The sequence below is a fragment of the Lepus europaeus genome, chromosome 3 (assembly GCF_033115175.1).
Source record: "Lepus europaeus isolate LE1 chromosome 3, mLepTim1.pri, whole genome shotgun sequence".
In the NCBI taxonomy this organism is placed as follows: Eukaryota; Metazoa; Chordata; class Mammalia; order Lagomorpha; family Leporidae; genus Lepus; species Lepus europaeus.
Window position 1 is genome coordinate 31,738,522 of NC_084829.1, and position 67,707 is coordinate 31,806,228.

Below are 67,707 nucleotides of genomic sequence, written 5' to 3' on the forward strand. Positions count from 1 at the left end.
GGGTGATCCTGTACCTGGCTAGGAGACTGTCCATGCAGGGGGTTAACCTGACTGCTGGCAGACAGCAGGAGCCCCAGGCACACTTCCCCCACCCCCACCAATCAGGTAAACTGCTCCTGGGTGTAGCCCAGACCCACCAGGAAGGCTACCTAGTTAAGTGACCTTCAAGCTGATTGGAGAAGCATAGCGGTGCCAATATCTGCTCTCTCCTACAGAATTAGTGTTGCCCTGAATCAGCTACACTCCCCTCGGCCTGCTCTTTAAAAGGTGTGCTTGATTGTTAATAAAAGGACTTGTTCACTGAAACTTGTCTCCGGTGCTTCTTGTCAAGGAACACCGTCGCCCCGCCATCCTGCAGGACAAGCCTGCCGCAGACACGTCTTAGTTTGATATAATCCCATTTATCTAAAAAAATTTTTGCCTACACCAATGTCTTCAAATGTTTTCTCTATGTTATGTTAGAGTAGTTCTGTTATTCCAGTTCTTATCTTTAAGTCTTCTATCCATTTGAGTTGATTTGGCTATAGCATGAGAGGTAATGATCTTGTTTAATCTTTTGCATATGGAAGAATTTATTGGAGTTATCCCTTCCCCAGTGTATGCTGTTGGCATCTTTGTCAAGAATCAGTTGGCCATGGACATGTGGATTCATCTCTGAGATCTCTGCTCTTTGATATCTGGTCTTTGTGTCTGTTTGGGCACTAGTACCACGTTGTTTTGCTTACCGAGCTCTACAGTATGTATTGCAATCAGGAACTGGAATATTTCCAGCTTATTTTAATTTTCTGCAAGTTTTATGCTTCCATATGAATTTTAGGATTTTTTCCTAGTTTTGTGAAGAATGACATTGATATTTTGGTGGGGGTTGCAATGAATCTATAAACCATGTTTTATAAATTTCCATTCTTCCTATCTATAAACACTATATATCTTTCTAGTTTCTGTATTTTCTACAATTTCGTTTATTGATGTTTTTGTAATTTTCATTGCAGAGGTCTTTCATACCATTGGTTAAATTTGTTTTAAGTTTGCTTTTGGTGGCTATTGTGAAGGAGTTTGCTCTTATTATTTCAGTAATGAGTTCACTATTGGTGTATAAAAATGCTATGCTATTGCATGTTAGTTTGTATCCTGCAATTTTTCTGAACTGCTGAATTTGGTTTTCATTTCTACTCATTTTCTGGTAAAGTATTTAGGATTGTTGTATGTACACTCATGTCATCTGTAAACAGCAATAATTTTACTTCCTTTTTTCCTATTCGTAATGTTATTTCTTTCTCTTGCCCAACTGCTCTGGCTAAAAACTTCAGGACTATATTGAATAAAAATGAGAGTAAATATCCTTGTCTGGTTCCAAATCTGAGAGGAAATGTCTTCAGTTTTTCCACTTTCAACATGATGTTAGCTATCTGTCTGTCTAGGAGCCTTGACTATACTGAGGTTTGCTCTTTCTACACCTAATCTCTTCAGGAATTTTGTCATGAAGAGAGATTGAATTTTTTATTGCGTTCATTTTCTGCACCTATTGAAATGATCAGATGATCCTCACCCTTCGCTCCGTTGATGTGATGTATTGCACTTATTTATTTGCATGTGTTGAACAATCCCTGCATCCCTAGGATAAATGCTTCCTGATCATCTGAATGATCATGTTGATGTGCTAGTGGATTCGATTACTGGATATTTTATTTGTAACAGGGATATTGATCTACAGTTTTCTTTTTTGGTCTTGTCCTTGTTTGGTTTTGGAATCAAGGTTGTGCTGGTCTTATAGAATAAGTTTTTTTGAATGGTTTCGACCAATTGATACTAATGTTATCTTTTTCCCCAAGAAACCTCTTATTAAGGATACAAACTTCATGTATTTCATAAATACAACGTTAGGAACATACCCACCCTCCCACCCACACTCTCACCCCTCTTCCTCCTCCCACTCTTATTCCCCTTATTATTTTTTTTACTAAGATCTATTTTCAATTAACTTTATAACACATATAATTAACTCTATATTAAGTAAGGAGTTCACAAATATTATGAAAAAGAACTGTTCCTCAACAATCGAGACAAGGGTTATTCAAAGACATTGCATTCAAAGACATTGCATTTCAAAGTACCATTTTCACTTCTATATATTACCATTTAGGTGCTTTATTAGTTATCAAAGGTCAGGGAGAACATATGATATTTGTACTTTTGAGACTTGCTTATTTCACTAACTATAATATTTTCCAGTTTCATCCATTTTTTTAAACAACAGGATTTCACTTTTTTACCACCATGTAGAATTCCATGGTGTACATATCCCATAATTTCTTTATCCAGTTTTCAGTTGAAGAGCATTTGGGTTGATTTCATACCTTAGCTATTGTGAATTGAGCTGCAATAAACATGCAGGTACAGATAACTCTTTCATACACTGATTTCATTTCCCTAAAGTAAATTCCCAGGAGTGGGATGGCTAGATCAGATGGTAGGACCAGATTCAGATTTCTGAGGTATCTCCACACTGTCTTCCACAGGGGCTTTACCAGTTTACATTCCAAACATCAGAGGATTAGGGTACCTTTATCCCAACATCCTCGCCAGCATTTGTTGTTTGTTGACTTCTGTATGAAAACCGTTCTAACGGGGGTGAAGTGAAACCTCATTGGGGTTTTGATTTACATTTCCCTGATGGCTAGCAGTCCTCAGCACTTTTTCATGTGTCTGTTGGCCATCTGAATTTCCTCTGTTGAAAAATGCCTGTTTAAGTCCTTTGCCCACATCTTAACTGGGTTCTTTGTTTCATTGTTGAGGTTTTTCTTAAAGATTTATTTATTTATTTATTTGAAAGTCAAAGTTACACAGAGAGAAGAGGGAGAGAGAGGGAGAGAGGGAAGGAGAGAGAGAGAGAGAGAGAGAGAGAGGTCTTCCATCCACTCCCCAGTTGGCTGCAATGGCCGAAGCTGCACCAATCCAAAGCCAGGAGCCAGGATCTTTTTCTAGGTCTCCCACATGGGTGCAGGGTCCCAAAGACTTGGGTCTTCTTCTCCTGCTTTCCCAGACCATAGCAGAGAGCTGGATTGGAAGTGGAGAAACCAGGTCTTGAACCAGCACCCATATGGGATGCCGGCACCTCAGGCCAGGGCCTTAACCCACTGAACCACACCACCAGTCCCTGTTGTTGAGTTTCTTGATCTCTTCATATACTCTTGCTATTAATCCTTTATCAGTTGCATAGTTTGCAAATAATTTCTCCTATTCTGTCAGTTGCCTCTTTGCTGAGTGTTTCTTTTGCAGTGCAGAAGCTTCTCATTTGATGTAATCCCATTTGTCAATGTTGACTTTGATTGCCTGTGCCTCTGGGATATTTTCCAAGAACTTTTTGCCTATGCCAATGTTTTGCATGAGTTCTCCAATGTTCTCTAATAATTTAATGGTATTGGGTCATAGATTCAGGTCTTTAATCCATTTTGAGAGGATTTTTGTATAAAGTGTAAAGTAGGGGTCTTGCTTCATACTTTTGCATGTGGAGATCCAGTTTTCCCAGCACCATTTGTTGAAGAGACTGTCCTTTCTTTGCTCCAGGGATTGATTTTAGCTACTTTGTCAAAGATAAGTTGGTTGTAGATCCATGGATTGATTTCTGGGGTTTCTATTCTGTTCCACTGGTCTATCCATCTATTTTTGTACCAGTATCAGGTTGTTTTGATTAAACTGCCCTGTGGTATGTCTTGAAATCTGATATTGTAGTACCTCCAGCTTTGTTTTTGTTGTACAAAATTTCTTTAGCTATTCAGGATCTCCTGTATTTCCATATGAACTTCAGAATCATTTTTTCTAGATCTGAGAAGAATGTCCTTAGTATTTTGATTGGTATTGCATTGAATCTGTAAATTGCTCTCAGTAATGTGGACATTTTGGTGGTATTGATTCTTCCAATCCACAAACATGGAAGATTTTTCCATTTTTGTGTGTGTCTTCTTCTATTTCTTTCTGTAATGTTTTGTAATTATCATCAAAAAGATCTTTGACACCCTTAGTTAAATTTATTCCAAGGTATTTGATGTTTTGTAGCTATTGTGAATAAGATTGATCTTAGAAGTTCTTTCACAGCCATGGCATTGTCTGTGTATATAAAAGATATTGATTTCTGTGTGTTGATTTTATATCCTGCCACTTTACCAAACTTTTCTATGAGTTCCAATAGTCTCCTAGTCGAGTCATTTGGATCCCCAATGTACAGGATCATATCATCTACAAATAGGGATAGTTTGACTTCCTCCTTCCCAATTTGTATCCCTTTGATTTCCTTTTCTTGCTTAATGACTCTGGCTAAAACTTCCAGGACTATATTGAATAGCAATGGTGAGAGAGCGCATCCTTCTCTGGTTCCAGATCTCAGTGGGAATGCTTTCAACTTTTCCCCCATTCGATAGGACACTGGCTATGGTTTTGTCATAAATTGCCTTGATTGTGTTGAAGAATGATCCTTCTATACCCAATTTGCTTAAAGTTTTCATCATGAAAGAGTGTTGTATTTTTTTAAAGATTTTATTTATTTATTTATTTATTTATTTGACAGGTAGAGTTACAGACAGTGAGAGAGAGAGAAAGGTCTTCCTTCTGTTGGTTCACCCCAAAATGGCCGCTACAGCCGGCACTGCGCCAATCCGAAGCCAGGCACTTCTTCCTGGTCTCTCACGCAGGTGCAGGGACCCAAGCACTTGGGCCATCTTCTACTGCCCTCCCAGGCCACAGCAGAGAGCTGGACTGGAAGAGGAGAAACCGGGACTAGAACCTGGTGCCCATATGGGATGCCGGCACCGCAGGTGGAGGATTAGCCAAGTGAGCCATGGCGCCAGGCTCAGAGTGTTGGTTTTTTGTTTTTTTGTTTTTTTGTTTGTTTTTTTTTTTTTTTTGACAGGCAGAGTGGATAGTGAGAGAGAGAGACAGAGAAAGGTCTTCCAATGGCCGCTGCAGCCAGCGCATCTCGCTGATCCGAAGCCAGGAGCCAGGTGCTTCTCCTGGTCTCCCATGTGGGTGCAGGGCCCAAGGACTTGGGCCATCCTCCACTGCCTTCCCGGGCCATAGCAGAGAGCTGGCCTGGAAGAGGGGCAACCGGGATAGAATCCGGCACCCCAACCGGGACAGGAATCCGGTGTGCCGGCGCCACAAGGTGGAGGATTAGCCTGTTAAGCCACGGTGCCTGCTCAGAGTGTTGTATTTTATAAAATGCTTTCTCTTCATCTATTGAGAAAATCATATGGTTTTTGTTCTTAATTTGTTAATGTGGTGTATCACATTGATTGATTTGTGAATGTTGAACCATCCCTGCATAGCTGGGATAAATCCCAATTGGTCCTGGTGAGTTATCTTTCTGATGTGTTGTTGGATTTGATTGGCAAGTATTTTGTTGAGGATTTTTACATCTATGGTCATCAGTGAAATTGGTTTGTAGTACTCTTTCTCTGTTTTTTTTTTTTTTTAATGGTGGAAAAACATATATTTAGAATTAGCCAGCTGGACTCAGTTCAGATGATCCCAATTTTGTTGGCAACGTCCAGAGCATCATAGTCAGGAGCCAGCCGCACATAGGCCTTCTTCTCTCCGTCAGGTCTGATCAGGGTGTTGACTTTGGCCACATCAATATCATAGAGTTTCTTCACAGCTTGTTTGATCTGGTGCTTGTTGGCCTTGACATCCACAATGAACACCAGGGTGTTGTTGTCTTCTATCTTCTTCATGGCAGACTCCGTGGTCAGGGGGAACTTGATGATGGCATAGTGGTCAAGCTTGTTTCTCCTGGGGGCGCTCTTCCGAGGGTATTTGGGCTGCCGTCGGAGGCGTAGTGTCTTGGGCCGCCGGAAGGTGGGGGACGTGCGGATCTTCTTCTTCTTGTGGCTGTGGATGCCTTTCAGCACTGCCTTCTTGGCCTTTAAGGCCTTTGCTTTGGCTTCAACTTTAGGAGGGGCAGGAGCTTCCTTCTTCGCCTTTGGCGCCATCTTGGTGAAAAGGCTCTTTCTCTGTTTTATCTTTCTCTGTTGTATCTTAATTTAGGAGTTAAGGTGATGCTGGCTTCCCAGAAGGAGTTGAAGAGGATTCCCTCCCTTTCAATTTTTTTGAATAGCTTGAGAAGAGCTGGAGGTAGTTCCTCTTTAAATGTCTGGTAGAATTCAGCAGTGAAGCCATCCGGTCCTGGGCCTTTCTTTGCTGGGAGGGTCTTCATTACTGATTCCCATTTCCAAATCGGTTATAGGTCTGTTTAGGTTTTCTGTGTCTTCATTGCTCAATTTAGGTAGGTTGTACATGTCCAGGAATCTATCCATTTCTTCCAGGTTTCTCAGTTTGTTGGCATTCAGCTCTTTGTAGTAATTTCTGATGATTTTTTTTTTTTTGACAGGCAGAGTGGATAGTGAGAGAGAGAGAGAGAGACAGAGAGAAAGGTCTTCCTTTGCCGTTGGTTCACCCTCCAATGACCGCCGCTGCCGGCGCGCTGTGGCCAGCGCACCGCGCTGATCCAATGGCAGGAGCCAGGTGCTTCTCCTGGTCTCCCATGGGGTGCAGGGCCCAAGCACTTGGGCCATCCTCCACTGCCTTCCCGGGCCATAGCAGAGAGCTGGCCTGGAAGAGGGGCAACCGGGACAGAATCCGGCACCCCGACCGGGACTAGAACCCAGTGTGCCGGCGCCGCAAGGCGGAGGATTAGCCTAGTGAGCCGCGGCGCCGGCCTGATGATTATTTTTATTTTTATGGTGTCTGTTGACACATTTCCTTTTTCTTTTTCTTTTTTTTTTTTTTTTTTTTTTTTTTTTTTTTTTTTTTAGTATTTTATTTATTTGAAAGACAGAGTTACAGATAGAGATAAAGCCAGAGGGAGAGAGGTCTTCCATCTCCAAATCTTCACTCTCCAAATGGCGCAACAGCCAGAGCTGAGCTGATCTGAAGCCAGGAGCCAGGAGCTTTTTCTGGGTCTCCCACATGTGTGCAGGGACCCAAGCACTTGGGCCATCTTCCACTGCTTTCCCAGGCCTTTCTCGGAGGGATCCAGGATCCCCGCTCCCCACCGCAGCACCCTGACTGCGGGATTCATGTCCCCGTCCAGGTACGGGATCTGCCCTTTATTTTCCATGTGCTTTACAACAGAGCAAGCATTAGCACGCGGGCACAGACTGGGGAGATCCTGTGTGCCGAAGGGGCTTCCCAGGAATGGGGCAGTTGCATTTCTCCTGGGGCTTGCAATTCCCCAGAGGGACAGGAGACTCAGACCCCACCCTCCTCTTCCCTACCTGAGCTCTGCCTCCTCTTCCTCATCACAACAGCGACCAGAGCTCACGTGACCACAGCTCCAAGCACCACCAATCCAGCAACAATTCCCCCTGTGGGGATGCTGGGCTGAGCAGGAGGCTCTGAGAAGGGAAGGGGAGGTGAGGGGCTCTGACCCCAGGGCTCAGCCCTGACCCTGCTGAAGGCCCCAGCAGGGCTCTGCCCTCCCCACAGAGGCCCCGCCCCTCCTGCCCTCCTCACCCCATCTCAGGGTGAGGGGCTCGGGCAGCCCCTCGTGCTGCACACGGCACGTGTATCTCTGCTCCTCCCCAGAAGGCACCACCACAGCCGCCCACTTCTGGAAGCTTCCATCGCCCCCAGGCCTGGTCTCCACGAGCTCCGTGTCCTGGGTCTGGTCCTCCCCATCCCGCTGCCAGGTCAGGGAGATCTCCGCGGGGTAGAAGCCCAGGGCCCAGCACCTCAGGGTGGCCTCCCGGTCAGAGGCGGGGTGGTGGGTCACGTGGGCTTTGGGCGGGTCTGAGGGAAAGATTTGGAAAGTTCAGGCACTTTGTTACCTTCGTGGGACACAGGAGCAGCACTCACGGGACCATCTTGAGAATGGAGGTCTGGGGGACCTCGGCCCCCGGAGACTCGGAGCCACCTGGGCCCCACGCGGGGAGGCGTTGAGAGCTGCGATCGGGCCCGGGTCACTCACCGGCCGCGCTCTGGTTGTAGTAGCCGCACAGGGTGTTCAGGCTCACGCTGTGGGTGAGTCTGCCGGTGTCTTTGGCGGTCCGCGTGTTCCGGTCCCAGTTCCCCGGGTCCACCTGCCGCATCCAAGGCGCCCGTGGCTCCATCCTAGGTCTCGCTGCGTCGCTGTCGAAGCGCAAGAACTGCGTGTCGTCCACGTAGCCCACGGCGAAGAGGCACAGCTCCCCCAGGCCGCGCCAGGACACCGCGGTGTAGAAATAACTCAGGGAGTGCGAGCCTGCCAGCAGGAGCGGCTGAGAACTGCCCGACCCCCCGCCCGCAGCGGGACCCCCTGGTCTGAGTCAGGTGGGAGGAGGGGAGAGAGTTTCTTGAGGCGGAAAAGGGGCGGCGGGGAGTGGACTGGGGTGGGGAGGGTGCAGCACCGGCGCTGTCGAGGTGGGGGCGTCTGGGCCAGGGGCTGAGGAGACGCCGCTCCCCCGGGGTCCTGTGTCCCCACCACGCGGTCCCCTCGCTCCTGCCCCGCAGAGGTCGTCTTTCTCTGGACCTCGCACTCACCCGCCTGAGGTTCGTTCAGGGTCTGGGCCAGGGACCCCAGTAGCAGCAGAGGGGGGTCCGGGGCGCCATCGAGTTCAATTTCTGGGTCTGGAAACCGGACGGCCAATGAAAGTGAGGCCTGGGCTCGCGTCACGAGTGTCCAGGCAGAAGGACTCGACCCAGGTTGTGAAGTGGAAGTGAAACTCAGGGCCCGGAGACTCCCTACCGCTCAGCTTCCCTGGACAAAACTCCGGCCCGGACCGAGACCCTGAGCCCCACGCCGGGACCTGGACTCTGCCCCACCCCTGCCCTCCCGAGCCCCGCGAGCCCCGCGCTGCGTGTTGTCGGCTCCCCGAGGCCCGGCAGCTGTGGTTTGAGGAACCCAGAGAGCCCCAGGCCGGCCCAGCCCCTCCCTTCCCTTCCCGGATCCCTGTCCCTGAGCTGTGCCTGCCCTTACCTGTCCCCTGAACTCTTTTTTTTTTTTAAAGATTTTTTAAAATTTATTTAGTATTTGAAAGGTAGAGTTACAGAGAGGCAGAGAGAGAGATAAGCAGAGAGGTCTTGCATCCTTTGGTTCATTCCCCAAATGACTGCAAAGGCTGGAGCTGAGGTGATCTGAAGCCAGGAACCAGGAGCTTCTCCCGGGTCTCCTGCGCGGGTGCAGGGGCTCAAGGACTTGGGCCATCTTCTACTGCTTTCCCAGGCCACAGCAGAGAGCTGGGTCAGAAGAGGAGCAGCTGGGGCTAGAACTGGCGCCTATATGGGGTGCAGGCAGTGCAGGCAGAGGATTAACCTACTGCACCACAGCGCCGGCCCCTACTGTAAACTTTTGAACAGTAAACCAGTGAATGGAAAATATCTCTATCTAGCTATCATCCATGGATCTATCAATCATCTATCTTATCTATGTCTCTGACATTCCTCGTTCAAAATAAATAAGTGTCTGGGACCAACAGCACAAGCACCAGCAGCCTGGCTGCCAGTGTAGTCTGCCCGCCCCCCTCACGGGGTCCAGGACCCAGGAGGCCAAGATGCTGGCCGGCCGCGCAGTGGCGGAGAACCACATGAGGATAACCAAGCGCTGGGAACCGGGAGTGGTTCCAGACTTGTGCTGGCCATGCTGCGAACTGCGGGAGTGAAGCCCGACGATCTGAACTTGCTGCGTTCCCACTTCCCCCCAGGCCTGGCGGCTGGTGCTGCAGTCTGACCTGGAGCGACACCTAGCGGCTGACCTCGCTATGGACGGTGCTGACCCGCAGATGCTGATCTCAATCTCATCGAGCGTGCTAGGGGCTGCCTGACCAGCGGGGAGATGCCGGCAGGCTCTGCCGGTCACGTCATCCTGGTCTCTGATTTCAGAAAAGAGTCTAAGGATCTCGGGGACCAATGGCATAGAGGACAACCAAATGGCCTGTGTCCCGGTGAGTCGAGCAGTGACCGCGAAGCTTGGGGGTGAGGTTTAACTTCAAATGGCCATTCTCAAGGCCGGTCCTGTGGTGACAGCTGATGGGAATTTGATCCTGGCCTGGAAGTTTGACCAGGTACACAAATGGAGTGAAGGGACCACAGCGTCCCCATACGGACGCTGGTTCAAGTCCCAGCTGCTCCACTTCCCATCCAGCTCCCTGCTAATGTGCCTGGGAAAGCAGTGGAAGATGGCCCGGGTCCTTGGTTCCCTGCACCCAGGTGGGAGGCCTGGATGAAACTCCTGGCTCCTGGCTTCGGAATGGCTCAGCTCCAGCTGTTGCAGCCATTTGGAGAGTAAATAGTGACTGGAAGACCTCTCTCTGTCTCTCTCTCATTCTCTCTCTCTGTAATTCTGCCTTTAAAATCTAAAAATAAATCTTTTTTTTCAAATTCAGGTTTTTCTTAGAAAACAGAATTCAGTTTCATGTTTTATATGAAATATTTGCAATACAAGATGGGGGGAGGGGCTATCTTGAAAACCTTTGGCACCACTATAATCCAAAAGTTGTACTTATGAAACATATACTTATCAAATAAAAGCTTTCTATTAAAAAAACAACCCTTTGGCTTGAACCCGCTGAGTAAGCTGACGATCCCTGATGCCGTCAGAGAGCCTGGTGACTTCACTGCCCTCGCTGTGTCCTCAGTCGGCGCCCATTGCAGTCACAGCACACTCCGCACCGTCACTTCTCAAGGTCAGGTCTACACGGGACCGCTGTTGTGGCATCGGGGTGGAGCCGCTGCCTGCCGTGCTGGCATCCTAAATGGACGCCGGTTTGCGTCCCAGCTGCTCTGCTTTGGATCTAGCTCCATGCCAGTGCTCCTGGGAAAGCAGCAGCAGATGGCCCAAATACTTGGGCTCCTGCACCTGTGGCAGAGACCCAGAGAGAGCGCCAGGCTCCTGGCTTTGGTCTGGCACAATCTTGGCAGTTGTGGCCATTTTGAGAGCGAAGCAACAGATGGAAAGATATCGCTCGCGCTCTCTCTCTCTCTCTCTCTCTCTCTCTCTGAAATAAAAAAGATCAAGTGTGCCTCTCTGGCCAGCATCTTGGCTTCCTGGGTCCTGGACCCTCGGGGGGGGGGGGGGGCAGACTATACTGCCGGCCAGGCTGCTGGTGCTTGGTGCTGTTGGTCCCAGACACTTATTTATTTATTTTGAACCAATCTGAAATGTAGAGTGTCAGAGACATAGATAAGATAGATGACTGACAGATCCATGGATGATAGCTAGATAGAGATATTTTCCATTCACTGGTTTACTGTTCAAAAGTTTACAGTAGGGGCCGGCGCTGTGGTGCAGTAGGTTAATCCTCTGCCTGCACTGCCTGCACCCCATATAGGCGCCAGTTCTAGCCCCAGCTGCTCCTCTTCTGATCCGGCTCTCTGCTGTGGCCTGGGACAACAGTAGAAGCTGGCCCAAGTCCTTGAGCCCCTGCACCTGCATGGGAGACCTGGAGGAAGCTCCTGGTTCCTGGCTTCAGATCAGCTACAGCCATAGCAGTCATTTGAGCAGTTAACCAGCAAATAGAAGACCTCTCTGTCTATCTCTTTCTCTGCCTCTCTGTAATTCTACCTTTCAAATACTAAATAAATTTTTAAAAAATATTAAAAAAAAAAAAAAAAAAGAGTCCAGGGGACAGGTAAGGAGCCGGCACAGCTCAGGGACAGGGATCCGGGAAGGGAAGGGAGGGGTTGGGCCGGCCTGGGGCTCTCCGGGTTCCTCAGACAGTTGCTGCCCGGCCTCGGGGAGCTGCGCGGGGCTCCTGGGCTCCGGAGGGCAGGGGTGGGGTCAGAGACCAGGTCCCTGGCGGTGCTCAGGGTCTCGATCCCAGGGCGGGTCTGGGCCGGGGAAGCCCAGCGCGGGGAGTCCCCGCGTCCCCGAGTTTCACTTCCACTTCACAACCTGGGTCGAGTCCTTCTGCCTGGACACGCGTGACGCGGGCCTAGGTATCAATCCCATTGGCCGTCCGGTTTCCAGACCCAGAAATTGAACTTGATGGCGCCTCGGACTCCCCTCCTGCTGCTCGCGGGGACCCTGACCCTGACCCTGACCGAGACCCGGGCGGGTGAGTGCGGGGTCGGGAGGGAGACGGCCTCTGCGGGGCAGGAGTGAGGGGACCGCGTAGTGGGGACACAGGACCCCGGGGGAGCGGCGTCTCCTCAGCCCCTGGCCCAGACGCCCCCACCTCGACAGCGCTGGTGCTGCCCCTCCCTACTCGCCCCTTTTCCGTCTCCCGACCCCCTCTCCCCTTCCTCCCCGCCGGGTCCCACCCGACTCAGACCCGGGCGTCCCGCTGCGAGCTGGGGTCGGCAGTTCTCAGCCGCTCCCGCCCGCAGGCTCGCAACCCTGAGTTACTTCTACACCGCGGCGTCCCGGCCCGGCCTGGGGGAGCCGCGCTTCATCGCCGTGGGCTACGTGGACGACACGCAGTTCGTGCGCTTCGACAGCGACGCCGAGAACCCGAGGATGGAGCCGCGGGCGCCGTGGATGCGGCAGGTGGAGCCGGGGTACTGGGACCAGGAGACTCAGAAGTTAAAGGCCACCACGCAGACCTACCGCGTGGGCCTGAACACCCTGCGCGGCTACTACAACCAGAGCGCGGCCGGTGAGTGACCCGGGCCCGATCGCAGCTCGCGACCCCTCCCCGCGTGGTACCCAGGTGGCTCCGAGTCTCCGGGGCCGGCTGAGGTCCCCCAGACTGCGGGCCCCGCGCAGACCCTCGGATGGAAAGAGCCAGGGGACCCTCACTTTGGAAGGGACGTGTGTGCGGTGTCGGGTAGAGATGGCAGCCCGGGGCCGGCCTTACTGCGGGACAAGCCCGCTTCTGAGCAGTCCTGGACTGCACGGGGGGCCAGCTGCGGTAGAGGCTGCAGGAGAGGAGCGCGCAGCGCCCTGTGTGTCCTGGAGGTTTCCACCGCCCCCTGACACTCCTCCTCCAGCCCCTGGTCACTGCTGAGAAGTAGAACCGCTTCCTCCCATTCTCTGCTGCTTTTCAGCGCCCTTGCAGCGATCACAACCTTTGGGGAGGAGCTGTGAGGCTCTAGAGCCTTGCTCATCTCTGCAGAGGTCCTGGGCGCCTGGGGTCCCCGGGGGAAAGAAGCAGTGTCCTGAAGGGACAAAACCACCTGATGCTGGAATTCCCTCTCATCTGCAAGATGAGTTTACCTGGCGTGGCCAGTGGCTGCGTGACTCAGCCCAGCCCCAGACCGCCGTGGGGTCCTTCCCTTGGGGGCCCAGCATGGTGCTCCCTGAGTGAGGACACAGCTCCCAGGGCCAGCTCCCTGCCTGGCATGGTCCTCAGCTCCTCTTGCACAGCTGGTCCCGCACTGTCCTTCTCTGGGCCATCTCAGCCATCCTCCGACCCCGCCCACTCTAAAGAATTTCCATGTATAGTAGACTGGACACACACATGTGTATCATTCCATCCACAACAATCTCCTGAACTGAACTTCAGTTTGCAATCACATCCCAATTAAACACACAAAGACGAAGGAAGCCGTGCTTGGCAGAGTCTCTGCCGCCCTCCCCAATAAACACCACAGGGCTGTTCCCCTTTCCCCAGTTCCTCAATCAAACACTAGCGCTAGCCCAGGTCCCGCTGGGAAGGGGTTCACAGAGGTAATTAAGGTGCGAAGTCAATCATCTGAAGGCGAGGGGTGATGCTGAAGTGTCCTAACTGGGGGAGAGGGGCCCTTACAGCACTGGGTTCTTCCATGGGACGGATTTCTCCCCTGTGGGCTTTGAACATGGAGGGGCTGTGTTCCCAGAAATGCTGGTGGCCCCTAGGGGTTCTCAACAGCTCCCCACCCCATGCATACACGCACCCGTACCCTGACAGCTGGAGACAGGACCCCCGTTCTCCAAGTGCAAGGCACGGAATTCTGCCCATGGTTCGGGCAGAGTTCGGAGGAGGTCTCCACCCCCAAGATGGCAGCACAGCTCTGGGTCCCGTCTCCAGCTGTCCGGGTACAGCATCACTTCTCAAGGTCAGGTCTACAGGGGACCGCTGTTGTGGCATAGGGGGTGGAGCCACCGCCTGAAGGCTGGCATCCTAAATGGACACCAGTTTGCGTCCCAGCTGCTCCACTTCAGATCCAGCTCCATGCCGATGCTCCTGGGAAAGCAGCAGCAGATGGCCCAAATGCTTGGGCCCCTGCACCCATGGCGGAGACCCAGAGAGCTCCAGGCTCCTGGCTTTGGCCTGGCACAGTCTTGGCAGTTGTGGCCATTTTGAGAGCGAAGCAGCAGATGGGAAGATCTCCCTCCTTCCCTCTCTCTCTCTCTCTCTCTCTCCCTCTCTCTCCCAGTAATAAAAAGATCATGTGTGCCTTCCCTACCCATAAAAAAAAAGCAGAAAGATCAGGTTTACGAAAGTCTGAGTGGAGCAGCGTGACATGCGGTGACTCGGATGACAAACTATGGGGAACGCAGCGGCACTCTCACTAAGATCAGGGATTTGTTGCAGTTCTGGTCGGAGGCAGCTGGCCAGAAAGATTTGCCGATTTTGCCGGAGCACTGCTCTGAAATGTGAAAGACTCGGGTTTTTTTAATGATTTCTGTTTTTGTCAATTCTTTTTCTGTTCCTTTATTGTCATGTGCCTGGTTTGGCAACAGAAATCATCATCACCTGTTTATATTGTTTGAAAGTTGGAATAAAACAATGTGGTGCCATTTTGAAAATAAACAAACAGGTAGATAAATAAATATCATTTATAGGATAATGTTTAGGGCTGGTGCTGTGGTGTAGTGGGTAAAGCCACTGCCTGCAACACCGGCATTGCATAGGGATGTCGCTTCAAGTCCCGGTTGCTCCACTTCCAACCCAGCTTCCTGCTAATGCACCAGAAAAAAACGGTGGAAGATGACCCAAGTGCTTGGGCCCTGCACCCACGTGGGAGACGTGGGGAGAAGTTCGTGCCTCCTGGCTTTGGCCTGGCCCAGCCCTGGCCATTGCAGCCATTTGGGGGAGTGAACCAGCAAATGAAAAATCTCTCTCTCTCTCTCTCTCTCTCTCTCCCTCCACTCCTCCCTCCCTCGCTCTGTAATTCTGACTTTAAATAAATAAATATTTTTTAAAAACATAGAACAATATTTAAACCTGCAAATCCCACTGCTTTAAAATTCTTCCGTTCCACTTCTTTTTCTCGCCTCCTGCGTCTCTGCCCCTTTTCTCTGTCTCCCTCATCCCTCAGCCCCTCTCCTCTCTCTTAGCCCTCACTACCCTCTCACCCCGAGTTGAGCCACGCCCAGCCTCCTCTCTCCGCAGTGCTGTCATCCTGCGAATGTGAGTCTGGTTGTCTCAGCTCTTCGTTTAAAGTCCTCGGGGGTGGGCATTCAGCCGAGAGGTTAAGACACCTGCATCCCACAGCAGAGCACCTGCATTCGAGTCCCAGCTCCAGCTCCTGACTCCAGCTTCCTGCTAATGCAGACGCTGGAAGCAGTGTAGACAGCTCCAGTAGTTGGGTCCCTGCCAGCTCCCTCCTGGGAGACTGGAGTTGCAATCCCAGCTCCCACCTTCAGCTTCAGCCTGGTCTAGCCCCAGCAGGGAGTGCTCCCTCTTCCTCTCTCTCCCTCTTTGTTCCTTCAAATAGATAAAGAAAATTAAATAAAAACACCCAATGGTTCCATCTCACGCTCAAGAAACCTCTAGAATATAAGACGGACAAGTACAAAGGCTTAGGGCTGTTTTGGTCAAAGTTGTAACCCCAGCATACAGAGCCACACCTGCTGCATAGGAGGCACCAATCAATATTTGTGAAATGGGTGGAATCTGATTGTATTCAAATGGAACTGCATCACACCAAAATTGTGAAGTGAAAAACACAAAAAAAGTTAGGAAAAGGTTTTGTTTCACTCATTGAGTGTGCACACCAGTTCCTGAACTCACTCTGGTGGTACATGGCAACGTTTAGCTGGTACCTGGTGCACACCTGAGCCTGGGTGTCACCAGCTTCCTGTCACTGCATAACAGGTCACCACACACTGTGTAGCCTGGGACAACGCCTCTTGTTTGTTTGCTGGTCCTGGGTCAAATTCCAGGCTGCCGTGCACGTACGTGTTCTGGGTGCAGGGTTCCCCAGAGCTGTGCTGCCATCTTGGGGATGGAGACCTCCTCTGAACTCTGCCCGAACCATGGGCAGAATTCTGTGCCTTGCACTTGGAGAACGGGGGGTCCTGTCTCCAGCTGTCAGGGTACAGGTGCATGTATGCACTGGGTGGGGGGCTGTTGAGAACCCCTAGGGGCCACCAGCAGTTCTGGGAACACAGCCCCTCCATGTTCAAAGCCCACAGGGGAGAAATCCATCCCATGGAAGAACCCAGTGCTGTAAGGGCCCCTCTCCCCCAGTTAGGACACTTCAGCATCACCACTCGCCTTCAGATGATTGACTTCACACCTTAATTACCTCTGTGAACCCCTTCCCAGCGGGACCTAGGCTAGCGCTAGTGTTTGATTGAGGAACTGGGGGAAGGGGAACAGCCCTGTGGTGTTTATTGGGGAGGGCGGCAGAGACTCTGCCAAGCACGGCTTCCTTCGTCTTTGTGTGTTTAATTGGGATGTGATTGCAAACTGAAGTTCAGTTCAGGAGATTGTTGTGAATGGAATGATACACATGTGTGTGTCCAGTCTACTATACATGGAAATTCTCTTTATTTTCACTTTCTTCTATTTTTTAAAGATTTAATATATTTATTCAAAAGAGCTACAGAGAGAGAGAAGGAAAGGCAAAGAGAGTCTTCCATCTGCTGGTTCACTCCCCAGATGCTGCGTCGATCCAAAGCCAGGAGCCAGGAGCTTGCTCCAGGTCTCCCACATGGGTGCAGGGCCCAAGGACTTGGGCCATCTTCCACTGCTTTCCCAGGCCATAGCAGAGAGCTGGATCGGAAGGGGATGCCAGCACTGCAGGTGGCGGCTTTACTCACTATGCCACAGTGCCGGCCCCTGCCCAGAGAAGGACAGTGCGGGACCAGCTGTGCAAGAGGAGCAGAGGACCATGCTAGACAGGGAGCTGACCCTGGGAGCTGTGTCCTCACTCAGGGAGCACCATGCTGGGCCCCCAAGGGAAAGACCCCATGGGGGTCTGGGGCTGGGCTGAGTCACGCAGCCACTGGCCACGCCAGGTAAACTCATCTTGCAGATGAGAGGGAATTCCAGCATCAGGTGGTTTTGAAAAGCTCCCTTCGGGACACTGCTTCTGTCCCCGGGGACCCCAGGCGCCCAGGACCTCTGCAGAGATGAGCAAGGCTCCAGAGCCTCGCAGCTCCTCCCCAAAGGTTGTGATCGCTGCAAGGGCGCCGAAAAGCAGCAGAGAATGGGAGGAAGCGGTTCTACTTCTCAGCAGTGACCAGGGGCTGGAGGAGGAGTGTCAGGGGGCGGTGGAAACCTCCAGGACACACAGGGCGGCTGGGCGCTCCTCTCCTACAGCCTCTGCCGCAGTGGGCCCCCCGTGCAGTCCAGGACTGCTCAGAAGCGGGCTTGTCCCTCAGTGAAGCCGGGCCCCGGGGTTCCATCTCTACCGGACACCACGCACGCCCCTTCCCGGGAGGCTGTCAAGCGCCGAGAGCAGCGCGGCAGCGCCCCCGTGTGGCCACAGGGCTGAGCACAGAAGCCCCCTATCGCAGCTCCTGCTCAGCCAGCACCCTACTGCCCGCACCAGGAAGGGCTCCGAGCACAAAGGGTGCCCCAGCCCGGTCAACAGCTTCAGAGTCGGGACTGTCTGGCACAATGCACAGTGCCGTCGCTGTTCCCTGTCCACTGAGTGGCTCAGGACAGAGCCAGGTGTTCAGACTGTGACAGTGGGTTCCCGGGGCCAGGGAACATACTGGGTACCCTCAGCCTCCTGGGATTGGACCCTGGACTCCCGAGTTCCTGTCACTTGTTCCTGCTGCTGCTTCTGTTGCTGGAGACTCCTCCACTGGGACTCAAGTCAGGCTTCCCACCACCTCTGATCTTAGGAGCTCTCCAGTCGCAGCCCCAAACCTCATGTCTTTCCCAATGACTAATGCAGAACTTTGGGGGGTCCATAGCCAGGGAAGAGACCCCCAGGCCCTACACACAGCAGCTGAGCCACACTGTTAGCTGGGAAGCAGCCACATATGACCCTGCAATACAGACGACCCCTCCCAAGGCCCAAGAGACGTGGGAGTAGTTGGTGGCCGGGGGCTGCCAGGCTGAGGTGCTGGTGTGGTGAGATCATGACTGGGGCGGTGCTGAGCACCATGCTTGTCGGGGGCTTAGGAAACTGACACCATGGTGGGTACCAGATACACACGCGTCATAGGAGTGTCCAGTTGTGGACAGAGCTGTGTCCCCCAAAGTCCATGTGGGTAAGCTGTACCCCCAGTGCGACTGTTTGGATATGGGATCTGAGGGCAACAAGTAGGGTTGGATGAGATCATAAGGGTGGAAGAGAGGCCCGAGATCTCTCTCTCTCTCTCTCTCTCTCTCTGCACACACAGAAGGAGGACACGGTGAGAGCAGCCATCCACAAGCCGGAAGAGAGGTCTCACCAGGGGCCGAACTTCCTGGCCCCTTGATCCTGGACTGAGTGTGTGCGTCCCCCACAAATCCTTATCTTGGAGTTCCAACGCCCAACACCACGGTGTCAGAAGCCAGGGCTTCTAGGGGTGTTGAGGCTCAGCTGAGGCTGCAGGGGTGGTCCCTGTAATGGAGTAAGGTCTTCCTAAGAAGAGGAGGAGCCGGGGGGCTGGCGTCGTGGCACAGCAGGACATGCCACCACCTGCCAGGCCAACTTCAGTATCACAGCGCTGGTTCCAGACCCAGCTGCTCTGCTTCTGATCCAGCTCCCTGCCAATGCACCTGGGAAGGCAGCAGCAGCAGATGGACCAAGTGCTTGGGCCTCTGCCACCTACATGGGTGACCCGGATAGAGCTCCACACCCTTGACTTCAGACTGGCCCAGCCTCAGCCATTGTGGCCATTTGGGGAGTGAACAGTACATGGGAGATCGATCTCTCTGTAACTCTTCCTTGATAATAAAGTTATCGCTTTTTAAAGAAAAATAAAGAAGAGGAGGAAGAGATGGACTCCCCTCTGTGTGTACCAAGGGAGGCCCCAGCGGGGAGGCGGGGCCTCTGAAGCCAGGACGGGCCCTCACCAGGAAGCGAATCTGCCGGCTCCCTGGGCCCGGACCTCCAGCCACGGAACTGTGGGAACTGAGTCCGGCTGTGAAAGCCCTGGTCTGTGCTGTGCTGTTCCAGCAGCCCACGCTGACGGATGCAACCCCCCAAAACCCAGCTCCAATAAGCTCCCCCATTTCAAGACCAGACCCAGCTGCAAAAGAATTCTGGTCAGAGAATTTAGTCACCCACTTAGCAAACATTTATTGAGTGCCCTGTGCCAGGCATGGTCCTGTTTAATCACAACACACAAGATACCTGTGCCCTTGATGCTGGCAACCAGGCAGGCAGAACAGACAGCAGAGAAGAACAGGGGGCCAGTGGAACGTTATAACAGGGTGCTCCTGTTACCTACTGCTGGGTAGCAGCCAGCCCCAACACAACACCTGTTTGACCGTCTCCCATCTGTGGGTTGACCCGGCCCATTCAGGCAGATCGCAGCCCTTGACCTTGGGGGTGCTGCTTTCCCACTATTCCCTGCCCGTCCCTGGCTGAACCAGGCCCCTCCTGCAGAGGTCAGACCATAACTCCCACCCAACCAACGTGCTCTTCATACTCAGAAACAATAAAAGGCAAACTAACACCGTAACGTAAGACTAGGTCACCTGGCTTCCGTGTGATCTCCTCCTTCCTTCATTTCCATACGTGACACACACACCTGACCACTGAAGTGAAGCCCACCCAAAGCCAGTGCCTGTGGTCCTCACAGGTGAACAAAGCCAAAATCCACAAGCCCCGTTTTATTCACGGCTTAGGAATGCCGACTGGAAGGTAGTAGGGGTTAATCCATTTGGGGACTCGCCATTTAAGGCAGCCACTTGGTGCTTGAAAAGGCCAGTGCTCAGGAAGGGTTGTTAGTAGTGTATCATTTAGGTCGTCTTGTAGAAGTCTCTGTTGTTGTTGGTTTTTTACTAAATAGGTGCCCTTTTTTTAAAAGATTTATTTATTTATTTATTTATTTATTTATTTGAAAGGCAGGGTTACAGAGAGGCAGAGAGAGATCTTTCACCTGCTGGTTCACTCCCCAAATGGTCACAATGGCTGGAGCCAAGCCAATCCAAAGCCAGGAGCCAGGAGTTTCTTCCAAGTCTCCCACGTGGATGCAAGGACCCAATCGCTTGGGCCATCTTCCACTGCTTTCTCAAGCATATTAGCAGAGAGCTGGATCTGAAGTGGAGCAGCTGGGACTCAAACCAGTGCCCGTATGGGATACCGGCCCTGCAGGCAGCGGCTTTACCTGCTATACTATAGCATATTACAATTCAAATGAGTTGGGGCCAGCACTATGGGTAGCAGATAAAGCCACCGTCTGCAGTGCCGGCATCCTATATGGCCGCCAGTTCTAGTCCCGGCTGCTCCACTTCCAACCCAGCTCTCTGCTATGGCCTGGGAAAGCAATGGAAGATGGCCCAAGCCCTTGCATCCTTGCACCCACGTGGGAGAGCTGGAAGAAGCTCCTGGCTCCTGGCTTCGGATCAGTTCAGCTCTGGTCATTGCGGCCATCTGGGGAGTGAACCAGCGGATGGAAGACCTCTGTCTGCCTCTGCTTCTGCCTCTTTGTAATTCTGCCTTTCAAATAAATAAGTAAATATTTTTTTAAAAAAATTCCAGTGGGCCATTCGCCAGCTCTATGTGGGCCTGGCATGTACCCTCGTGATGATGAGACCCACGTGGAACCCAGCTCAGACAGCAAGGAACCACAGAACTGTGTCCTGGGACTCGGCACTGGGCTGGAAAAGCCCAATGTTGGACAGACCCTAGGCCAACGCCAGATCTGTGCTGGTGACAGATGGAGTCACGTGGCCGGGTTGGGCAGACGTACGTGCCAGCCAGCGTCAGCTGAGGCTGCTTGCAGGGGCCTTGGCTGTGAGGACGCCTCAACAACAGGCAACCCACAGCAGCAGAGGCTTTGGCCCAACCCCCGTGGGGCCCTGGCCTAAGCAGGCTATGGGTCCAGGTGACAGCACTGTGGCTGGTGGCCACAGGCCCAGGCCAGCCCCAGGAAGAGGCTTATAGGGATAGACTACCTCTTTTTTAGACACCTCCGCAGTTCATTCTGAACAACACACCGCTTAGCGCTTGGGCACAAAGCTGAGCTACAAGCATTCTCCAGAAATCAAACAGAAACAACGCACCAACAGCGGCCCTACAGCAAAACCCAGCTTAGGGCACCATCTAGTGGTGAAATAGGGGAAGTGGCCACAGGCTCAGAGAAAATCAGCAGAGAGATTGGAGTATTTCTCCTAGGAAAATAATAACCCTAGTGTGCAGGCACCGCACAGCATCAAGTACCAAGAATTTCCAGGAAACCACGACCTCACCAAGGGGCAAAATCAGGTGCCCGCAGCCAGTCACCTCCAAACTGCAGTTTCCAAATGCACAGAAGAAATGGCCGTCTCAAGGAGATTCAAACCTCAGAACACAGAGAGGAGCTGGCGGTGGACTAAGCCACTGCCTGAAACACCAGCATCTCATACCGGAGTCCTGGCTGCTCTGCTTCCAACCCAGTTCCCTCCTAATGCACCTGGGAAGGCAGGGGAAAGCAGCCCAAATTACTTGGGCTCCTGCCACCTCTGTGGGACACCAGGATGGAGCTCCTACTTTGACATCAGCCTGGCCCAGCCCCATCCATTGTAGCCATCTGGGGATTAAACCAACAAATGGGAAATCTCTCTGCCACTCTGCCTTTCAAATAAAGAAAAGTAGATCTTTTTTTAAAAAGGAACACAGAGGGGCCGGCGCTGTGGCTTAGTAGGTTAAGCTGTCGCCTGCGGTGCTGGCATCCCATGTGGGCACTGGTGTGAGTCCCAGTTGCTCCAGTTCTGATCCACTGCTCTCTGCTAATGGCCTGGGAAAGCAGTGGAGGATGGCCCAAGTGGAGGATGACCATTTGGGGAGTGAACCAGCAAATGGAAAACTTATGTCTTACCCTCTTCTCTCTCTCTCTCTCTCTCTCTCTCTCTCTCTCTCTCTCTCTCTGTAACTCTGCCTCTCAAGTAAACAAATAGATCTCTTTAAAAAAAAAAAAAAAAAAAAAAAGGCCGGCGCCGTGGCTTAACAGGCTAATTCTCCGCCTTGCAGCGCTGGCACACCGGGTTCTAGTCCTGGTTGGGGCGCCGGATTCTATCCCGGTTGCCCCTCTTCCAGGCCAGCTCTCTGCTATCCCCCGGGAAGGCAGTGGAGGATGGCCTAAGTCCTAGAGCCCTGCACCCTCATGGGAGACCAGGAGAAGCACCTGGCTCCTGGCTTCGGATCAGCACGATGTGCCAGCCACAGCAGCCATTGGAGGGTGAACCAACGGCAAAAAGGAAGACCTTTCTCTCTGTCTCTCTCTCTCACTATCCACTCTGCCTGTCAAAAAAAAAAAAGGAACACAGAGAAACAACTTAATATTCTAATGAGGGACTTAAGAGATGATGCAATTAAAGAAGCAAGCAGAAGTAGTAGGCGCTGGACCTAGTAGTTAACAGTGGAATACCCACATCCCATATCTTTTTGAAAGAGCCACAGAGAGAGCATGAGAGACTCAATCTCCCATCCGCTGATTCACTCCCCACATGGCCACAACGGCTGGGGCTGCACCCATCTGAAGCCAGGAGCTTCTTCCAGGTCTCCCATGAGAGTGCATCTTCTACTCCCTTCCCAGGCCACAGCAGAGAGCTGGATAGAAAGTGGAGCAGCCAGGACTCGAACCAGCATCCATATCGGATGCCAGCCCTGCAGGCGGTAGATTTACCCACTATGCCACAGTGCTGGCCCTGACATCCCGTATCAGATGTTCAAGTCCCAGCTCCACTTTCAATTCCTGCTTCCTGTTGATGTGCACCCTGGGAGGTAGTGGCAATGGCTTGAATGGCTGGGTTCCTGCCACCCACATGAGAGACCTGTACCCTGGGGGTGGGTGGGGTGGCACAGCACCTGAGTCGCCACATCCTGTATGGGAGCCCAAGCTCCTTCACTTCTGATCCAGTTCCCTCTGATGCACACAATGAGAAGTAGCAGGTGATGATGCCTAGAGTTCTTAGGTCCCTGCATCCCACGTGGGGTACCTGGATTGAGTTCCAGGCTCCTGGCTTCAGCCTGCCCTAGCCCTGGCTGTGGTGGGCATTTGGATCAAAGATCTCCTCTTTCTCTGCCTTTCAAATAAAAATTTTTAAAAATATACTGTGTGAAAGCCCATGCTGGCCGGCGCCGTGGCTTAACAGGCTAATCCTCTGCCTTGCGGCACCGGCACACCGGGTTCCAGTCCCGGTCGGGGCGCCGGATTCTATCCCGGTTGCCCCTCTTCCAGGCCAGCTCTCTGCTATGGCCCGGGAAGGCAGTGGAGGATGGCCCAAGTCCTTGGGCCCTGCACCCTCATGGGAGACCAGGAAAAGCACCTGGCTCCTGGCTTTGGATCAGCACAATGCGCCGGCCGCGGTGGCCATTGGAGGGTGAACCAATGGCAAAAAGGAAGACCTTTCTCTCTGTCTCTCTCTCTCACTATCCACTCTGCCTGTCAAAAAAAAAAAAAAAAAAAAAAGCCCATGCTGTGGTGTAGTGGGTAAAGCTGCCGCCTACAGCGCCAGCATCCCATATGGGCACCGGTTCAAGTTCTAGACGCTTCACTTCCGATCCAGCTCTCTGCTATGGCCTGGGAAAGCAGTAGAAGATGGCCCAAGTCCTTGGGCCCCTGAGCCCTCACAGGAGACCTGGAAGAAGCTCCTGGCTTTGGCTTGGCACAGCTCTGGCCATTGCAGCCATCTGGGGGGTGAGCCAGCAGGTGAAAGACCTCTCTTTCTCTCTGCCTCTACCTCTCTGTAGCTCTGCCTTTCAAATAAATTTTTAAAAATTAAATAAAATATCCTGTGCCCAGTAAAGCTATCCTGTAGGTGTGAGGGAGAGATATGAAGACATTCTGACACAAATGTGAGCCATGGATGACCTTATCTTGAGGGACACAGGACAGCCACTCTCCCCACCCAGAGGGGTTTCAGCCCCCAGCTCTGTGACCCACTGACGTCTAGGGAGCTTTCCCTTTGCGGCCCCTGGAGCCCTCGATGCAGACTGAAGTCGCAGAGCACGCTGGTTGGCAGTTGTCTGCTGTCTGACAACCCTGCCTTCTGCAGCGGGTTTTTCTGCCTCTCCCCAGCTGATTCATACGGAGGTCTTCTAGCCACAGCAGGACATCGCTTCAGAACACGCGGCAGGAAGCCCAGCAAGTCTACGCACTGCTCAAACCCCAGGTGTGAGGCCAGGACTCTACTCCATACAGGTGTGGAGGGCGGGCTCACTAGCTCAACAAAGCCTGATACGGGGGCCGGCGCTTGGCTCACTTGGTTAATCCTCTGCCTGCGGCACCGGCATCCCATATGAGCACCAGATACTAGTCCCGGTTACTCCTCTTCCAGTCCAGCTCTCTGCTGTGGCCTGAGAGGGCAGTGGAGGATGCCCCAAGTGCTTGGGCCCCTGTGCCCGCGTGGGAGACCTGGCTCCTGGCTTCGGATCAGCGCTGGCTGTAGCAGCCATTTGGGGAGTGAACCAACAAAAGAAGGACCTTTCTGTCTCACTGTCCAACTCTGCCTGTTAAAAAAAAAAAAAAAAAAAAAAAAGCCTGACACGGACACTAGTGGCATTGTTTATTTGAAAGGCAGAGAGAATCTTCCATTCACCGGTTCACTCCCCCAAACATCTGCAATGGCCAGGGCTGGACCAGGCTAAAGCCAGGAGCCAGGAGTTTCTTCTGGGTCTCCTACATGGGTGCAGGGACCCAAGCACTTGGGCCATCGTCCACTGCTTTCCCAGGTGCATTAGCAGGGAGCTAGACAGGAAGTGGAACAGCTGGGACTCTAACTGGTGCCCATATGGGATGCCGGTGGCTTAAGCCACTATACTGCCACAGTGCTGACCCCACACTAGTGTCATTGTGTCAGGAGCCACAGCTGCAAGTGACACTAAGGAGCCCAGGGAAGGCAAGTCTCTACAGCAGGCAATGCAGAACAGGAGAGGAGAGGAGGGGAGGGGAGGGGAGGGGAGGGGAGGGGAGAGGAGGGGAGGGGAGGGGAGGGGAGGGGAGGGGAAGACGTCATCCTGGGCCAGCAAAGTAAAGAGGTGGAGGGGCAATCAGCACTGAAGCCAGGTAAACCCACACACAATGCCCCAGGCTCTTCTGCCCAGCATCTGTGGCGCCTTGAGCACACCTGGCCCAGGGCGGGCCCCACAGGTACCGCCCAGGGTGAGTGCTGAGTGCCAGCGTCCCCACCCAGATCTGAGAGGCGGGTGTGAGAAGCAGCCTGGGTACCAGTGCTCTGACCACTGCAGGAGCACGCTTCGCTCCAGGAAAAAGGCCGATCCTGGTCTCCAACTGGGGCCAGGTGGGGAGGGGAGTGGGGGCAGCAGAGGGGCAGGGGTGGGCACTGAAGCCCGGAGGGAACCTGTTCCTGGCGGCTACTGGGCAGCTCAGACTGCCCCACACGTCACGGTCCTCCCTCTGCCCTGCCTTCGCCGCCTCCTGCTCTTCTGGTCCCTGACATCCCAGGGCTGGGGGCGGGGGGCAGCTGCTCCCAGAATCCCAAGGCAAACAGAAGAGCAGAGCAGCTCCACAGGCAGTGGGACGATGACATCATCGCCCAGGGTGAGCAGCACAAGGGGTGGGGCTGCAGGGCATGAAGGGGGATTTGGACCCAGGGGGGACTGCCCTTAACCCCACCCCACCCCACAGCTCCCTATCCCTGCCCACCACAGCCAACCAGACCTCCACAGTCCTCATCAACAGTTCATTATTTCTTGGGGGCAAGGAAGGTGGTGCTTTTCCCCTCCCAGGCAGTGATTCTGCCCCCCCCCCCCACGCCTGTCTCAAACAGGAAGCTGCCTTGGCATCTCAGCTCAGATGGCTTTAAGCTGAGAGGGTACAGCAGGTTAAGCCGCAGCCTGCACGCCGGCAGGCCACAGTGGAGTCAGTGAATCCCAGCTTCCTCCCACCGTGCCCGAGAAGGCAGCAGCAGTACTTGCGGCCCTGCCACCCACGTGGGAGACCGAGGTGGAGCTCCTGACTTTGGCCTGGTTGTCGTATCCATTTGTGAACCAGCAGATGGTCAATCTGCCTTTCAAGTATATACTTTTAAAATTCACTTTTTTTTTTTTTTTTAAGATCTATTTGAAAGGGAGCGTGAGAGAGGCAGAGATCTTCCATCCACTGGTTCGCTCTAAATGGCCACAACAGCAGGAGCCAGGAGCTTCTTCCAGGTCTCCCATGCAGGTGCAGGGGCCCAGACACTTGGGCCATTCCCCTTGGGCTTTACCCACACCACAGCGTTGGCCAAGTATAGTTTTTAAAGCTGAAACTAAGGTCAGAGTTGGTGGAATTCCTAACTTTCTGATGCTGAACCACAGCTCCCAAGGCCTCAACCTCCCCACCCTGCTAATGCTGCTTCCCTCCACTTCCCCTTCACCCAGGGACCCCAGCCCCACCGCACAGCTGAGCTGGCCCAAGCTCAGCTATAAGGGGCGCGAAGGGGCCCAGGAGGCCCAGGCCCTGGTGCTCAAGACCCAGAAGCCACAGGAACCAATTAGGAGACATGGAGAAAGCCTGGAGAAGACATGTGAGCTTCTACCTGTTCCTCATCAACTTTCCAACAATGGACACACCACCCGCCACCCCCTTCCATGTCATCAAGTAAATGCAAGAGACCTCCACAGGCAGCCAAGACAGCCATGACCTCCCAGCCTGCTCGGTCCCATTCCAGCCCCCGCCACCCCCGCCACGGCCCTGCCCAATGACAGTCTGCACACAAATTCGCTGACTCGTGCCCTACAATCTCACTTCAATTCCAATAAAGGCAGGCAGCACTTACAGATAACAAAGACACATTTCTCTTTCATTTTGAGTTTTGTTAAAAAAAAAAAATTCTGACAAATCAGGAGTTGAGGTTTCGGAGTGGTGGTGATGCAAAAGAGGGAAGCCTCGGGGGAGGGGGCTGTGAGGGGCAGGCAGCATAGTGTCTCCTTCACCCCCACGCCTGGGATCCTCTCCAGAAGACACAATCGTGCTCCAGAACGGCGATTCCTCTACCGCGTCTGCTCAACTGCGGAGAAAGCACAGCAGTCAGGCGGGGCAGAGGCGGGCAGGAACTACACGTGCATGCAAGGGTGCTTAGCTTAAGGTTTATGGAGAATGGAACTAAAAGGCAATTTTGTTTTGGTGCAAAACGTTTTGACATCCATGCATTTCCCAGGAACTTTCTGAAGACCCCTGTGCACACGCAGGTATCTGTGTCCTGTTGTAGCATGAATTTTAAGGGAAGGTAGAGAAAAATAGTTTGAAGGCAGGAGACTGCACAGAGGTCAACACAATGACCTAAACCCAACAGGGCAGAGACAGGCAGGAAGAACGGTCAGGAGCTCACTTCCTGTACAGCACGGGAGTTAAGGAAGTTCTTTAGGGATGAGGAGACCCGGAAGAGCGGGGGGAGAGCCGTCTAACAGCGCTACTCACTGTAGGAGGAGATGTCGATCTCATCGGGCAGCTCACTAATGTTGACCTCAAAGCGGTCCTGCACGTCATTGAGGATCTTGGCATCATTCTCATCTGACACAAAGGTGATGGCCAAACCCTTGGTGCCAAACCGGCCTGCTCTGGCCACCTGGAAGGAGACAGAGAGCAGGTCTGGAGGATCCATAAAATGGGAAACCTCCATGGGGAGAGGGAGCCGTGAGGCGGCGCCCTCAGGGCGGACGGCAGTGGATGTGCTGCGGGGCGCGGGGCTTACCCGATGCAGGTAGGTGTCAGAATCCTCAGGCATGTCATAGTTAAAGGCTATGTTCACCCGCTCAATGTCCATACCTCGACCAAACAGGTTGGTAGCCACAAGAATTCGTCGTTGAAAATCTTTAAACTGCTGATACCGAGAAAGCCTTTGTGAGGAAGGAAATTAGACAGGTGTTGAGACTCCCTCCTCTCAGCGGCTCCTTTTCCTGCGAGGACACAACAGGCCTCCCCACCCACAGCTCACCTCTCCTCCTGGGGCATCCCACGGTGGATGGCAATAGCTGGGAAGTTCTGCTCCACGAGGAGCTGGGCCAGAGCGATGCAGCGCTGCACAGACTTCACAAAGATCACCACCTGTGGGCGCGGGCGCAGGGCGGGCAGGGTGGGGCACGGCCCGCGGTGGGAAAGGTCATGCGTGAGTCTTCGGTAATTTCCCTCTCCCTGTAACTCCCTACCACATCATCGCCCGGGCAGACAGCCTAAGAGGGCAGCGAAGTCACTAAGGTGAGGATCCCAAGTCATTAAAACTAGGGTCTAGGGAGCTCATGACATTCCTACTCATCACGGCACTGAAGCCAAGGGGCCTGTTCTAATTCCAGGGAGATTTTAATGCAAACAGACCTCAGAGACATCATGAAGAAATGTTTCTCCTCAATACAAGAAATAGACTTAAGAACCCTAAATGCAGGGCCACCGCTGTGGCTTAGTAGGTTAAGCCTCCACCTGCGGCGCCAGCATCCCATATGGGTGCCAGTTTGTGTCCCAGCTGCTCTTCTTCCAATCCAGCTGACTATGGCCTGAAAGCAGTGAAGATGGCCCAAGTGTTTGGGTCCCTGACCCATGTGGGAGACCTGGAAGAAGCTCCTGGCTTCGGATGGGCTCAGCTCTGGCCATCGTAGGTTAACCAGAGGATGGAAGACTTCTCTCCTTCTCTGAGTTTGCCTCTCAAACAAATAAATCTTAAAAAAAAACCTAAATGCCCAAGATAGATTTTTACAAATTTACTAGAACTCTTCAAAGACTATTTTCAGAAGTTCATTTTACTTAAGGGTTCCATTTATCATCAATGCCAGGAATCAAGCAGAAAAACACACCCCTTTCCTCATGCTCAGCCCCTAAAACAAATGTCTTCTCTCATTTAAAAGAACTTCTCTGGGGCCAGGACTGTGGCTTAGCGGGCTATGCCTCTGCCTGCAGCCCCAGCAATCCTTATGGGCACCGGTTCCAGTCCAGGCTGCTCCATTTCCAATCCAGCTCTCTGCTTTGGCCTCAGAAAGCAGTAGACAATGGCCCAAGTGCTTGAGCCCCTTGCACCCACATAGGAGACCTGGAAGAAGCTCCTGGCTTCAGATCAGTCCAGTTCTGGCCACTGCAGCTATTTGGGAAGTGAACCAGTAGATGGAAGACCTTTCTATTTCTACCTCAGAAATGAATAAATCTTTAAAAAAAAATTCACTTAAAAACTTTCAGTGGGGCTCACGATGTGGCCTGGCAGGTAAAGCCACCGCCTACAGTGCCAGCATCCCATATGGACCCTGGTTCGAATCCTGGTTGTTCCACTTCTGATTCAGCTCTCTGCTATGGCCTGGGAAAGCAGAAGATGGCCCAGGTCCTTGGGCCCCTGCACCCACACGGAGACCCTGAAGAAGTTCCCGGCTCCTAACTTTAGATCAGCCCAGTTCCAGCAGTTGCGGACGACTGGGGAGTGAACAAGCGGATGGAAGAGCTCTCTCTGCCTCTCCTTCTCTCTATGTAACTCTGGACTTTCAAATAAATAAATTAATCTTTTTTTTTTTTTTTTTACAGGCAGAGTGGGCAGTGAGAGACAGAGAGAAAGGTCTTCCTTTTGCCGTTGGTTCACCCTCCAATGGCCGCCGCGGTAGGCGCACTGTGGCCGGCGCACCGCGCTGATCCGATGGTAGGAGCCAGGTGCTTCTCCTGGTCTCCCATGTGGGTGCAGGGCCCAAGCACTTGGGCCATCCTCCACTGCACTCCCTGGCCACAGCAGAGAGCTGGCCTGGAAGAGGGGCAACCAGGACAGGATCGGTGCCCCGACCGGGACTAGAACCCGGTGTGCTGGCGCCGCAAGGCGGAGGATTAGCCTAGTGAGCCGCGGTGCCGGCCTAAATAAATTAATCTTTAAAAAATAAGAAAAAAAATTTTCATGGCCAGTACTATGGTTTAGCAGGTGGAACCGCCACCTGCAGTGCCAGCATCCCATATGGACACATATGGTTCAAGTTTCAGCTGCTCCACTTCCGATCCAGCTCTCTGTTATGGCCTAGGAAAGCAGTAGAAGACGGCCCAAGTCCTTGGGCCCCTGCACCCGCATGGGAGACCCAGAAGCAGCTCCTGGCTTCAGATCGGCACAGCTCCAGCCGTTGCAGCCAACTGGGCTTGAACCAGTGGATGGAAGACCTCTCTCTCTCGAAGTCTTATTTCAAATAAATAAATAAATCTTTAAAAATACATTTTCTCCACCTCTCCCCACTTAGATGGTTTCCTCAATAAAAATATACCTAATACCCAGGCTCCTGCTACAGCTGGAGATGTAGCCAACGCTCATCCTCCTACTGGTCTTCGAACAACTGACCTGGTTGAACTCAAGGACATCCAGAAGGTCAAAGAGCTTCCGGTTCTTCTCGTTGTCCTTCAGTTTCACGTAGTACTGCTGCAACCCATGCAGCGTCAACTTCGTCTCATCATCCACGAAGATCTCCATAGGCTGGGGGGGAGGAAGGGGCAGGGAACGGGAGGAGGGCAGAGTGGGGGGGTTAAACCTGGGGGGGTGGAGGAAGCTGCTCTCCAATACACCCCATGGGGGGATGGGGCGAAGAGAAGATTGAAAACCCCACCACGCCCCCCAAAAATACCCATTTTACTGTGGTCTAAAACGTCAGACCCATTTCCTTCCTGTCAGTGGGGTTCTTTTTAAGACTGCCCAACTGAGAACTGGCGTGGGAACCTGCACTTGTGAAGGAAGCAGGAGCAACAAAACCACCCAATGGCAAGATGCCACGACCTCCAACGGAGGTGATGGGGAAAACAAACAGGAGAGGAGTCGCAACACACTGCAAACATCTGGGAAAGGATGGGCAACGGCGACTCGAGGTCAGTGACTCCTTCAGAGCTGGCTTTAGAACAAAGGGGAGGACAAGGACTGCTCCTCTTAAGTTTTCTCTCCACTAGGAAACTGTTACGCACATTAGGAAAGTGGATGTCTTCAAGATCAAACAATGCAAGGGACAGAGTCAAAATGCCATTTAAGAAGCAAAATCACTCCAGAGGAGTACAACTTGCCTCATCTCACAAGGGAACAGTTTCAGATTAAACTGGCCTCTGAACTAAGAGTCAAATCCCCTACAGGCTTACATGGACGGCATCAGTAAGTGGTGCTAGAAAAACAAATTCAGAGCAGTAGGTATGCATTTTATCTCTAACATTTTTTTAGAAATCAAAAATCAACCCTTGGAGATGGTGCTGTGGCACAGTGGGTTATTGCCCTGGCCTGAAGCGCCGACACCCCATATGGGCACCAGTTCTAGTCCCGGCTGCTCCACTTCCGATCCTGCTCTCTGCTATGGCCTGGGATAGCAGCAGAAGATGGCCAAATCCTTGGGCCCCTGCACCCACGTGAGAGACCTGGAAGAAGCCCCTGGCTCCAGTTCAGCACAGCTCCAGCCGTTGCGGCCATCTGGGGAGTGAACCAGCGGATGGAAGACCTCTGCCTCTACCTCTCTCTGCAACTCTTTCAAATAAATAAAATAAATCTTAAAAAAAAAAAATCCTTGAAGGGGAGGAGAGTAGCATTAAAGACAGAAACTGACACTAGTACAAAGCCCAATTTTCCTAACTTCATCCTACTTTAGGGAGGAACCCAGGGACCAAGATGGGAAAGAGTCACTGCATTCCATGGGGAAAAAAACACCAGCACAATCTCAGAAGGCAGGCTAACAAGGCACAAAGGGAACTTCCATGGCCTCCTTCCAATCTGATTCTAGCCCCAAGGAGAGCTCCAGTTATCCCACAGGAAGGAGCGCACAGGGAGGGGAGGAACCCACTCCACTGCTTATACAATGGGCTCTGCCCGGCCCCAGGCCCTGACACCCACTGAGTTACATCCAAGTGGAGCTATCCACTTTACCTTTTCCCACATCCCTCTACTCTGAGCATTTAAAAAAAAAAATTGTTTTAAAGAAAAAAAAAATCCACCACCCCCATTCAGGACACCCTTCCCCAAACACATATGGGGAAAAGAGGGCACAGCACGCGCTGGATTCAGGAAAAAAACCGGGAACGGAAAAAGAGGCTGGTTTGGTCCTCAGCTTCCTGGTGAGGTTTCCCCGCGGCCTCCGCTGCCGCCATCCACCGCTGGGTGCCGTCCACATTCCCTCGTCGCGCCACGGTGCTTCTCTGCTGCCGGCTCGCGTCAACCGAGGTTCCGACGGGTGCAAGGAGGTATGGGCAGGAAGGAGTAGGGGATCGGGGACTGAGGTGCCAAAGGCCCCCACCCCTGGAGGTGGGGAGGGGGCGGGTTCATTTGTGCTGTTTGCTCTTCTTCTGTCGAGCCCTGCCATCTGTCTGTCCCTCTCTCTTGCTCTCCTGCCACCGGGAGGTATGTGTTTTGGTGAGCAGAAGGCTCCAGCTGTATGCTCGATGCCACCTTGAGGGTGCGTGGCTGTAAGGGGTATGTAGATGACGGTGGGCGGTAGGGCAGAAAACACTGCCCTCCCCCAAAGGGGAGAAGAGGTTAAAAAAATGCTGTTGATTTTTTAAAAGCAGTCGAACACTACCCGCTCTCACGTTAACCCGACCAAGTCTTCCGGAGTTTCCCTGGCACCCGCGCAGACCCTAACGCTAGCTGTCTCTGCCTCGCTGTGTCTCTTCAAGGAGCCATCACTCCCAGACGGGCACGAGCCCCCTTCTTGACGTCTGAAGGACAAGGGGGTCTGGAGGAGGAGGGCGCGGAGGGAGAGGAGGCAGCGGGCGGGGAGTGGAGGAAGAGAAGGTAGAAGGGTATTTACATCTTGCATGAACTTGCGGCAGACGGGACGGATCTCTTTGCTCAAGGTAGCACTGAACATCATGACCTGCTTCTCGTGGGGGGTCATGCGAAAAATTTCCTGGACATCCCGACGCATGTCTGCAGGGAAGGAAAAACAAGAGGAGAAAAGAGCACCGTGAAAACCAGAGCAGAGGCCTGCCGGCTGAGGTTGAGACTGGAAGCAGGTAAGCGAGGGATTCATGCCATGGAAAAGTGCCCCAGTTCTCTGAGCACCATAAAACCAGACCCACAGCAATCACAACGGAAAAAGCAGTGAGCTTGAAATAAACGATTCCCAGCTCTGTCTTAATCAACTCCAAAGCCCCAAAGTATAAAACAGGGATGAAGCCCACCATGTATCTCAAAAGGACAAGGCCTTTGCAAAATGCTTCCCCCAACTCCTCATTCCCTAAGCCCCAGCCTCTGCAGACTCCACAACATTCCAGATGTCAAGTCTACTCCACGCCGCCTCAGGATCACCACTTTCCTACAGTCAGGCGGAGCCATCACTGCCCGGAGCCACCTGACAGCTGGCCATCTTAAACAGCCATCAAGATCCATCACACAAACTTCTCTAGACTATGTCCATCCCCCTCACCCACTCACCAAAATTCAGTTCTTACTGAAATTTTCCTTCAACAACCCCACTCAGCCTGCTAGAATAGCACACCATACAAACTCCCACTCTCTCTCCATTATCCTAGAATTTAGGCCTAGCAATCTACTCAGCCATAAATCCTAACTGCAAGTGTTATGCTACAGAGGCCAGAGTATACCAACTCCTTGTTGAGTACCTCCCACTACAACACCCACTGTTTAAAAAAAGAGCGGTAGTGGTGACATATTATCAGACTCCTAGTCTCAAAGAACATCTGTCATAGAAAGCCCATGATATCCACCTCCCTAACGGTCAAAATTGGTTAAAGCGCTAACAAACGCAGTCCAGGGAACCCAGAGCCATCAGTCATGGGTGATAGATAGAGAGTCGTCCTTGCACTGAGTGCTCCTGTAGCAAACAAGCATCATTTGGCTCTGAAGGGCAGGGCCCTGGACCGCCAGCCCAGTCCCAGCACTGCCACTCACCGAGCTGTTCAAGCATCTTATCGCATTCATCCAAGATAAAGTGTTTAATGTGTTTGAGGTTGAGGCTCTTGTTCCGAGCCAGGGCTAGGATGCGGCCAGGAGTCCCCACGACAATATGCGGGCAGTTCTTCTTCAGCACCTCTTCATCCTTCTTGATAGACAGACCACCAAAAAACACGGCGACCTGCCAAGCCAGGGAAAGACAGAGCGTGACAATGAAGGAAGGATTCCCATCTGCCCAGAGTCCCCATTCACTCAAGTTGCTCCAAACCACATCGTAGAACATTTCAGAACTTTATCTTAGGATCTGGGGCTAGTGTTGTGGTGTAGCAGGCTAAAGCCACCACCTGCAACACCAGCATCCCACACGGGCAACAGTTTAAGTCCCAGCTGCTCCACTTCCAGTCCAGCTCCCTGCTCATGTGCCTGGGAAAGCAGCAGAAAATGGCCCAAGTGCTTGGGGCCCTGCTACCCATATGGGAAACCTGGATGAAATTCCTGGCTTCAGCCTAGCCCAGATCCTTTGGGGAGTGAACCAGCAAAGGAAAGCTTTCCCCTCCTCGCTCTAAGTAACTCTGCCTTTCAAATAAACAAATAAATAAATCTATATAAAACAAACAAAAAAGATACACCATTCTTGTAGAGCCTCCAGCTGCCTCTTGCTACACTCTCCAAAATTCTCTAAGCACAGTGAAGTGAATGGGTATAAGTACTAGTAAGGAAAGCACGGTGGCAGCTAGGCACGTGGTACAGTGGTTAAGCCATCACATGGGACATCCACATCCCATATACGGAGTCCCTGGTTGAAAATCTGTGTGCAAATACACAAGTGCCTTTCAAATAAAAACAGAAACTTCAAAAAAAGGATGGCCATGTGGTACACAGCATCCAGAGCCTGATCGTGAGTTCTGCTACCCAACAGGTGTATTTACACTGCATTAAGCCAAGCCAAACTAAGGCTTCTACAAAAATAAAATGCAGCAAAGCATCTCTTAAATTATATATGCAATGAGCCCTATGTTTTAGCAAGATCTCCTGTACACTGGAAGCCTGCAGGGACTTAACCTCAGTTACACATATGCCGAGATTCTCACATAAGCTGCGATACACACAGCTGAGCTAAACTTTAAGGTCCCCAATGCCCATCCCCACCCCCATTCACTCTGTCCAGGTCTCCACGCTTGCTTACCTTGACATTGGGCATGTACTTAGAGAAGCGCTCATACTCCTTGCTAATCTGAAAAGCCAGCTCTCTAGTGTGACACATCACCAGCACAGACACCTGGGAGAGAGGGTTACATGAAAACATACAGTGTATATGCTCTTTGTTGCCCTCTTGGAGAGTAAGAACCACAGAAGCACATCTGCAGACCACAAATGACTTAGGTTCTGAGATTTCAATGATCAGCCCCAAGCTTACCACCACACCCCCACACTGTCAAGGGTGACAGTCTCCATCTTCTGTGGGACAGCGGATAAAGCCACTGCCTGCCAGCATCCCATATGAGCACCGGTTAGAGACCCAGCTGCTCCACTTCTAATCCAGCTCCCTGCTAATATGTGCCTGGGAAAGCAGCAAAGGATAGCCCAAGTGCTTGGGTTCATGCTACCCACATGGGAGATCAGAAAGAAACTCCTGGCCGGCGCCGCGGCTCACTAGGCTAGTCCTCCGCCTTGCGGCGCCGGCACACCGGGTTCTAGTCCCGGTCGGGGCACCGATCCTGTCCCGGTTGCCCCTCTTCCAGGCCAGCTCTCTGCTGTGACCAGGGAGTGCAGTGGAGGATGGCCCAAGTGCTTGGGCCCTGCACCCCATGGGAGACCAGGAGAAGCACCTGGCTCCTACCATCGGATCAGCGCGGTGCGCCGGCCGCAGCGCGCTACCGCGGCGGCCATTGGAGGGTGAACCAACGGCAAAAGGAAGACCTTTCTCTCTGTCTCTCACTATCCACTCTGCCTGTCAAAAATTAAAAAAAAAAAAAAAAAAAAAGAAAGAAAGAAAGAAACTCCTGGCTTCAGCCCTGGCTGTTGTTACAGCCGTTTGGAGAGTGAACCAGCAGATGGAAGATCTTTGTCTCTTCCTCTTTCAAATGAATCTTAAAAAAAAAAGGGGGGGGTAGGGGAACCCCGGCTATAAAAGCACAACACAGCTGGGACAGAAGCACCCTCCCACGTATGCCTAGCCAAAGCACCTTCCCCAGCACACTCCCCAAACATACCTGCCCAGTAACTGGCTCCAGCTGCTGCAGTGTGGCCAGCACAAACACCGCTGTCTTCCCCATGCCGGACTTGGCCTGGCACAGGACATCCATTCCGAGGATGGCCTGAGGGATGCACTCGTGCTGGACTGGAAACAGAAAACAATGGGAGACCTCGACACAACTCCACCTCTCCCCATGCCAAACCCAGTTCTCACACTCAACTCTCAGAAAATTTACCTGGTTTTGGTCAACGTCCAGCCTCCGCTTCCTCAGTTACATTTATCCTGACACCAGAGCCCTGCTAGTTCCTCCTACTCTAGCCTCCCCCAGGTTTTGGCCTCCACACTCAGATTAACAACCCTCCTGCACTACCACCAGCTCACTCTCAGCGATCCTGGTTCCGTCCTTATTGTCCTTCATCTGTAACAGCCGGTGGCACCTGAACGCTTGTCACAAGCCATTTCTCTTACTTTAGGCTGCCAGGCTTCGGGATATAAAACCCAGCAACCTTGAATAAAATAAGGGACTTGGCACCAGACCCAGAAGCCAGCCATCTTTAGACCAAAAAGGTTTCCAGAGATCAGTGTTGGCCTGACCCAACAGAGAATAACTAATGGTGCAATCAGCAATCGGGCTCTTTCTGGAAATTTAACATTAGAGCTCAAAATGACAAAGTTAACAACAAGCAGGGAAGAGGAGAGAAGTCACAGGAAGGAACAGCAGGCCTCCAGGCCACTTCTGGACCACCAGCACTTCCAGGCCGTCACCACAGAGCAGACTGTGTAAACCCCTAACTTGTTAAAAGCGCTTTTGGTAATTCCCTATTTGTACTAAACATAAACCCTTACCGCCTGAAGAACCCGACTATATCTTTGTCTCATTCTCACGGGGCCTAGTGAGATCTCTAGGTCCAGCCAAAATTTACCTTCTGATGGATGCTCGAAGCCACAATCAACAATGGCCCGGAGCAACTCTGGCTTGAGCAGGAAGTCCCGGAAGCCAGAGCTGTGGATGGAGACGTAGGAGCCCTTGACGTCCTTCTTAGCAGGGGCCTCAGCCCCGTCTCCCCCAGCTGCTGTCTCCACCTCATCCTCCTCGTAGTCCAAGAGCTCGTTGTCCACGTCGTTCTCTGCCATCACTGGGCCAGCGGGGGGAGGCGGGGAGGGCTCTCAGGATCGACTCTTGCAGAATGGGGGGAAGCGAGCGGGAAGCGGGCGGGCAAAGACAGCAGTGTCTGGAGGAAGAGCTAGGAAAAGAGACGGCCAATGTATCAGTCACAGGCAGGGCCTTCGCCACCCCTTCTGAGCCCCACACTTTCCTCCTGTCCCTATGATGCCTTTTATCTGGGAAAAAATGTCAGTACAGAACGAGAAACACATACGTAAACGTGAAAAGCAAATGCAAGAGAGGAAGCGGGAAAAGTGCTCTCAGGGGACGTGGCTGGGACGCAGGTGCCCAGCAAGCCTTAGGAGCTGGGTAGCAGAAATCCAGTTAGCTGTTGAGGGGCAGGGCAAGTTCCAAGTTCCTGCTGTGTATGCAACAGCAGCGGAAGACAAAAGGATACCGGGAAGGTGATGGGACTAACGACTCAGGGGAGTGGGAGCCAGGTGCTGATAAGCCCTCAAGGCCAAACCCAGGGCTGTGCCTACTGACTCCACCCACGGCAGCCATCAGTCCAGGGTGATAGATTAAGGTCATCAGCGCGCCAAGCGCTCACGCCTCAAAACGAAAACATCATGTGGCTGCCAGACACGACCCCCAGCTCGCCGGCCTCCCAGCCCTCAGCACCCTCCTCCGTGCTTAGGGATCCTGTGTAATTAATGGGGGGGAGGGGATTCGCGCGCGCACACGCGCTCCATCTCCCGATCCCACAATGGGTAAGGGGGAAGCAGGACCGAGGGGGGGAGGTCTCCCCTAACAGCATTTTTACCAAGAGGTACCGCGTTCCTAAGGCGCTACTCCCTGGAGACGCCACCCGGAGACACCGGGAAAGCGCTCCCAACAAGGGTGGCACAGCGAGGTGAGAAAAGTCCAACTGGGCCCGTCGACGGGCGGCTCCTCCTCCTCCTGGTCCCACACGGCGGGCAAGAGGCCCCGAGAGAGACGCGGCGGTGGGCAGAGCCACGCCCTTCGCAAACGTCCAGAACCCGCCGCCGCCTCCCGTCGGCGCTGGACCCTCAGGCTAGCGGGGGAGCCCCACGCGGAGCCGGCAGCAAAGGAACACAATGGCGCCGGAGCCACCATCTTGGATTGGGCCTCCCTTGTCTCCTCGTCTCCCCCCGCCGAAGCTCTTTGCCCTCGAAAAGGTTCAAAGCAGTGTAACTAACAACTCCATCATGCCCCTGCGACCAGACCAACGCCTACGGAAGGGGTATCAGGAGCCTAAGCGGCAGGACAACCAGAAAGAAACGCAGATGGAGGCGGATGGTAATGAAGGCCGAAGCTTACCTGAGCAGGGCGAGCGCGTATGGCGGCGGCAACAGCGACGAAGGAGGGAATCTGCCTTCACTTCCGGTTCCCGGCTTCCCTCCACTGCCGCCCGCCTTCCCGCCCGCCACGGCGCAGGCGCGAGGGGACCGGAAGCAGGGCCTTCCGCGGCTCTGCAGGTCCGCGCGCTGCGGGCTCGGCTTAGGGAAATGCCTGTCTGCCGCGGTTTTCTCCCTAGGCCTCTTCTAACTCCCGGCCACTGCCAGCAACACATGACAGAAAGAAAACGGCCCTCTCTGACCGCTGGCCTCTCTCTCCCCGTGTCGCACCCCTCCCCACGCCCTCACCTCTTCGTTTAGGAGTTGGCCGTGCAGGTCTTCTCTCCGGGCACGCCTCTGCGGGAGCGAGCGCGGCGAGGCGGGGCGGCGGCCGCGGGTTCCCACGGGGTCCTCGGCGCGGTAGTCAAGGTGACCTGCGGGCGTCTGGGCTCAGGCTGGGGCTCGGGGCGGCGGGTCCGAGGCCGCGGCAGTGAGCCTTGCACAAAGGGATGGCGACGGCGTTTGCCCGGAGTAACGTTGGCCCAGGTAGCTAAGGCCCCGGAGCTGGTGAGCGAGGGCGCTCAGATTCCTCCCCCGCTGATAATGAGGGTTATATATCCTTGCAGAAATGTTAATCCAGGGGGCCGGCGCTGTGGCGTATAGGCTAATCCTCCGCCTGTGGCGCCGCCCTCCCAAATGCGCGCCAGTTCGAGCCCAGGCTGCTCCACTTCCGATCCAGCTCTCTGCTGTGGCCTGGGAAAGCAGTGGAAGATGGCCCAGGTCCTTGGGCCCCTGCACCCGCGTGGGAGACCGGGAAGGAGCTCCTGGCTTTGGATCGGCCCAGCTCGGGCCGTTACAGCTATTTGGGGAGTGAACCAGCGGATGGAAGACCTTTCTCTCTGTCTCTCTCTACCTCTCAAGTAAATAAATACAAATTTTATTTATTTATTTCCCTCCCTCCAAAGAAACCTTTTATTTAAGGAATACAAACTTCATGCATTTCAGAAGTACAACCTTAGGAATATAATGATTCTCCCCACCATACCCGCCCTCCTACCCCTCCTTCTCCTCCCATTCACAGTCCCATTCTCCACTAAGATCCATTTTCCATTAACTGTACACAGAAGACCAACTCTAAGAGTTCAACAATTTGCATGAAAAAAAAAACTCTTCCTCAGCAGGCCAGATAAGGGCTGTTCAAAGTCACTACATCTTGAAGTCAATTTCACTTTTGTTTTAGAAACTTAATTAACTTTAAAGAAGCACCCAAGAATGATACATCTTTTTTGAGCACTTAGAGATAATTATAATGCAACTCTTTAAGGACAGAGGTCCTGCATGGGAAGTTAGTACAGGGTGACTCTTGTTAATTTAACAGTTAACACTCTTCTGTATGACGTCAGTGATCACCCGAGGCTCTTGACATGAGCTGCCTAGGCTATAGAAGCCTTTCAAATCCACAGACCCCGTCAGTATTTAGACAGGGCCATAAGCAAAGTGGAAGTTCTCCCCCTTCAGAGAAAATATACCTCTTTCTTTGATGGTCCCTGCTTTCCACTGGGGTCTCACCCATGAGGTCCTTCGTGTAGGACATTTTTGCCACAGTGTCTTGGCTGTCCATGCCTAAAATGCTCTCCTGGGCTTTTCAGCCAGGCCAGAATGCCTTAAGGGCTGATTCTGATGTTAAGAGTGCTATTTAAAGCAATTGTCATTCTATGAGTCTGCTGTGTGGAATAAATAGAAATCTTTAAAAAAAAAATTCAAGCAGAATGTTCTTAGCCCCACCCTAACAGCCCTGTTGCTCCTCCTGGACTTTTTTTCCAGAAGGGAAGGTGTGTCATCCCCCTCTGTGAGAGGCTGCAGATGCCAGATGTCCTGCTGCTTAAAAAAAAAAAAAAAAAGAAAAGAAAAGAAAAGTGATAGCCAAGAATTCTGGCCTCTCCTTGTTAGCACACTTAAGAGTAGGGAGTAGATACCATCAGCCAATTACCTTTGCAGACAAGCAAAACAGAAGTGGCAGGAAGTAAACACCTCTAATTCTCTATTCTGCCTCCCTGCCTGGTAAATAGGAGCCAGGCCTTTGGCACAGGTGACTGGAGCCCGTCTGCTATGTCGGAGTGCCCGGACTGGCATCTGGCTCGGCTCCAAAGTCCAGCTTCCTGCTGGTGCATCCCGCAAAAGGCAGCTGATGATGGCTCCAGCGGCCGGGTCCCTCCACCCACGCACGTAGGATATGATCAGCTTGAGTTCCCGACTTTGGCAAGGTCCAGCCTTCGCAGTTGCAAGCATTTGGGAAGTGAACCAGTGGGTGGAAGATCTCTGTCTCTGCCTGTCTCTGTCTCTCTGCCTTTCAAAGAAAATAAATAAATTTAAAAAAAAATAAATCTGGTAAATACACTAAGGATTATCTCATTGGGTCACGTTTTCGGTGAAGCAAGTTTGTCTTCTGTGGTGAAGAGAAACAACTGATCCAAGGATGTGTCATAGGACAGTTTTCCCCACCCTAAATACCATTTAACTGATTTATTCATTTTTTTTTTTACTTTTTAAAAATTTATTTGGAAATCAGAGGGAAAAAGAAAGAAGGAGAGAGAGAGAGAGAGAGAGAGAGATCATGCATCCGCTGGTTCACTCTCCAAATGGCTGCAATTGCTCAGGCTGGGCCAGGCTGAAGCCAGGAGCCAGGAGCTTCTTCTGGGTCTCCCATGTGGGTGCAGGGATCCAGATACTCGGCCATCTTCCACTGCTTTGCCAGGCACATTAGCAGGGAGCTGGATTGGAAGAGGAGCACTGGGAACTGATACGGGTGATGGCGTTGCAGGCAGCAGCTTAACCCGCTGTGTCGCAACACAGCTCCTCACTTCCAATCCAGCTCCCTGCTAATGAGCCTGGGAAGCAGCTGCTGATGGCTCAAGTACTGGGGTCCCTGCTACCCATGTGGGAGACCCAGATGGCATTCTTGGCTCCTGGCTTCAGCCCAGTCCAGCCCCTGGCTGTTGCGGCCATTTAGGGAATGAAACTGTCCACCGAAATCTCTCTTTGCCTTTCAAAAAATTAAAAAAAAAAAAAAAAAGTGCTTGTTCCTTCATGCCAGCTTCTCTCTTGCAGTTACCGTTTTATAGTCTTTAGCTTCCACACGTTTCGCACTTTAGAGAAATAATAAATTGCTACTTGCTTTTGTTTCTTCACGTTTCAAAGGACAGCCTGTTGGAGTATTTGCGGTACATGAGTGGGGAACAAGGGATGACTGCATGGAGGAAGGAGGCTGCTTTGACTCATCAGTTGATTCAACCATACTTATTTTATTGACTTGATTGTTACACAGATGAGGGGTGAGGAGGAAGGCCATGCATTCCGGGGGTGCATCGTTGCCTTAGATCCCAGGAAGCAGCAGCTGATGAGACACAGAACCCCCCCCAGCCACAACAGAGGGGCTGAATGAGGTCATCATTCCATCTGCCCACAGGGCCTAAGGTTCTTTGGGGAAAGAGCTGGTGACAACCCAATCTGCAGAGAATCACCGGCGTAACAGCATGTGCAGAACCAGGCACGGACAGACGCGAGGGAACAGCTGAGTTTAGGTTCTAGCAGATGAGCAAGGGTTGGGGATACTGTCACGGGGTTGCCCTTTATAGGATCGCAGCTCTTACAGGTCAGGCAGCAGGCTCTGGACAAAAGGACTCAACAGCCACACACAGCAGGCCTTGCTCTTATTCCAGTTCCACGGAGGGGCACGAGCTACCAGGTTAAGGAGCTGATCCCAGCTGCACCCAGCAGGTGGCAGGGTCGGGCGAGGGGCCCAGATCTGCAGGCTATGCTGTCAGTGTGTTTTGCACATCTCTACTTCTCCATGTTACGGATTTGACGACAGGGCTCGGGTAAGTGTGACGTGGAAGTAGACAATGTCCCACTGAGGGTTAAAGAGCATCAAGGAGATGCAGGCCAGAGCAGGAAGTGCAGGTTTCACAGGACAATTACTAGGTCCTGCCTCCTAGAATCTCCAGGGAACAGAGGTGGGAGGTGATGTTGATTTGGGGGATCCCTTTGAGGGAGGGAACTAGCGGAAGGAGCCAGGCCGGACGGTGGGTTCTAGGCAGCGATCCGGTAGTTGGGGTGGACCTGGGGCCTGACGTCACAGACCATGCCAAGCAGCTGGGCCAGGACACGCTCACGGTTTCTCTGCTGGGAGCTTTGCATGCCCTGCACCTGGCGCCTCGTAGCCTGTTCCACCTCAGCCGACAGGTTCCCCTGGGAGCCCATGGCCTGGGGGGGAGGAGGGGGTTGGGGAAAGGGGTAGAACAGAGAAAGGAGAAAGCAGAAACAAAGAAGGATCCAGGCGCGTGGAGGGAAATATCCTGGAGCAAGGCCGAGAACAGAAAACCACCCCCGCCAGCAAATCCTGTCTTCTAAACCACCCCCGCCCAGCAAATCCCGTCTTCTCTAAGCCCGGACAGGAGCTTCATCCTAAAACAGACCAGAACTTCGTCCCATCTCACCACCCCCGACCCCAGACGCCATCCTGCTCCACAGGGACCGCGATGATCCACCGCACGGCACGTGCGCGTCAGGGCTCCCAGGCCCTCTTAGGCGTCACAGAGCTTGACCAGCGTCGTGGTCCCCTGCACCCTCTGCCACCTGATGTCCTGGGTGAGTCACCCGCACACCCCTCACTAGATGCACTCGCCGTGGGGGCGCAGGTCCCCATCCCGGCTCCCCTGCAACTCACAGCCTGCTGCTTGCTCTGGAATTCCTGCTCCCGCTCTCGGCGGTACTGCTCCACCTCCATCTGCGCCTCCTCCTTGGCCTGCTTCAGCCGCCGGGCCTTCCCTGAAAGCAGAAAAGGGTGCAGGGGGACCAGGGTGAACCCCCCAGAAAAGTGATGGTAGGAGCCAGTTCCTTCCAGAAAGTTCTCTCTCCGACCCAGCCTCCAGCCCCCAGCTCGCCGCCCACCAGGCTTGGGTTTTCCTACGGACCCCAACGTTTGCTGCTCCCCTCCCCCACTTTTTCCCCAGGCCCCTAAGGGAAGGGGGAGTAGGCTCACTCTTTCTGGCATCCGCCACCTTCTCCGCGGCCCGCTTCTCAGCTTGCAGGAGCTGTTGGATACCCTGGGACTGGCTGGCCATTTCTGTCCTGTGGGCTGGTGCTGTTCTGTAGGCTACCGAGATACCAGATGGCTCCCACCCCCAGCGCCGGTTTCGCCTCCTCCAGCTCGCTGCTGCAGTCCTCAGCTACCCCTGGGTCTTAGTGCTCCCCCTTTTCGCCCAGCCTGCCGCACCGGGTGTCTCCCCCCAGTCTGATCCTCGGGCTGATGACAGGTCCTCGCCACCTCTCACTCGGGCAGTACCCAGAAAGGCCGCTTGGGGGCAGCAGAGACCAGGCGCCAAGCCGCGCGCCGGCCGTAGCAGGTGCAGGCCCTTGCGGTCGCTCAGGTTCAGGGATGCGCACAGGCGCGGAGACCCGAGGGCTTTCGGGGTGGGAGGAGAGCTTGAGGTGGTCTCTGAGGAGGACACTTAAAGGAGATGAGAATGGGATAAGAAGGTAGGGATGTCATCTTCGGAAAGAGAGTATGCTGGCCTTCTAATCCCCCCAGCTTTTCTCTCCCAGCCTTGCCCCACGATTTCCAAATCCAAACGCCCGCATCTATTTCATCTGCACCGTCCTAAGGTTGTCTCCTGATGTCTTTTTCTCTGTTTGGATTTGTCCCTGTTCTTGGCCTCACTGTGGTTTTGTGTTTTCCGTTTTCACTGTGGGTTTTATCCTGTCATTGCCTGCCTTGTTTTCTCTCTTCTCATTTTTCCCTCTATCACTGAACCGCCACCCTCTCTCCTCCTGGTTGAGAAACGCGGGGATAAACCTCCAAATAGCCCTCATCTCTCCCGGCTCTCGCCTCGCCTCTTTTTCTTAGCCTCTCATTCAAGTCTTTTGGTTTCAAGCGGAACAGTTACTTAAGTTCCCTAGTTTCCCCCCGGAGGCCGGACTGAGGAACTCCCGGTCAGGGCAGAACGACATCCGGTAGGGCTCCTCAGCGTTCATTTCCGCCCTTCGCCTACGTCTATCTTTACGTCATTTCCTGCAGCCTGGCGTGTCTCCGCCCTTCCCGCCTCCCTTCTCCGAGCGTCTTAAACACAGGCCTTGGGCCTACAGCTCTGGGGGTACTTGGGGGGCGGGGGGCAGGTCTGATGAGTAACCCCTCCCCCCAGGTCCCAGAGGGAGAAGCCTCTACATCTGTCTGCCGGGTACATTATATTCGCTTTCTAAATCAGTCTTTAAAATTGTGACTTTTTAAAATTCAAATTTCTGCTCAAAATTGCCCCCACAGGCCCTATTTTTCTTTAATGCTTTATGAAAAATTTTACCTGGGCTCACGAGCCTTGAAGCAGCAAGACATCCTTTTCTCAAAATTTATGTGAAAAAAATTAAGTCTGTGCCTCCAGTCCCATTCCAGATTTTTTTGTTCCAAACCTATCATCTGGTGAGGGATGAGGGCTAGGACAGCCTCGGGTCCGGTGGTTTGCTGGAGATCTGAGGAGAAAGGGGGACATCGAAGGAGGCAGGAGAGGGCATCAGAGGTGGAGGGGGGACCGGCCGCGCCCTGGGTCCTGATCGCCGCCTTTTCTCCTTCTTCCTCAGCCCAAGAGTTCCATGGCCTCCGCTTCGCGCCGCCAGCGCCGAGAGCGTCGCTTCCGTCGGTACTTGTCCGCCGGCCGGCTGGTCCGGGCTCAGGCCCTCCTGCAGCGACACCCAGGCCTCGATGTAGACGCCGGGCAGCCGCCACCCCTGCACCGGGCCTGTGCCCGCCACGACGCCCCTGCCCTGTGCCTGCTGCTGCGGCTCGGGGCCGACCCTGCGCACCAGGACCGCCACGGGGACACGGCCCTGCACGCCGCTGCCCGCCAGGGCCCCGATGGTGAGTCTGCCCAAGGAGAAGCCAGCTTGAGGGCAGCCCACCAGGCCTGCCCCTTGAAAGACCACCCAGAGCTGAGAAGTGAGAGCCGGAGGGGTGCAGCTGACCAGAGCTGGCGCGTGGCTGTCGTGTGTGCCTTGACATTTCTGAGCTGTGCTGTGTGAGAGCCCAACCGTCCCCCAAAACGGCTGGTCTTTAAATGTCACAGCTTCCTAGATTAGGAGCTACTTTGGGGGTTTTTTTGGACTTGTTTGCCTGTAGCACAAAAAGTAGCATAGAAGGTAGACTTGGAAATTAGATTGCCTGGAAAATCCCAGCTCTTGTTTTTTTTTTAAATGAGTTATTTATTTTTTTGAAAGACAAGGTGACAGAGAGAGAGAGAGAGATCTTCCATGTTCAGCCCCCAAGTGCCACAATAGCTAGGGCTGGACCAGGTTGAAGCCAGGAGGCAGGAACTCCCCCCTGATCTCCCACCTGGGTGGCAGGGATGAAGTTCTTAAGCCATTATCCACTGCTTTCCAGGCACATTTGCAAGGGAGCTGGGTCATTAGCAGAGTAGCCAGGGCTGCAATCAGGGGATGTTGACATCTCGAGGTTTGACTTAACCCACCATGCCACAACCCCACCCCCACCCCAGAAACCCTCGCTCCTATTGGCTGTGTGTTGTGTTCTGAAACTTTCCGAAGCTTAATCTGTCTACCTGCAAAATGAGCGAAATGCCAGGTGCCTCACAAAGCAATTTTTTTTTTTTTTTTGTCCTCACACAGGACTAAGATAGATGCTGCCATTAGCCCTCAACTTCTAGATTCTGAAACTGGGCACAGGGAAGTGAGGTCGTTTTGCCAGAGTTACACAGCCAGGCACTCCCCAGGGATCACAACCCAGGCTGGAGTGTCCACGCTCTTGACAGCTACGTTGGCCTGAGTTACACTTCATAGGACTGCAGTGATCGACTGTTCAAAGAGTTCAGAGTGCCCGTGCTGTGACATACATGGTTTAAGAATCATATATATGATGAGAGTGTATGACACGGTATAGTCCACTCTCCACTTCATACCTGTGGGTTCTATATTCATGAATTCAACAAGCTGTGAAGCTAACATAGTCAAAAAATCAAAATGCATCTGACAGACTTTTTCCTTTTCACTATCCCCTAAACAATACAGTTTAACAACTATTTATTTCTATTTATATTGCATTTTTTCTCTTTTAACTTTTTTTTTTTTTTTTGAAAGGCAGAGTTACAGAGAAGGAGAGAGAGAGAGATCTTCCATCTGCTGGTTCACTCCCCAAATGGCTACAATGACTGGGGCTAGGCCATGCCGAAGCCAAGAGCTTCTTTCAGGTCCCCCATGTGGGTGCAGGAGCCCAAGCACTTGAGCCATTTTCTGTTGCTTTCCTGGGTCATTAGCAGGGAGCTGGACCAGAAGTGGAGTAGCCGGTTCTCGAACCTACACCTATATGCGATGCCAGAGTCATAGGTAGAGGTTTAACCTGCTAAACCACAATGCCAGCCCCCTAGTTTTTTGTTTGTTTTTGTTTTATGTTTTATTTGTTTGAAAGGAAGAGAAACAGAGACCAGCAGAGAGAGATCTTCCAGCTACTGCTTCACTCCCCAAATCCCTGTAACAACTAGAGCCAGGACAGGTTAAAGCCAGGAGTTGGAACTCTGTCCAGATCTCCCACATGGGTGACAGGGACCCAGGTACTCAAACCATCACCTGCTGCCTCCCAGGGTGCATGTTAGAAGGAAGCTGGAATCAGAAGTGGAGCTGAGACTCCAACCAAGGCACCCCAGTATGAGATGTGAGTGTCCCAGAATGGCTTCTTCTTCTTTTTTTTTTTTTTTTGACAGAGTGGATAGTGAGAGAGAGAGACAGAGAGAAATGTCTTCCTTTTTGCCGTTGGTTCACTCTCCAATGGCCGCTGCGGTCGGCGCATCTCGCTGATCCGAAGCCAGGAGCCAGGTGCTTCTCCTGGTCTCCCATGCGGGTGCAGGACCCAAGCACTTGGGCCATCCTCCACTGCCTTCCCGGGCCATAGCAGAGAGCTGGCCTGGAAGAGGGGCAACCGGGACAGAATCCGGCGCCCCGACCGGGACTAGAACCCGGTGTGCCGGCGCCGCAAGGCGGAGGATTAGCCTGTTAAGCCATGGCGCCGGCCTTCCAGAATGGCTTCTTAACCAGTGTGTCAAACACCCACTCCTGTATCAGGTATTCTAAGTAATCTAAAGGTGATTTAAAGTACATGCATAGGTTAAATATAAACACTACGGCATTTTATAGAAGAGACTTGAGCATGTGTGGGGTTTTGGTGTCCAGCTGGTATCCTGAAACCAGCCACCTACAGGAATCTGTGGACAGCTGTAATTGGAGCGCCCGGCTGTAATTGGAGCGCCCGGCCCATGGTAAGCACTTGTGGATTCTGGTGATTGTTTCTGTTGCCATCAGCAGGTCCCAGACTCACTGTTCTGAAACTCAAAGACACTCTGGGAACCCAACTTTGTTTTTTAAGACTTTCTTTTTTAAAAAATTATTTGCTTATTTATTTGAAAGGCAGAGTAACAGAGAGGGAGACAGAGAAAAAGAGAAATCTTCCATCTGCTGGTTCATTCCCCTAACGGTTCCAACAGCCAGAGCTAGGCCAGGCCAAAGTCAGGAGCCCAGAACTCCATCTGGGCCTCTTATGTGGGTGCCGGGGCCCCAATACTTGGGCCATCTTCTGATGCTTTCCCAGGTGCATTAGCATGGAGCTGGACCGGAAGTGGAGTAGCCAGAACTCAAACCAGTGCTCATATGGGATGCTAGCCAGCATCACAGGTGGTAGCTTAACCCACTGGGCCACATCATTGTTTAAATTCCAAGAAGCATGTGAGATTGATATTATATCCTGTTTATAGACAAGGAAAGTCGGCCCCAGTAGCTTCAGAAACTTGTCTGAAATCTCGGAGCTGATCGGGGTCCTTGCCCCCTGCTCCCCCTCTCAAACCTCGGAGTCCTCGCGGGCCTTATGCCCTCCTGGTCCTCCGCCAGCCCTGCCTCCAGGTGGCCTTCTAACTCCGAGGCCGAAAGCCCAGCTCATTTCATTTCCAGCCACTTTTGAGACCACCCTGGCTTGGTACAATGAAGCTCTCTCCATGGAGCAGATCAAATGAGCCAGAATCCACCCTGGGAGTTTCCCTCCAAGTTCCCTTGTAGAGTCCGAGGCATGTGCCGGTCCTGCGGGAGTGGCTGGGCTGGGTTATCACAGCCAATAAGATGCCAGGGAACAGCCCCCACCGCTGGGGCTTTTGGTGACTTTCAAGAACCCATGGCTTCAATGGGGAAGTGGTCTTTGCTGGTAGAGACCCCGTATAAACACACCTTAGGCCGGCGCCACGGCTCACTAGGCTAATCCTGCGCCTTGCGGCGCCGGCACACCGGGTTCTAGTCCCGGTCGGGGCGCCAGTTCTGTCCCAGCTGCCCCTCTTCCAGGCCAGCTCTCTGCTGTGGCCAGGGAGTGCAGTGGAGGATGGCTCAAGTGCTTGGGCCCTGCACCCCATGGGAGACCAGGATAGGCACCTGGCTCCTGCCATCGGATCAGCGCGGTGCGCCGGCCGCAGCACGCCAACCGCGGCGGCCATTGGAGGGTGAACCAACGGCAAAAGGAGGACCTTTCTCTCTGTGTCTCTCTCTCACTGTCCACTCTGCCTGTCAAAAAAAAAAAACAAAACACACCTTAGTCACCATTCTCTGCATAGAGCAAGATCCGTGAACACTCAGAAGTAGCGTGGTGTTCTGCCTTCTGCCAGGAGACTAAAGCCAGGCCAGGCTGGTCCTGTTCGTGAGCGTAGCATTCATTGCATTTCTGCTCTGTGCCCACACGGGACCAGATGTTGAGCTCCCATTACGCACTTGAGTCTGCAAAGCAAGTGAGCAATGACCCTGTTTCTGCAGTGGCTGAGCCATCCAGATGTTCCACTCTGCTTTCCAGCCTCACCTCCCACTACACACCCACAGACCTGCGACTCCAGCCACCCAGACTCGCCTGCCGCAAGCCTGCTGCTTGCTTGCCTGTCACCTCATTTCCACTTCGCTCAGTGTTGCCTCCCAGCCCAGCACCAGCCCCACCTCCTCCTGGAAGGCCTCTCAGACCACCTCAGCCGCTGTGACCTTTTCTTCCCGAGAGCCTCCACGTTTACTCCTAAGCCTTGGAGGTTGGCATTTTTAGAAACTCTGTTCTTTTTGCCAGTTAGTTCGCCTGTCCCTTAAAGGTAAAAATCATGGCTTATTACGGCTTAGGGGAGAGCAGTGCTGCCATCCCTGAGACAGAATGAAGTTTTCCTCCACAGAGTTTGTTTCATATTTATTTTTTCCCATTGAAAGTACAGCAGGGGGTGGGGCAATTTAGATGCTGCTTGGGGCACCCACATCTCACATGGAGGGCCTGGGGTCAAGTCCCAGCACCACTGCTGCGTCCAGCTTCCTGCTAAGGCACACTCTGGGAGGCAGCAGGTGAGGCTCAAGTCCTTGGCTCCCTGCCACCCACACGGGAGACCTGGACTATGTGCTGGCCTACTGGTTTTAGCCTGGCCCGGCCTTGGCTGTGGTGGGCATCTGGGCCGTGAACCAGCAGATGGTAGATACCTCTCTGCTCTCTCTCCCCCTCCCCCTCCTTCCCTCCCCTCCCCTCCCCTTTGCCTGTCAAATAAATAAATAAAAACAAATAATTTTTTAAAGCACAGCATATGGGAAGGGCCTTCAAAAGTTCATAGAAAAAACACTATATGAAAAAAATGCATAGATTTAAAAAAAATTTTACCCCAAAATAAGCCTATCTTTTAATTCCATTTTTCCATTTATTTTTGAAGTACACATGTGTTATTAATGAACACTGGAGAGAGCTGATCTATATTATTAAATTAATGGTAAAGATGACATTTTAAAAAGATTTATTTATTTATTTGGAAGGTAGAGGGAGAGAGATCTTCCATCCACTGGTTCACTCCCCAAATGACCACAGCAACTGGAGCTGGGCCAATCTGAAGCCAGGAGCCTGGGCTTCTTCCAGGTCTCCCACACAGGTCCAGAGGCCCAGAGACTTGGGCCATTTTCCACTGCTTTCCCAAGCGATAGCAGAGGGCTGGATTGAAAGTGGAGCAGCTGGGACTCAAACCGGCGCCCATATGTGGATGCTGGTTCTGCAGGTAGTGGCTTTACCCCCTAAGCCACAGTGCCATCTGTGCCAAGATGGCATTTCACATACTGGAGGGCTAAGAAGTAGGTCGTAAACAACACGGGGAGTGAGCATGCAGCCTAGAAGTCAAGACACCAGTTAAAATGCCTGCATCAGAATTTCACTCTGGCTCCCACCCCGATTCCTGCCAGTGTAGACGCTGGGAGGCAGCAGTGAGGCCTGAAGTAACTGCGTTCCTATGGAGACCTGAACTGACTTCCTCCTGGCCCAGACCTGGCTGTTGTGGCCATTGGGGGAGTGAACCAGCAGATAGGAGCTCTTGTTCTCATTCTCTCTCCCACCCTCCCTCTCTTCCAGCTCTCAGATAAATTTAAAAAAATTTTTTTTTAATTTGGCTCACCTAGGGGAAAAGAGTCCTACCTGACTCAAAAGTAAATTCTAGCAGATTCAGCATCTAAATGTGGCAGGAAGCTAAGCACCAAATTCCTCAGCAGGGTTCCCCCTGCCCGGCGGGGGGGGGGGGGGGGGGGGGGGGGGTTTGAACAGTTTTATCTCTTACGGTTTAATTCCTTTAAAATAGAATGTGGGGTGAGCACTGGGCCTCCAGGTAAGATGCTCATGTCCCAGATTGAAGTGCCTGGCTTCCAAGCCTGCCTCTGGCCCCGACCCCACCTTCCTGCTGGTACAGACCCTAGGAGGGAGCAAAGATCACTCAAGGAATTGGGTCCCTGCCACACACGTGGAGACCCAGGCTGAGTACTGAGCTCTGGGCTTCAGCCCTGGCCATTGCAGGCGTCTGGGGAGTAAACCAGCAGATGGAGGAGTTTCTTTCTCTCTCTCTCTCTCAAATGAATAAATGTTTGACTACCTAAAAACATAAAATGGTCTACAAATGTCAGCATATCAATATACCCTGTGAAAGGAACAGAGGTGTTTATTATTCAATACTTGGTACTTTTTTTGAATTTTTTAAATTTCAAAAATATTTTCATTTTATTTGAAAGAGAAATGGACAGAGATCTTCCATCTACTAGTTCACTCTCTAGATATCTGCCTGGAACTCATTCTGGGTCTCCCATGTGGGTGGCAGGGACCCAAGTACTGTGCCATTGGCTGCTGCTTTCCGGGTTGCATGTCAGCAGGAAGCCGGACCGAAAGTAGAGGAGCCAGGACTCGGAAGACTCCAGTAGGGGATGCAAGCATCCCAGGTGCAGCTTACCTGCTGCCTGCCCCTGAGTTTGTTTTTGTTTTTGTTTTTTTTAAGATTTATTTAGTTGAAAGTCAGAGTTACACAGAGAGAGAGAGAGGTCTTCCATCCGATGGTTCACTCTCCAGTTGGCCACAACGGCCGGAGTAAAGCCAGGAGCTTCCTCCAGGTCTCCCACATGGGTGCAGGGGCCCAAGGACTTGGGCCATCCTCTACCTCTTTCCCAGGCCATAGCAGAGAGCTGGATCAGAAGTGGGGCAGCCATCGCCCATATGGGATGCTGGTGCCCCAGGCCAGGGCATTAACCCATGCACCACAGCGCCAGCCCGTTTTTTAATTTTGAAAAATAAAAATAGGAGTGGTATTTGGCCTAGCAGTTAAGACCCCTACGAGCACATGCTGGAGTGCTTGGGTTTGAGGCCCCGCTCCACTCCTGATTCCAGCTTCCTGCTAATACACAGGCTGGGAGGCAGCAGGTGGTGGCTCAAGTAGTTGGGTTCCCGTCACCCATCTGGGAGGCCCAGCCTGAGTTTTGGCTAACAGCCTCACTCTGGCCCAGCCCTGAACCCTGTGGGCATCTGGGAGTGAACTAGCAAGTGAGATCTTTCTGTCTTGCTGGCTCCAAAATAAATAAATTTTTTAGTTTTTAAATAATACAAGGGAATATTTTATAATCTTAGAATGAAGATAACCTAAGAATAAAATGAAATGGAATAAAAAATCTAAAAAGAAAATATTGAGATATTTAGCTACATAAAAGTTTTTTTAAATAAAGTATTTTATTTATTTTCATTGTATTTGAAAGGCCAAAGAGACAGAGAGCTCTTCCATCCACTGTATCACTCCCCAGATGCTTGCAAACATTATCATCGGGCCTCCCAAACAATGTCTGTTCCCCTAACAACTTTAAAAGATACATAAGAAAGAAAAAAAAAACATATATATATATATATATATCAGGCAGAAAATATTTATATATATATATATATAAAACACACAATATGAAGAAGTCTCATTGATATAAGTAATTTCCATGGGAAAAGAATTTGAGTCATTCACAGAAGAAATACAAATAGCAAATATATATATATATGAAAACGAAGAAAGCTTCATTAGTAAAATCATTTTTAATCTATCCGATTGGCAAGATTAAAGGGTTGATTATATTTAGTCTCAGTAAAGGAAGCCACAGGCATGCTTATACGTTCTTGGCAGAATCTTACTGAACGCAGTTTGGCAAAAGTGTACATTTTATTTGACTCAAAAGTTCCACTTCTGAAAATGTGCCCTGCACAAATGTTGGACAAGTCCTCAAAGACGCATGTAGGACGCCGAACAGTTTTGGAAACACGGGCTGTCAATTGGTGGCGAGATCTGTTTGTTTTGCACACACAGTGGAACACTTAACCACGCAGTCATCAAAAAAAAAAAAAAAAAAGTGAGGTAGACGGTATAGATTCCTGTGGAAAAAAGACAAACAAGGTGTTTCGCCTAGTGGTTCTGATGCCAGTGAAACACCGCATCCCACAGCAGAGGGCCTGGGTTCGAGTCACAGCTGCAGCCCGACTCCAGCTGTGCACTGATGCGCACCTTCCTCCGCGCCCTGGGAGGCAGCACAGACAGCTCAGGTGCTCACATCCCGGCCAGCTGGGCTCCTGGCTCCCAGCTCTGTCCTGGCCCAGTCCCAGCTGTGCAGCTGTTTGGGAAGTGAACTCGTGGATAGGAACTGTGTGTATGTATGTGCGTCTGTCTGTCTGTTTCTCTCAGTCCCAAATAAGTAAATGAATGTATTTTTTTAAAAAACAAGGTGCTGAACAGTACATGCAGTATGGTCATAGGTCTCTGAACAGTGCCACGTGTGTTTATGTACACAGCAATCTGCTGTTAGTGGACAAATTCATTATTCTTTCTTCATAAAGAGAAGAAAGTTTCAGTTATATCCCCTTCAAATTAAAATATCAGATAAAGTTGGAAGGAGAGCCTCTAATCCTACCACTCAGAAACTACAGTTTTTACTGATTTCTTTCTAGTTCATGTTTTTTCAACCATAGGATTTGGTGTGTGTCCCCCCCCCCCCCCTTTTAATGACAGTGAAAGACAGGCTGGTTTGGGGAGGACTTGGGGCAGGTCCCAGCCATGTGAGAGAGACGTGCGCCTGCTCCTGGCACTGACGCGGGTTAGGTGCGGGGAGTGGCCCTGGTCGCCCTGGCTTCCTGCCTTGCTGGCAGGGACAGGTCCACCTGTGCCATCCTTCACCGGGGTCAGCAGTGCTTTCGAGCACCACCCAATAAAAGATGAAAGACTGCTGGCCCATTTCCTCCTCCCCAGGGAGAGAAAGTAGGTCCACAGGAAGGGAGGCTGCTCCCTCCCCTTCCTCTGTGCCCTGAGTGAGGGGGGTGGTTGGTGGCCACAGCAGGTGGGCCTGCCTTGGCATGGCTAACCCTGGAGCTCAGGACTGTCAGCCCCTAGCTGTTTCCTCTCAGCTCCTGAGTGAGACCCTCTGTTCCTGCCCCTCCCCCTGCACCAGGGCAGCAGGCCTTCGGAAGAGCTTGGGCTGTTGGGCTGTAGGCTGGCTGCCCCCCCCCCCGACCCTTCCAACATCCCCTGCTAAGGCCGGCTGAGAGGGATGCCCTTGAAAGCATCTCCTTTACTGAGTTTATGGAAAAGGGATACAAAGCAGACGAATCTCCGTGTGTGTGTGTGTGTGTGTATAGTGGTACAGAGTGGGTGTTGTATTTTACCAGTCTGCTGCGTAGATTTGGGTGAGAGACACGAGGGCTGTGCAGTGACAGTGTTTTCAAGCCAACCATGGAATGAGCAGTGGATCCTGATGCCGCCCTAGACGCCTTGAGGCAGAACTGGAAGATGTCATTTGCATTGGTGGAACTTCCAGAACACTGCAACAGTTGGTTGGGACACAGGGCAGAGCCGCCTGCCATGCATGTGGTAAAACATCAGGACACATTTGTCAGGGGTGGTTACTTCCTGATTCCCAGGAGGCATCCGTGTGGGCCCCCCTTCCCATCACGCTAAGGCTAAGACCAAGAAAACGGGCCGGCGCCGTGGCTCAACAGGCTAATCCTCCGCCTTGCGGCGCCGGCACACCGGGTTCTAGTCCCGGTCGGGGCACCGATCCTGTCCCGGTTGCCCCTCTTCCAGGCCAGCTCTCTGCTGTGGCTAGGGAGTGCAGTGGAGGATGGCCCAAGTCCTTGGGTCCTGCACCCCATGGGAGACCAGGAGAAGCACCTGGCTCCCGCCATCGGAACAGCGCGGTGCGCCGGCCGCAGCGCGCTACCGCGGCGGCCATTGGAGGGTGAACCAACGGCAAAAAGGAAGACCTTTCTCTCTGTCTCTCTCTCTCACTGTCCACTCTGCCTGTCAAAAAAAAAAAAAGACCAAGAAAACGGGTGACAGGCGGGGGCGGGATTCAGGATGGCGCCCCTGCCAGGGCTGGGAGTCCCGGCTGACTCCTGCTTGTTGCTTTCCCACATGTAGCCTACACAGACTTCTTCCTGCCACTGCTGAGCCGCTGTCCCTCCGCCATGGGAATAAAGAATAAGGATGGAGAGACCCCTGGGCAGATCCTGGGCTGGGGACCCCCCTGGGATTCCACGGAAGAGGAGGAAGAAGATGAGGCTTCCAAGGAGCGGGAATGGAGGCAGAAGCTGCAGGGCGAGCTGGAGGACGAGTGGCAGGAGGTCATCGGGAGGTTTGAAGGTGAGGAGGCCACTGCCATGTGCCCCAGCGGCCGCCCTCTCCAATACGCGCGCCTGCCTCTGGGTCCCGGCCTCTCTCACAGCCCCTCTCCAACCCCCACCCCTGACAGATGATGCTGCCCGTGAGACCCAGGAACCCGAGTCCTTCTCAGCCTGGTCAGATCGCCTGGCCCGGGAGCACGCCCAGAAGCGCCAGCAGCAGCAGGAGGCAGGGAGATCCCGGAGACCCCCGCGGGCCGAGGGCTCCAGTCACAGCTGGCGACAGCAGGAGGAGGAGCAGCGGCTCTTCCAAGAACGAGCCCGGGCCAAGGAGGAGGAACTGCGTGAGAGCCGAGCCAGGAGGGCCCAGGAGGCCCAGGGGGACCGAGAGCCAGAGCCGGCCAGGGCCAGGCCCAGGGCAGAGCCCCCTAGAGGGGCAGGGAGGGGCAGCTTGTGGCGCTTCAGCGATGTGCCCTGGCCCTGCCCTGGGGGCGGGGACCCTGAGGCCATGGCTGCAGCCCTGGTGGCCAGAGGGCCCCCCTTGGAGGAGCAGGGGGCTCTCAGGAGGTACTTACGGGTGCAGCAGGTCCGCTGGCACCCTGACCGCTTCCTACAGCGATTCCGGAACCAGATTGAGACCTGGGAGCTGGGCCGCGTGATGGGAGCTGTGACAGCCCTTTCTCAGGCCCTCAATCGCCACGCGGAGGCCCTCAAGTGACCCCAAGGAAAGGGCGACAAACTGTGGGCTGCAGTCTCAGGGCTGGGCGGAGGAAGGATCAGGCCAGGGATGGGGTCGGCATGGTGCCAGAGACAGACGCCGTGCGAGGATACGGGGTGGAAGCGAAACCAGTCGGAGCACGTGGGGGTGCAGGCCGACCGCGGCTCCTTGACTGCCATTTCCTAATAAGACCTGGTTCACGTCGCACTCCCGGTGTCTCCTCTGCCTTTTTCCATCACTGTGGTTTGCATCACTCATTCAACATCTCCTTTCCTGGCCGCCCGCTGAAACCCGCAGTTCCCGCACAGCTGCAGCACCCACAGGCGCGCCAAGGCGGACCCTCCGCTGGAGGGGAGAAGCCCCTGCTTGCCCACCCTCATGGTCAGCCCCAGGAAGGCCCTCTTTGCCCTCCAGGCTCCCTCCCTCTGCTGGGATCCTGTCCACTCTGCAGTCGCAGCTGGAGAAACAGATGTGAACAGAGGCGAAAAAGGAACAAAACCAGTTTCCCTCCCCCCCACCAACTCCCCAGGCAGAACCACATCCTCCTCCCCCTTTAACGCCCCCTCTCCCCAGCGCAGGGCTTTCCCTTTGCTGAGTCACTGAATGAGCTGAGTTGGGGGCGGCTGGGGCTGGAGGACCAAGAGGATGCTGGGGGAAGAAGACAGAGGCAGAATGGATGGAGGAAGATCCCTGTGGGGGAGTGGAATTTCGGTTGCTAAAATTAGGAGCAGATGGAGGAGGCGGAAAGGGCCGAGTTATGTAACCCGGGTTATCTGTTCTTGGGCAACTGGAGATGCACAGCCAGGCTGCTGGGTCCCCAGCTCCTTGGGCCCATCTCCACTCCAGGGCTGTAGTCTTCATCTCTTCCACAGGTTCTGCCTCCACCCCCAGCCTGGGCTCCGTCTCTGGGCACCCCAGGCCTGGCCTTCCACGTAAACATCTCTTCCAAGAACCAGGGGTGGTGGGAGGGGGCCTCCATCCCTCCCACTGCTTCTGCCAGGGCCCCACTACAGTGCCCTGGAAACCAGGATAAGAAATGATTTAACCAAACCCGCTGGCATCAGGGGCACACCTGAGAAGTCAGCAAAAAGAAAGGGCAGGGCTGAAGGAAGGACAGCACCCGCTGGTGTGTGCGCAGCCGTGTGTGTCTGCGTCGGCGAATCCTAACATCGGAAACTTGACTTTGAGCTTTGAGCCCGGATCTACACTGGAGAATCCCACGAGTGGTGGTAGAAGGTAGCAGGACCAGGAGAGGAAGCTTCTGGAAACCTGGGGACAGGGGCTGGGCATGAGACTGAAGACAGAGCGTGAACCTAGGAGGGGGGCCCAGGCACATGTTCAGGGGCAGAAGTGGGGGGGGGGGGCTGGTGAGAAAGATCCTGTGAGAGGAAGCTGCTGTGATTCAGAGAAGAGACAGTGCTGTGAGCAACCCAGCGTCTAGTTCCTCTCACAGGCGGGAGATTTCGGAAGTGGCATGCAAAGAGCCCAGGCCTGGAGCTGGGGGGAGCCGGCGGCGGGTGCTGGGGTTAGGATCCCTAAGCGAGGGGCCGAGAGGCAAGCAACAGACGAGCCTCACGTCTGAATTCGCTCCTGCACCCAGGAGATTTCTCTCTGGTTTTTAAGCACATCGTTTCCCACCCCCGCCAAGGGTTACTTAAAACCAAGGCAAAGCAAGCCCTTGTTCCTGGACCCCTGGAGCAACCTCTCTTCGGTGTCCCTCCTTGGCGTCTGGCCCCCAGCCCCGGTGGGGGTTCCCCGGAGAAAAAGGTTGTTCACTTTCTCTGACCACACAGTTTCCGCTTCTGTGTCTCTTGTTTCCTAGGCTGATAAAAATACTGAGCCCTAGAGGCACTTGGCTTCCTCTGACCCCCGGTGCCAGGCTGCAGGCATCCTGTCCACCACAGTGGGGGCAGGGAGGGGACCAGGGATCCCCAAGGGGTGGCTCAGTGCCTCCTGGGAGACACTGCAGGGGGTGTAAGTGTGTCTCTGCCCTCTAGAGCTGGGAGCGGGGGTTGAGTCTCCATGGAGGAAGCTTTGGGCTTCAGTTGGAGAAACTCAGTTGGTGAGGTCGAAGAGGTCATTGAGGGGCTGGGGCTGGAGTAGGTTTGAGCTCAGTTAGACAAAGGGTCAGAGCAGGTCAGCTGAGCGGGATGTGGCCCAGAGGTGGTTTCAAGCCCTGCTTCGAGTGTGCAGTCTAACGGGGACACAGACTCCTACCCAACCAGCTGACTCAGGCCTGCAGGGTAGACCCGATGGCCAGGTGCAGTGGCTGCAGAGGGGGAGGTGAACGTGACCTGCAAGCATCCGGGGAGGCCATGAGGAGGGAGACCGCACCTGCGTGGGCTCTGATGAGTGGGCAGGACGTCGGCGGGTGGAGATGGAGAGGAAGGCTTCGTAGGTAAATGAAATGGCTTCAGCAGAGGCCAGGAAGCCAGAAAACAGGCTGAGAAACGGATGAGAGCATCCTGCACCGAAGGGCACAGGCGTGAGGGAGCGTGTGGTGAAGAAAGAACGGCGGAATGCCAAGGTCACATCAGGGAAGTGCTACGGACATGCATGCAAGGAGGGGGAAAACCTGTCATCACCTCACTCCCTGCTGTGTGTTAATAGCCATTTTCCCAACACCAGGAATCTGATGTACTCAGGAAACCGTAGCCCAGAGCTTGGCGTGTTGCCTTGTTGAGTACTTTGAGCTAAATGAGATTGAGAGGGCTCAGAAGCAACCTCTCTCTCTCTCTCTCTCTTTCTCTTTCTCTCTCTCTTCCATCCGCCTGTCTTGCTCCCCATGAAGAGAATTATAAAAATAACTCCTTTTCCACCTTTCTCTCTGTCTCTCTCTCTCTCACTATCCACTCTGCCTGTCAAAAAGAAAAATAATAATAATAATAACTCCTTTTCCCAAATCAGGACATAGAAACCAGAAAAGGCAGCCATAGAATCTAGAAAGAGTTTAACCTTCCTCCCCCCCACCCCAACACACCTTTTTAAAAAAGTCTCTAACCTACCTTGTCTGGCACTTGGTTAGAAGAGCTTGGTCTAGGGCTGGCACTGTGGTACAGAGGGTTAAGCTGCGGCCTGCAGCACCAGCATCCCATATGGGCGCCAGTTCAAGTCCCGGCTGCTCCACTTCTGAACCAGCTCCCTGCTGATGCACCTGGGAAAGCAGCGGAAGATGCTCTGAGAAATTAGGCCCCTGCACTCACCCTGGGAGACCTGGAAGCAGTTCTGGCTCCTGCCTTCAGCCTGGCCCAGCCCCGGCCGTTGCAGTCCCTTGGGCAGTGAACCAACGATGGAAGATCTCTCTCACTGTCTCTCTTTCTCTCTCTAACTCTGTCTTTCAAATAAATGCTAAAAAGAAAGAAAAGAAAAGCTTCATTCCAGACGCATCCTGTCCATTCCTACAGGAAGGAAAGCTGCAAAGAGAGGCCAGGGAGAATCTGGACAGACCGGCCTCATTTTGGCCCTCCGTCGGTTGCCATTAGCTCACACCCTTTTTGTCCAATCATGCTTCCACGTGCTGCCTGTTTTTCATCAAGTCTAAGCGCTTAGAAATGGACGGTTTTCCTTGGGGCCTGGATCTTCACTTCTGAGGGTTCCCGTATCACGTAAAACTTTGATGCAATAAAGCTTGGGTATGCTGTTCTCTGGTTAACCTGTCTTGCTATTGGAGTATTGGCCATGACCCTTCCGAGGGGTGAGGGAAGGGATCATCCCTTTCTGTCCGTCCCCATGTCCAGATGACAAAGCCGAGGCCCTTGGTGTGGCCCCTGCTTAAGGCCGCGTGGCTAAAAAGTAGGGGGACTAGCATTACACTCACCGGACCCTGAAACTGTGCTTTCTACTGAAGTCCCGTACCACCAAGTGGCATTAAAGGAAGGAAGAGATTTCATAAACTGTGAGAGGACTTTAGGACACGACAAACAATTGGATGGGAAAAGAGGACTCTTAGCTGACTAAAAGTTTTGAGCCCAGGGGATTGGAAAGATGATGATGGCCTACACCAGGGGTGGGGAACCTTTTTTATCTGCCAAGGGCCATTTGGATATTTCTAACAACACTCAAGAGGCCACGCAAAATTATCAACCTAAAAAATGAGCCTGCTATAGATTTACTGAACTTTTTTTTAAAGAATTATTTTATTTATTTGAAAGACAGGGTTAGAGAGAGAAGTGGAGCCAGAGAGAGAGAGCTCATCCATTCCGCTGGTTCACTCCCCAAATGACCACAACGGCCAGTTCTGAGCTGATCCGAAGCCAGGAGCCTCTTCCAGGTCTCCCAGGCGGGTACAGGGGCCCAAGGACTTGGGCCATCCTCTTCTGCCTTCTCAGGCCATAGCAGAGAGCCGGATCAGAAGTGGAGCAGCTGGGACTCAAACCAGTGCCTACACGAGCTGCCGGCGTTGCAGGCTGAGGCTTTAACCCGCTGCACCACAGCACCGGCCCCAAATTTACTGAACTTTGAGACTTTGAGTACCTTCTGCAGTTGCCTTGGCCCTGCAGAGACAGACCAGATGACTACACAGCCCACAGGACATCCCCCAGCCCTGGACACACCAAGAAGGAAGAGGATGGCAGAGGGATGATAAGTTCAGTTTCAAACATTTAAACTTTTCTTAAGCATTTGTCTGCAGCAGGGCACTGCCAGACAACAGATATAAGAAAAGAAAAAAAAAAAAAAGTCAGTGCCTTCCCAGCCTTACAGTCTAGTGAGACAAACAAACAACACCCACACTGGTGATAGGAGGTGCACCTGCTCAGAGGGCTCAAAGGCTGCTGAGTGTGAGGGGCTGACATGACACTCAGGCAGAATTCTCCAGCAAGAAGGTGTGAAACTCAAAGAGTCTGGACTGGAGGGATAGATGTGGCCGTCATTCCCTTCCTGGAGAAGGTGGCAGAGTGGCCACACAAATCCCTAAAGCAGCGAAGAGCGAGCAGCGGTCAGACAGCAGGGAGAGGGAGGACTGTGCAACCGCATCTGAGGCTTTGCAGAGGTCTCGCAGGTGAGGGCTGGAAACGGTCCTTCGGGCTCAGGAACTAGACGATTACAAATTTTGAGAAAATAATTTCCATTTAATAAGAGACAGAACTCACTTCGCACAGGTTGAAGAATGAGTGAGTGGGAGGTGAGGGAAAGGAGGCGGTGGGTACAAAGTGACAGAACAGTGAATACACAAGCTCATTAAGAATCATCTCTTAGTTCTACCCACGAATTCGGCGGACGAGGAAAATTTTACCAGTTCCTGAAAAAGCAGGCTACTCTCTTGACATCACGTGGAAAGGGAAGTGAGGGGTGAGTGGACGGTTGAGGGAGAAAGAGTTCAGGGAAATCGTTTTTTTGTTTATTTTCAAGAAATAAAATTGAGTCAGTGTGTAAAAGGGAAGATGCACAATGAGAAAAAGAGCTGAGAATAACGAGGAGGGGGAAGAACGTGGGAAAGACAAAGGACGTGGACGAGGAGCGTGGATGAAAGGAGAAGAGCTGGGGCCGGCGCTGTGGGGTAGCAGGTAAAGCCCCGCCTGCAGCGCCGGCATCCCATACAGGCACAGGCTCGAGTCCCGGCCGCTCTGCTCTGCTGTGGCCTGGGAAAGCAGTGGAAGACGGCCCAGGCGTTTGAGCCTCTGCACCCACGTGGGAGACCCAGAAGAAGCTCCTGGCTCCTGGCTTCAGATCGGCCCAGCTCCGACCGTTGCAGCCATTTGGGGAGTGAACCAGCAGATGGAAGACCTCTCTCTCTCTCCCTCCCTCCCTCCCTCTACCCCTGCCTCTCTATAACTTTGCCTTTCAAATAAAATAAATATTTTTTAAAAAAGAAAAGCGAGACTGCATCTGAGTCAAGAAGGAAAGATGAAACACAGACAATGAAGGGGAAAGGACAAAGGAGGAGGAGGAGGAGAAAAGAGAGAGATCTCCCTTGGGTGACCTTAAGCTCGATAAAATAGATGACAGCATCGCCAACTGAGAAGGAAGAGATAGGGTGAGGAACCCTGAAGAAGTATAATGGGGAGTCAAAGATAGGGACTGAGGGGCCGGCGCTGTGGCGTAGTGGGTAAAGCCACTGTCTGCAGTGCCAGCATCCCATATGGGCGCTGGTTCAAGTCCTGGCTGCTCCTCTTCCAATCCAGCTCTCTGCTATGGCCTGGGAAAGCAAAGGAAGACGACCCGAGTCCTTGGGCCCCTGCACCAGCATGGGAGACTCGGAATAAGCTCCTGGCTCCTGGCTTCAGATCAGCTCAGCTCCAGCCATTGCGGCCATCTGGGGAGTGAACCAGTGGATGGAAGACCTCTCTCTCAAACCGGCGCCCATATGGGATACCAGCACTGCAGGCCACTGCTTTCACCCGCTGAGCCACAGCGTCGGTCCCAATAAATAAATCTTAAAAAAAAAAAAAAGCATACCATGATGCTGATGGAGAAGACTGCTGTGAAGACAGAAGAGAGTGGCGAATGCAAAAGACGCAGGCGGGGGCGGGGGGGGGAGGTTATGGATGGTGCAGGGGGAGAATCCTGACCTCTCTGCTCCGCCCGCACTCCGCAGTGATCACTTTCTACAGACTTCACCAAAGACAGAAGCAGCCACGTTAGGGGAAGGCCAGGTTCCAAGGTGCCCAGAGGAAGATGATTTTGAAAACAAAATGTAGGATCTGAATGCATGAGGGAGGTTAAGTTCCAGTGAGAATGCAGGAGACGAAGATAAAGCCTGGAGGGTTTTGCTTCTGGAAGCAGAGATTGGTGCTTCCGGATTGCAGAATGGAAGTTGTGTTACACTGAATGTGGGGGGGGGGGGGCACGCCAGGAAATATAATGTGCATGTATGCACATTATGAAAAAACTAAGCCTTGATTTCATTGTTCTGCACAAAAATAGTTATCTGTTAATTTCCACTCCTGTGAACTTTCTCAAGCCCTCTCTTAAGTACACCTCGAGGGGTTTTATGGGAATGCACAAGATAAGGCATCTCTTCCAGTTCTGTGGCTTTAAATGCCATCTCCATGCTACAAGGCCCATTTTCCCCTCTCTTTACCCCCCCAACTTTGACCCCCAAAATCACACACCCAGCTGCCAAGCGACACCTCCTCTTACAGTTCTCTCTACGGCTTTAGACCTGGCACCCGGCGCTCCACCAGAACCCTACTCTCCCAGTCGCCCCACCTCCTCCCAGTCATCCCATGGCTGCCACCATCTCTAACATCATTACAGTCACCTCCCACTGGTGTCCCTGCTCACCCTCGTCCCTTCCAATCCAGGCTCAACTGCGATCTTCCAAAACTCCAAGTCCAGGCACCACCCTGTCTGTCTGTCTGTCTCTCTCTCTCTCTCACGCTCACACACACACACACACACACAGCTGCTGACTCCCTCCATGGTTGAATACAATCTAGAAGACCCAGCCCTGCTGTGGCCTTTTCTATTGACCTCCTGGCCTCCTCTGGGACCTCATCTCCTGCCCCTCTCCCAGTCTCTCTGCCTGAGCCACACCCACCTTCGTTCTGTTCCCCAGCACCCCCAGTTTGTTCCCACCCCCCAGCAGCTGCAGCAGCTCTTCCCTTTGCCTGGGTGCCTTGCCCCCACCCTTTCCCCTGGTGATTCTTTCTGTCACTTGTGTCTCAGTGTCATTGCTGCTCGCTCAGAGCCAGCGTCGCCGACTACTCCATCCAAAGTAGTTCTTTGAGGCCAGCGTTGTGGCACAGCGAGTTAAGCCTCAGCTTGTGGTCTTTGCAATCCCGTATTACAGTGCCAGTTTGCATCATGTCTGGTTTGCTTTTGCTTCCGATCCACCTTCCTGCTAATGTGCCTGGGAAGGCAGTGGATGATGGCCCAAGTACCTGGGTCCCTGTCACTCATGTGAGAGACAGGACAGAATTCTTGGCTCCTGGCCTCAGCCTGGCCAAGCCCTAGCTGTTGTGGTCATTTGGGAAGTGAATCAACAAAGGAAAGATCTCTTTCCCTTTCTCCCTCCCTCTCTCCCTCTCTCTCTCTCTCTCTGCCTTTCAAATAAATAAATAAATAAAATCTCTTTTAAAAAAAAAAGTAGTTCTTGCCATTCTTATTACATCATCCTGTCTTTCTTGTAGCACCACCCTCTGATTCCTTCTTCAGTTTCTTTTCCACCTGCTCTTGGCTGGGATGCAATCCCCACGCGCGTTGGTTCCCTGCCACCACCTCCCTCTGGTGTAGAACAGCATCCAGCACCCGGCAGGCACCCAATAAATCGTTATTAAACGGAAGGACAGGAGGATAACGGGATACAGCAGCATGTAGTTCAATTCTAGGCGTGTCTCAGATCAAACGTACACATTTAGAGTCACATTCACGTTTGGGGTTAAGAACGGGGATAAGCTGGTTTAAGGCTTAGCCCTAGAAACAGGATTGGGTTGGATAAGTTTTGTTCTGGAGTTTAGTTATTGGGATATGTTTCAGATTTTAGGTCAGATACAGTTGGCACTGAGTTTGAGCTGTGATCTGGGTTGAGGTTAAGTGTGGGTTAGGGTCAAAGTCGGTATTGAACATCCCAGTGTGGGTTTCGAGGCTTCGTTGAAGTTTGCAGCTGTCATTTCAGCCTCGCCAGGAGCCCTCAGAGATTCCATTAGCTGCTCCAGAAGTCACCAAGAGACTGCGTTCCCCTGAGTGGAGGGCACGAGGCTCCAGTCAGAGCCCTCCCACCCAGGGAAAGCCCCAAACCAACTGCTGGCCTCCCCAAGAAAGAAACCGAATTTCACACAACCTCTGAAACTGAGATTGAAACCAAGATTGGCTCATCGCAAGGAGCAGCCTCCGGCCCTCCACCCGGCTCCCGTGACACTGCGCCACGGCCCTTCCTTCCTCTCAGGCTCGCCCATCTCCCCAGCACCCCCTGCCTTCCCCTCGTGCACCCCCCAGCCCCAGCCCCAGGCTCCCTCTGTGATGGAAGCTGCTCCTCTCTGCGGCTCACTGCTAATCGCATCACGTGTGTGTTTCAACAAGGCTCAGCTGCGCTCCTGTGGGCCATCCACTCACGCCAGCAGATAGCAGAACGGAGCCACAGGAGAGAAAAGAAAGAAAGTCCCAGAGACAGCGAGACACCGAGAAGGGAGAGGAGCAGGGGCCAAGAGGGAAAACAACAGTGACACAAGGGCAAGGTTCAAAGAGCAAGAAGGGGGCCGGTGTTTGGCCTAGAGGCTTAGACGCCTGTGTTCTTCACCAGAGGACGTGGGTTTGATTCCCGACTCCAGCTTCTTGCCAATGCAGAATTTGGGTGGCCGCGGTGACGGTTCAAGTGAGTGAGCAGCCAGCGTCCCCCCTTCTTCTCCCTCCGCCCCTCACAAACAAGTGAACTCTCTTTTTAAAAAAGAAGACAAGGCTAGACCAAGAGATTTAAGATACATCCCTCTCGGACGTCTCTTCTGTCACATCTGGTCGGCCACAAAGATGTAGGTTTTCTACATCTGTTCTCCTGCTGCTGCCTCAACATAAACACAGGCGCCCACACCTCCCAGCGGCAGTGACCCCAAGCCCTGTTGGTTTCTCCTTTAGTCCCTGCTCCACGCCCCAATCCAATCTCTATGTGGTCTCCAGGCTCATTTTGCTTTTTCATTTAAAATCTATTTGTTGATTTGAAAGACAGAGTGACAGTGAGAGATAAAGAGAATCTTCCATCTACTAGTTCACTCCCCCAAATGACCACAACAGCCAGGTTTGGGCCAGGCTGAAGCCAGGAACCAGGAACTCCATCTGGGTCCCCTGCCACGGATGGCAGGAACCCGGGTTCTTGGGCCATTATCTGCCGCCTTTGCAGGCTCGGTAGCAGGGAGCGGGCCTGAAGCACAGCAGCCAAGTCAAACCAACGCGCCGATATGCAAACTGCAGCTTAGCCCGCTGCACCACAACACTCGCCCCCAGGCTCATTTTCTGACATATCAATCTAGTGGTTTCCTTTCTCGCTTAATATTTTAAGTGACTTTCCATCACATTTAGTGAAATCTAAACTTGGGGTTAAGGCCTTCGGGATATGTTCTCAGCTTTCCCCCCAGCCTCACCTCTGCTCTTTCCACGCATTATGGGGCCTGAACTCTCCCACCTCGGGCCTTTGCACAAACTCCTCCCTCTACCTGGGACCCCCACCCTTCGGCAAGCTCTTTGCCTCCGGCAGCAGCAGCACCTGAGCCGTCTGTCCATCAGACCAGGGCCACAGATTCTCTGTGGTTGAGCCCGCAGTCCTGGGGCTACCCCACTTTCTTATCCTTGTACTCCAGAGGCCAGAGACCAGCATTCACATCTGTACCCTCGGCGCTGTGGAGCAGCGAGAAAGCCAAAGAGGCAGAACGAGAGCTGCTGGGTCTCGGGACACAGCACCGCCAGCTGTGGGGCCTGCTGCTGCTGGAACTGGAAGACTGGAAGGTCTCCGAGGCAGCTCGCCCTTCTCCTGCTCTGTCTTCTCCCCCTCCCCCACCTTGCACCCCAAGCCAAGCCACGGAACCTAGCACCCCTCATCCCCAAATCCAGCCACAAAACTTAGGATTACTACGCTACCTTCTCCCCTGCCTCTCTGAGTCACAATGGGCAATAAAGCAACTCCCCCACCTGCCTCGTGTCGGCAGCCTTCCATCACTGTAACGAAACACCTGGGGCACTGACTTTATAGAGGGAAGAGGTTCAGCTTGGCTCTGGTTCCGGGGTCCACAGATCAAGATCCAGATCAGTAGGCCTCGTTGGTTTAGTCTGTCAAACTGATATTCGTTTTTTGTTTTGTTTTGTTTTAAGATTTATTTATTTATTTATTTGAAAGGCAGAGTTACAGAGAGGCAGAGAGAGAGAAAGAGAGAGAGAGAGAGAGGTCTTCCATCTGCTGGTTCACTCCCCAGATGGCCACAATGGCCAGAGCTATGCTGATCTGAAGCCAGGAGCCAGGAGCTTCTTCCAGGTCTCCCACATGGGTGCAGGGGCCCAAGGACTTGGGCCATCTTCTATTGCTTTCCCAGGCCATAGCAGAGAGCTGGATCGGAAGTGGAACAGCCGAGACTCGAACCGACGCCCATATGGGATGCCGGCACTGCAGGCAGCAGCTTTATCCACTATGCCACAGCACCAGCCCCTCATACTGATATTCTCACTGACAGAATCTTAGCTCTTCAATGCTCCCATGTCACACAAAACTTGGATTGAATAGGGCCAGCTGCTCCACTTCCGATTCAGCTCCCTGCTGGTAAACCTAGGAAAGCAGGAGAAATCACTCACGCGTGCACAGAATAAGAATTTATCATGACAGGATACACGACCCTTCCAGAACCTGTGCCTCAGTGCAGTGTGCCCAGGCAGCAGCACTTTAGCCTCACGCAGCCCCAGTCCCAGCCCCTCTACAACTGCCCAAATTGACCACAGCAATAGCAACAACAACAATATT

General features: G+C 52.8%; 3 protein-coding genes, 2 non-coding genes and 1 pseudogene across 7 annotated transcripts; 2 read left to right on the forward strand and 4 right to left on the reverse strand.

Moving 5' to 3' along the window:
- Positions 1-8,616: 8,616 nt before the first annotated feature.
- Positions 8,617-14,810, forward strand: LOC133756476 (ribose-5-phosphate isomerase-like; annotated as a pseudogene).
- Positions 14,811-26,877: 12,067 nt separating this feature from the next.
- DDX39B (DExD-box helicase 39B) lies at positions 26,878-39,205 on the reverse strand. 2 transcript variants are annotated; one of them, XM_062185806.1, is made up of 11 exons: positions 38,941-39,205; positions 37,092-37,412; positions 36,185-36,312; positions 35,158-35,250; positions 33,969-34,152; positions 32,866-32,984; positions 30,435-30,566; positions 28,086-28,195; positions 27,843-27,987; positions 27,569-27,716; positions 26,878-27,158 (listed from the first exon to the last, which is right to left on the reverse strand). In XM_062185806.1, the coding sequence occupies exons 2-11, from the start codon at positions 37,300-37,302 to the stop codon at positions 27,142-27,144; spliced, it is 1,287 nt and encodes a 428-aa protein (XP_062041790.1). In that variant the 5' UTR covers positions 37,303-37,412; positions 38,941-39,205; the 3' UTR covers positions 26,878-27,141. The 2 variants fall into 2 exon arrangements, with proteins under 2 accessions (XP_062041790.1, XP_062041789.1); XM_062185805.1 differs by lacking the exon at positions 38,941-39,205 and adding an exon at positions 38,615-38,718.
- Positions 33,841-33,916, reverse strand: LOC133757242 (small nucleolar RNA SNORD83). The gene has a single exon (XR_009865616.1). It is a non-coding gene; the product is annotated as a small nucleolar RNA SNORD83 (small nucleolar RNA).
- Positions 37,832-37,909, reverse strand: LOC133757241 (small nucleolar RNA SNORD83). The gene has a single exon (XR_009865615.1). It is a non-coding gene; the product is annotated as a small nucleolar RNA SNORD83 (small nucleolar RNA).
- Positions 39,206-41,932: 2,727 nt separating the features above from the next.
- On the reverse strand, positions 41,933-43,964 carry ATP6V1G2 (ATPase H+ transporting V1 subunit G2). The gene is made up of 3 exons (XM_062185810.1): positions 43,673-43,964; positions 43,358-43,458; positions 41,933-42,894 (listed from the first exon to the last, which is right to left on the reverse strand). Exons 1-3 carry the CDS (start codon positions 43,752-43,754, stop codon positions 42,721-42,723), a joined length of 357 nt encoding a protein of 118 aa, XP_062041794.1. The 5' UTR covers positions 43,755-43,964; the 3' UTR covers positions 41,933-42,720.
- A 102-nt stretch (positions 43,965-44,066) lies between these two features.
- On the forward strand, positions 44,067-57,632 carry NFKBIL1 (NFKB inhibitor like 1). 2 transcript variants are annotated; one of them, XM_062185808.1, is made up of 4 exons: positions 44,067-44,169; positions 45,262-45,538; positions 55,413-55,634; positions 55,744-57,632. In XM_062185808.1, exons 2-4 carry the CDS (start codon positions 45,274-45,276, stop codon positions 56,328-56,330), a joined length of 1,074 nt encoding a protein of 357 aa, XP_062041792.1. In that variant the 5' UTR covers positions 44,067-44,169; positions 45,262-45,273; the 3' UTR covers positions 56,331-57,632. The 2 variants fall into 2 exon arrangements, with proteins under 2 accessions (XP_062041792.1, XP_062041791.1); XM_062185807.1 differs by lacking the exon at positions 44,067-44,169 and adding an exon at positions 44,719-44,867.
- Positions 57,633-67,707: the final 10,075 nt, after the last annotated feature.

What these genes read in the sequence shown, in the direction of transcription:
- NFKBIL1 (XM_062185807.1), top strand. Translation starts at nt 44,811, where the DNA reads ATGAGTAACCCCTCCCCCCAGGTCCCAGAGGGAGAAGCCTCTACATCT. An exon ending in CCTCTACATCTGTCTGCCGG is followed by an intron (nt 44,868 to 45,261) that starts GTACATTATATT and finishes CTTCTTCCTCAG; the next exon opens with CCCAAGAGTTCCATGGCCTC. An exon ending in TGCCCGCCAGGGCCCCGATG is followed by an intron (nt 45,539 to 55,412) that starts GTGAGTCTGCCC and finishes TCCCACATGTAG; the next exon opens with CCTACACAGACTTCTTCCTG.
- DDX39B (XM_062185806.1), bottom strand. Translation starts at nt 37,302, where the DNA reads ATGGCAGAGAACGACGTGGACAACGAGCTCTTGGACTACGAGGAGGAT. An exon ending in TGGAGCCAGTTACTGGGCAG is followed by an intron (nt 35,251 to 36,184) that starts GTATGTTTGGGG and finishes CCTCTCTCCCAG; the next exon opens with GTGTCTGTGCTGGTGATGTG. An exon ending in GGGATGCCCCAGGAGGAGAG is followed by an intron (nt 27,988 to 28,085) that starts GTGAGCTGTGGG and finishes TTCCTCACAAAG; the next exon opens with GCTTTCTCGGTATCAGCAGT.
- ATP6V1G2 (XM_062185810.1), bottom strand. Translation starts at nt 43,754, where the DNA reads ATGGCCAGCCAGTCCCAGGGTATCCAACAGCTCCTGCAAGCTGAGAAG. An exon ending in GGTGGCGGATGCCAGAAAGA is followed by an intron (nt 43,459 to 43,672) that starts GTGAGCCTACTC and finishes TTCTGCTTTCAG; the next exon opens with GGAAGGCCCGGCGGCTGAAG. An exon ending in TCCAGAGCAAGCAGCAGGCT is followed by an intron (nt 42,895 to 43,357) that starts GTGAGTTGCAGG and finishes CCTCCCCCCCAG; the next exon opens with GCCATGGGCTCCCAGGGGAA.